This window comes from Chiloscyllium plagiosum, chromosome 17 (assembly GCF_004010195.1).
Source record: "Chiloscyllium plagiosum isolate BGI_BamShark_2017 chromosome 17, ASM401019v2, whole genome shotgun sequence".
In the NCBI taxonomy this organism is placed as follows: Eukaryota; Metazoa; Chordata; class Chondrichthyes; order Orectolobiformes; family Hemiscylliidae; genus Chiloscyllium; species Chiloscyllium plagiosum.
The window spans coordinates 30,371,331-30,443,419 of NC_057726.1; the positions used below are offsets into that span (position 1 = coordinate 30,371,331).

Sequence of the window (72,089 nt, forward strand, 5' to 3'; positions counted from 1 at the left end):
AGAGAGTAGTAGGGGCGTGGAACAGCCTGCCTGCAACAGTAGTAAACTCTCTGATGTTAAGGGCATTTAACTGGGCATTGGACATACATATGGATAATAATGGAACAGTATAGCTTAGATGGACATCAGATTATTTTCACAGGTCGCGCAACATTGAGGACCGAAGGGCCTGTACTGCGCTATAACGTTCTATGTTCTATCTCCTTTCTTTTCCACTGCAAAATCAACCTGATTCACACAGTACTTCAAAGTGACATACTGTTCTTTTTAGTAAATTAGTCTTTCTTTCTTACAGAAGCTGCTGCTCTTACAGCTTTGAAAAAATGATGCCTTTTTTTAAGTATTGAATGTAACGGCTGTCACAACTAATATGGAAGTAAGTTCCAGCAGAGGCAGAGGTCAGATGACTATGGTGAGTTAGCAAATATACTATGTATGAAAAGACTTCTACAAACATATATCCTAGTGCATTACTAGCCAGTTGCCCATTCACATACTGGGAGTATTCCTTTCTTTCAAAATATATTTTCACAAGAAACAGCCAGAATTTGGACACAATTTAGACAATAATAATGGAAATGTCACATTCACAGGTCAAAAGTAAAGACTTCAGTTGACAAGAAGTATTTTTCTTTTCTATCAAATTATTTACACTTTTCGCAATTGCTGCATCAATATACACAATCTGAACAAACCTGAAACGGAAATCAAGAGGATTACCAAAAGTAATTGCAACACAGGCAAGGACATTTATTTTTACCGTTGAAGCTGGATAAGATTAGAACAACTCCTTACTCAAAATATTGACTACAAAGCTATGAAAGCAAAGTCACATTGCACCTTTTGCACCAAAACATTAATAATTTCCATCTCATCTGTTGGAATTTCCCAATTCTCCAAGGTACACAAAATAAAAATGTATTCCATGTCAGTTGTATCATTATACTGTCAGATGGGTTATGGAGCATTAACATGAAATTTTTGAAATGAGCTTGATTTGGTGTTAATCAGTTACTATGTCCCTTGGTGATAATTAAAATAAAAATCCCCAAAATGGAGATGAACAGGAGGAATTTTAGAGTGAACAATTGGACCTTTTCAAATTGCACTCAGTACTATGCAGAAGTGCACTTCTATCCTGTCAGCATGACAAATTTACTCTGCAGCGAAACAAACAACAGAAAATCAGAGTTAGACATTGTAGCATAAATTCTCTGTATGAATAATCTTAGCACAATAGCAGTGATGGATCAAGAATATATTTGACTGCAATATAATGGCATTTATCTTTCATTGCAGTTAGATTATCGCTAAATGGAAACTAGCCTGCATGGATAACCAGCAACAATCTGCCTATACGAGTCTCGACGTAACTAGAGAAAGGATAGACTGTGCCTCATGAAAATATAAGCAGCTCCTATTTAATGGTCTTTCATTTGCATTATGATTTTCAGTGATAAAACACTTGGGTACAAACTTAACTTTGAATTGATTAGATTACTTACAGTGTGGAAACAGGACCTTCGGCCCAACAAGTCCACACCGACCCATTCCCCTACATTTACCCTTTAACTAACACTACGGCAATTTAGCATGGCCAATTCACCTAATCTGCACATCTTTGGACTGTGGGAGGAAACCGGAGCACCCGAAGGAAACCCACGCAGACACGGGAAGAATGTGCAAACTCCACACAGTCAGTTGCCTGAGTTGGGAATTGAACCCGGGTCTCTGGCGCTGTGAGGCAGCAGTGCTAACCACTGTGCCACCGTGCCACCCACTAGAAGCAATGTCTGTTCATATAGAGAGTGATATTAATGTGGTCACATTAATGATGGTCACGTGCATAGCATTTCTCCAGTTAAGATTTATTCAACTAATACCTTCTTTCTGTCAGAAATAGTGTTGCAGATAGGAATGAAAACAAGGCCTTGGCTTGATTGGTTGTTTACTGTGGATTGGTTGTTTACTGTAGGAAGAGTTGTTGAGATTGATGAATGTGATTTATGGAGTACTAAAAGAAGTGTGGACATGGAAGTACTTGGAACTCTATTAACATCTCTATTGCTTTTCCAACAGTCTGGAGCACTAAGCAAATTTCCAAAGGAATAACCATCCTTCGCATTTTATTGGCTACAATATCAAACAACAGCAGGTGAGAAAGTATGTGAAAATAGTGTCATTCACAACAACAGAAATGAATTCAAGAAGTAATAGATGCATTAACATGATGGCCTTTTTTGTGTTATGCAATAGAACATAAACTGCTCAGTAGACGGGTGACAGGGTTGCTGCTCCTAACCTTAGTGAGTATTCAGCAGCAGCAGCAGGCCACTCAAAAATTTGCATTTATATAGTGCCCTTAACATGATCAAACTTTCCAATATGTTTCCCAGGAGCATTAATCAGACGAAAGGACATATGCCAAGTCATATACTGAGATGTTGGGACAGGTGTCAAAAAGGAGATGTGGCTCGAAGGGCTCATGCCTGAAACATCGATTCTCCTGCTCCTTGGATGCTGCCTGACCTGCTGCGCTTTTCCAGCAACACATTTTCAGCACAGGTATCAAAAAGCTTGGTCAAAGAGATAGGTAATAAAGAATGTCTCAAAGGAGGAGACAGAGAGAGAAAGGTTTAAGGAAGAAATTTCTGAGCTTAAATGATTCAGGTAGCTGAAAGTGTGACCACCAACATTCCCTCAAAGCTGCATGGCTACACAGCCATGCCAAGATTGCATGCACACCAACTGCTAGGCCAATGCATTAACTTTCAGAAGCTGACACCAGGCAAGGACATCAGAGGTCTAGGCACCAAAAAGGAAAACTAGAGACACTACTGGTGACTAACAATGGTCGTGTAATGAAAATCCTAATTAATAAAGTAGCAAGCTATTTGCCCTAAGCGGGCACATCTTAGAGTTATATGACTTACACCAGGCATATAACACTGACCCTAAAACTCAGCATATGGCCCGATTCCCATAACAAGAATGTTACATTGAGACTGACACTCTGTGGAGTTATCACCTTTGGGGTGATATGCAAATGAGCCAAGTACCCAGATGTTGTGACATGACCGTAGGCTGTAGGTGTTCTGCTCTGCAGTATTCTGGGCACAGGCTATTTCTGGAGATTTCTCTGTGCTACATATATTAGTTTAGCTGTTAAGAAACGCATCAGAGGTCTTCAAATAAGCAGAATTCACGTACGTCATTTACATTACATTTTGGTCACACATAACAATATCATTATATTGTCCTTACTACCAGAGCAAGCTTCCTCAACCTTATAGTTTTCCAAGCTGTGGTCTTATGGAGTATAACACTGCCAAGCTCATTTCTCAAGCTAAATCACTAGACTAAGGGCCGTTATCTCTGCACTATCAATCAGTCAGTGAGCACAATAGTGACAAATTTGTCACTAATATGTCCTTACTGAGGGGCACTTCAGGCTGAGACGTCATTGCTGCTACTTACATGGAACCATGCAGATGGCGAAGGTGAAATCACACACTTTTAAGCATCAACTCAAAGCACGTTTTGGACAAATTGACAGACTGTGAAGCTCTGCCATGATCAGGGTTATTGTTGTCACCGAGTGAAGAGAAAATGGTATTCATCACAAGTAAAGGCTGTCAGCCAAATGGCGTGAGAATAGTGAAACCTGTCTTGGCATAATCAACAACGGCCCGTGACAGGACTTCAGCAGCATTGACAAAATGAGGTTCGATGTATTCAGTAGTATATCCTTTCTTGCAATGACATATGTCATCCTTTGTGCGCTCCAGAGATTACTGTTGGCTCTGGCTGACCCTCTATTACTTCATGATATTTGGCAAGCCAGTATGACAGGAAACAGGAGATCAGATTTCATCACCTTCAGGCAGCTTCAGCTTCCTGAGCAGCCAAGCTCATGAAATGGAAGCATTCGTGTGCTACATACTGTCCACCGTGGAATGATTAGCTACTGACAGGCTCAGACCTTAGATTACTTCTCTGAAAGCATTGAAAGTATTTCTGACAGTAATGTCTGTACATGGTGTCAGCACTATGACCATGTTATCTGTATACTTCTGAATTTAACAGAAAAAGTGATATCCATTGGATATACTGCTTGGATTCTAACTGCATTTACTGAGAATGCTACATTTATTCAGTTATGAACAACATTTTTGTTTTGTTGAACATGAGATGAGTTATTGACACTTTTGGTGCAGAGCGGCTGTTACAGAAATCATTAGCGAGATTTTCTGCCCATTAATTTAACAGATAGAAAATAAGATATTCAGAATGCGTAGACTTCCTAGCCTGTGTATCCTGCAAGTGCTGTTTCACTTTAGATTGTAATTACCCCAGTGACAGAATTGGCTATTGGAATTTAAAGGAATAGAGGCTGGAAAATCCTCCAGGGTGGTTACAGAACCATACATCCATTCACCATCCCAAACTCACCATGACCCTGATCTATTTTCTTGGGTCAGGACTTTGTTTAGATGCAGTAGAATTCTTGCTCTAGAGAGGGTAGTGCAACTGTAACTAAGATAATCACACAACACCAGGTTATAGTCCAACGGGTTTAATTGGAAGCACTAGCTTTTGGAGCGCTGCTCCTTCATCAGGTGGTTGTGGAATACACAATTGTAAGACACAGAATTTATAGCAAAAGTTTACACTGTGATGTAACTGAAATTATACATTGAAAAATACCTTGATTGTTTGTTAAGTCTCTCATCTGTTAGAATGACCATGTTAGTTTCACTTCTTTCATATGTAAATCACAAAACTTTTTTTAAAGTTATATTCGCAGGTTAACATGGTCATTCTAACAGATAAGAGACTTAACAAACAATCAAGGTATTTTTCAATGTATAATTTCAGTTACATCACACTGTAAACTTTTGCTATAAATTCTGTGTCTTACAACTGTGTACTCCACAACCACCTGATGAAGGAACAGCGCTCCAAAAACTAGTGCTTCCAATTAAACCCGTTGGACTATAACCTGGTGTTGTGTGATTTTTAACTTTGTACACCCCAGTCCAACACAAGTGTCTCCAAATCATAAGATAATTGTAGCTGCATAAGCAATAGCAGTTCAACTTGAAGGAGACTGAAGCCTCCTGAAGATACCAACAGTATTTGTCTGAAATTTCTTGGATACTGCCAGATCCTGGAAAGGGACAGTTGACCAGAAATATTTCCTCTCTCTCATTCTGTTCCTTAATCAAAATATTATGCCAAGTAATATATTTGTTTTGTAAAAACAACAGTGTTTTAAACACTCAGCAACCCTGACAGTATCTATGAGAGATAGAGTTCTGATGGAAAGTTATTGACTTGAAACATTAACTGTTCCTTTCTCCACAGATGCAGTCAGAGCTGCTGAATATTTCCAACATACTCAGTTTATGTTTTAGATTTTCAATTTCCACAGTATTTTGATTTTGTCCTGGTGTGGGTTTACTCAGACATTGGTACAAGGTCAGATGATAGAGAAACAACAGGCCCAGCATCATTTAAGCCTTATTATTGTAACATGATAGGTATGCTATAAGCACCACAATGAAAGAAGTCAATCTTTCAAAAGGATGCACAGAATTCCATGATCGTGCTGCTGTTGTAAATATTAAGTGTTGGTCTATCCAATGAGGAGCCTCATCTTTCAGATATTTGGGCTGTAATTGAGAAGTCTTCATTATGTTAAAGCATTATGTAAAGATAAAATTATTATTATAGTCTGTGATTTACATTAGATGACTCTATGCACAGATATTAATGACTAATCAGGAAACTATAAATATGAAACTTTTAGAATTGGATGCGTTAGAGAGGTTCAAAATGTTCAGTTGGATTAGATCAAACTGAACCCAAATGAATCACTATAATTGACAGGGTTAGTCTACCTATCTTGGAAACCCTTTTCCCTGTGTTTTAGCTTGAAGAAACTGCAAGTGGGTCACAGTGTTATTTACTGAAATGAAAAATTAACATAGTGCAGCCCTTCATGTCTGTGCCAGCTGTTAAAGACATCATTTTCACTTACTGCCATATGCAGTAAGTGTCTTTTCCCTGTAACCCTGTGCATTGCTCCTTTTCAAATAATAGTATCTTTTGAATGAAAAGGGATGCAACTGGACCTGCCTCCCCCACACTCTTAGGTATTCAGGATACTTGTTGCTTCTTTGATCAATGACCTTACCCTCAATCCTTCATGGGAAGAAACTTACCCTTCTGTCCAGCCCCCTCATCATTTGAATAGTGCAATCAAATTTGCTCTCATCCTTCTTAAAACAGTCCTATCTTCTCAAATCTATGGATTCTGTATGAAAGGAGAACTCACTTAGATGGAAATTGCTTTTTAATTTCAGGGAATTACTAATTTACATCAAACAAAGCTACATTAAGAGTTCATCTAATCCCAAGCATGAAATTTCTACCTTTATGAAATATGTACTTTGCACTTATAACTGGAATGCAACCATGAAACTGGCCATTTCTGCAAAAACAAATTAGTTAAGAAAGGAAAAGATGCAATGTAAATCAATGAAAACAGGCCTGCAGTATTCATCCTTTTTTAATATAGAGTCATAGAGATGTATAGCATGGAAACAGACGCTTCGGTCCAACCCATCCATGCTGACCAAATATCCCAACCTAATCTAGTCCTACTTGTCAGCACTTTGCACATATCCCTCTTAACTCTTCCTATTCATATAGCCATCCAGATGTATTTCAAATGCTGTACCAGCCTCCACTACCCATTTCCATACACGCACCACCCTCTACGTGAAAAAGTTGCTCCTTAGATCCTTTTATATCATTCCTCTCATCCTAAACCTATGCCCTCTAGTTCTGGACTCATCCATCCCAGGCAAAAGACCTTCACTGTTTATCCCATCCATGCCCCTCATTTTTAAAAAATAAACCTCTGTAAAGGTCATCCCTCAGCCTCCAACGCTCCAGGGAAAACAGCCCCAGCCTATTCAGCCTCTCCCTACAGCTCTAATCCGGGCAATATCCTTGTCAATCTTTTCTGAACCCTTTCAAGTTTCATAACATCCTTCCAATAGGAAGGAGACCAGAATTGCACACAATATTCCAAAAGTGGCCTAACCAATGTCCTGTACAACTGCAACATGACCTCCCAACTCCTCAGAGAACATGCTTCAGCCTCTTGCCACCTTCAGGACTGTCCATAAGGGTCCTGACATTCTAGGTCCCAAGTTACATCCTGTGTGAATTCTTTTAATGTGGGGAAACTATTGCACACTGGTTACCACACAGGCTTAGTGGTGCAATGTCTTGGTCCAGTGGCGAGAGGGGATTCCAAGGCAATTAGAGACCAGCCCTTACTCTTTGGCCCGAGATTATCTGTGCTGGAGATTAGATAAACAGTTTGGTACTGGGCAGCACCTCATGTTGGGTTAGTGCAAGATCTGAGGTGTCTCAGGAAGTTATCTCAATAACTAAGCTCTTCACAATCATAACACTGATATGTGATTTGGATTTTTGTTTGGAATATGTATCAGTTTGTTTTTTCCCAAAAAGCATTTGTTGCCTACACACCTATGCAATCAAATGGAAAAGCAACCCCCAAATCCAAAATCCGAAAGAAAGTCTCAAGAGAAGACCTCAAAACAAATTATTATTTTGGCCTAGGGTTATGTGAATACGTACAGTACTGATAATAGGCTGACTGACCTTGGAGAGGGTTGAGGATGCAGAACAGGTATATTGCATAGGAGGTCCGTTGGCTGGCTGGCTGGCTCGTTTACAAAGTAAAATAACAACAACAGCACGGGTTTAATTCCCGCACTGGTTATGGTTACTGTGAGAGACTCTCTTTCTCAACCTGACTCCTCACCTGAAGCATGGTGACCTTCAAATTAAATTACCACCAGTTGTCTCTGCAATGAGAGAGCAGCTCTGTGCTGGCTTTACCTTGATGTGGAGAAGCAACCTTTTAGCTCTGATATGCCTTCTATTTTAGCAGCTAATGATTAATGTGTTCATTTAACATTTCTATTTGCAATCTTTTCACAAAATCATTCACTAATCAAACAATTTGATGGCATTAATATTTGAACTACATAAGATGTGTGAATCTACCATGAGTGTTAAATAAGTCAGCAAGACTCAAAGCACAAGCTGCCTGTACAAGGTATAAAGAATTTTACTATGTAAAGGATTAATGATTAAAGCAGTGACTTATATTGGATCACAATCTGTACTTATTACTCTGTTCAAGCATTCCCTGTGAAATGGAAGCTGAGAAATGACAGTTGAGTATCATTGGTAGATGTTTAAAGAAGGAATATGACATTTTGCTGGCTGCTGTTTTATCACTAGAAGTGACTCATTTATCTTAAACAGTTTAATGTTTCAGGTAGATAGTATAAAGGAATGTTGCATGTGCAATAAACTTCTGTTGGCTGTGATCTCCAAGGATAAGTTTTGGTCTCGAGACTCTTTTCCAACATTCCATGTTGACAAAAAAGGATTCTAAATCTTGAGTTTTTAATAGATCAAAATATTCAATAAGTGTTTTGCACATCTCCATTAAGGTTTCGCCCCTCACCTTAAACCTATACCCCCCCCTAATATTTGACATTTTCACCCTGTGAAAAAGACTATCCACTCCATCTATGCCTTATAATTTTATATACTTCTATCAGGTCACCCCTCAGCCTCCGACCTTTCTACTTGTGTAATTTCTTTTCTTTATGACTTGTAGTTCACTTATTAGCCAAACAGTAGTTTCTTGTAGTACAGTATATAAAATATAGTTTTTGCTTTACAGAGGTATTTGAAAATTATCTTGATAAGCCTAATACAAAAAGCTTTGACGCATGAACTTTTTTTTTCAGCAATGCTAATATAATTTAAAATGTGAGCTGCAAATGCTTTCCTTGTTTGCTTTTCAATTTATGTTCATCATTATGGGTATTTATTTCCCTCCGACCATTAGGATTAACGGTTTTCTCTAGGAGTGATTTCCTTTCTGAATCTCTACATGTTACAATAACATTTGCATAATGTTTTTAAATTAATGGGGCTGTGTTTGAAATGAAATGTGACTTTCCTTTTCAGTAGATGAGGTTACGATAGCTTGAATCATACAACAGATTTACAACATCTGGTCTTGACTCTTTGTAGTGAAAACTGGAATAGGCACACATGCATGAGCTTTGTTTCACCATTTTGTTCCTTTAATTTTAATGTTGTACCAGGTGAAATAGGAACAACTTTTTTCTTAATGCAAAAGATGCTCTGTTGGGGTAGATTGTTGAGGAACACAGGTGTTTTGGCATTTTATTTCACATGAACTGCCATTTCCTGAGTTGAATTGTATCTGTACTAAAAGATTGCTCCATTAGCAAAGGTAAGTGAATCAGCACATACAGAACAATGGACTTGTGTTTTTATTGTAAAGGATTTGAATTGGATTATTGTAATGTTGACCACCTACCATCATGCTTTGAAAGTTTTATTTAAGGGAAGAAGCACACCATAGAAAGCTTTAATGAATTTGCATAGTTACTCAAATATTGGGTTCATCATAACCACCTATAGTTTCAGTTCAGCTCTCAGCTGTTGAATTATTCCAAATTGATATTCAGCAAGGATGTCAGAACTCTCTGCTTAAAAGAAAATAAGGCCATAGGAAATATGAAGAGTAGGCTGTTAAGCCAATCGAGCGTCAACATTTCTTACATCCACTTTTCTACGTTTTCCTATAATCCTTGATTCCCCTACTGATGAAAATTTTATCTATCTCAACTTTAAATATAAGTAAGGACTTTGCCGCCACTGCTTTCTGTGGCAAGGAATTCCAAAGATTTAACGCTCGTCATTTACATTAATGATTTCGATAGGAGCATAGGAGATATAGTTAGTAAGTTTGCAAATGACACCAAAATTGGATGTGCAGTGGACAGTGAAGAAGGTTACCTCAGAATACAATGGGATCTTGACTAGATGGGCCAATGGGCTGAGAGGTAGCAGATGGAGATTAATTTAGATAAATGCAAGATGCTGCATTTTGGGAAAGCAAATCAGAGCAGGACTTATACACTTAATGGTAAGGTCCTGGAGATTGTTGCTGAACAAAGAGACCTTGGAGTGCAGGTTCATAGCTCCTTGAAAGTAGAGTCGCAGGTAGATAGGATAGTGAAGAGGGTGTTTGGTATGCTTTCCTTTATCAGTCAGAGTATTGAGTATAGGAGTTGGGAGGTCATGTTGCGGCTGTACATTGGTTAGGCCACTGTTGGAATATTGTGTGCAATTCTGGTCTCCATCCCGTCGGAAAGATGTTGTGAAACTTGAAAGGGTTCAGAAAAGATATACAAGGATGTTGCCAGGGTTGGAGGATTTGAGCTACAGGGAGAGGTTGAATAGGCTGGGACTGTTTTGTCTGGGACGTTGGAGGTTGAGGGTGACCTTATAGAAGTTTACAAAATCATGAGGGGCATGCATAGGATACATAGACAAAGTCTTTTCCCTGAGATGGGAGAGTTCAGAACTAGAGGGCTTAAGTTCAGGGGAAAGATATAAAAGAGATAATGGGCAACTTTTTCACGCAGAGGATGGTGCATGTGTGGAATGGGCTGCCAGAGGAAGTGGTGGAGGCTAGTACAATTACAACATTTAAAAGGGTATATGAATCGGAAGGGGTTAGAGGGATATGGGCCAGGTGCTGGCAAGTGGGACTAGAGTAGGTTGGGATATCTGGTCGGCATGGACAAGTTGGACCAAAGGGTCTGTTTCCGTACTATACATCTCTATGACTCTATGTTGTTACACAATTTTTAATGTGAGAGGACAGAGATTTTAAAAAGGCATGAGAGGCAATTTTGTTTTTACACTGAGGGTGGTTCACGTGTGGAATGAACTTCCTGAGGAATTTGTGGATTTGGAAACAATTATAAAATTTAAAAGACATTTGGATAAGTACAAGAATAGGAAAGGTTTGGACGGACATGGGCCAGGAGCAGGAAGGTGGGACTAGTTTAGTTTGGGATTATTTTCTACATGGAATGGTTGGACTGAAGGGTCTGTTTCTGTATGACTCCATGACCTCCAGAGCAGGTTGGACTTGAACCTGAGTCTATTGGTTCAGTGGTTAGGAACATTACCACTGTACCACAAGACGGCCTCCTAATTCACACATGTAGATCCAGTATCTAATGAGTAAAAGGGATAAATCGCTCCTGAATCAACCTGCTCAGAGTTGTCACTACACATCATTAGAGCAGGTGGGATCCAAACCCAAGTCTGTAATGAGTAATAGGGCTAAATCACTCCTAAAGTGTGTAATCCAATTGATATTTAAAGAACTCATCTAAATATCTGGGTTCTGCCTTATTAACATACTTATCAAATTGCATTCTAACCAAGAACTCTAGGTGCCAGGAAAAAGACACATCAATTAATCATGGGTCTTTTCCCAAAGTTATTTATAATAAAAGGACATTATGCCATATTTTCCCCACTTTTCATGAAATGCACTCCATACTAAGGGAGTGTATTTAGAAAATGTATGAGAGCTGTTGACAGGAATTGCACGTCAGATGAGATTGTGGATATCTTTAGAATTACTTTGAATTTTCCCAGAAATAATATTCAGCAAAAATGCTTTTAAGAGCCATTAAGGAAATGAGTTTGAATTAACTTGAAGACATAACATTAGCTCAAATCAGCAGGCAATTTGCTATTCCTGTAGAACTGTGGAAGCAAATACACAAACTACCAGATATTTTTGAATCAATCTATTTAGGGATGTTATGACACATCAGTGGGACAGGTGGGACTTGAACTGAGGCCTCCTGATCCAGAGGCAGGGACACTACCACTGCACCACAAGTGCCCCACACAAATGACTCAATCAACCTGATAAATCTGATGTTTCATAAACTAAATGGGGTGAATTTACATGTGATCAATAGGATTATTGGGCGGGGGGGGCATGAAAAAATGCTTTGTAGATATTTTCTAAAGAACCTACTAGGAGGTGTTATGGCATATCCCTGGAGCAGGTGGGACTTGAACCAAGGCCTCCTGATCCAGAGGCAGGGACACTGTCACTGTACTACAAGGTATCATTTGTTTTAGATCTGCTTTACCATCACACATTGCAAGTTTTTAAAAATTTGTCTTATGAAGGGAGATTGAGCAGTTTAGGCTTATACTTGCTATAGTTGAGAAGAGTGAGAAAGATCTAATTAAGGTACATTAGATGCTCAAGAGGATTGACAAAGTGAACATACAGATGATGTTTCTTTTTGTAGGGCAATCAAGAATGAGGGGTCATAGTTTTAGGACAAGGAGTAGCAGATTTAAAACAGAAATGAGAGGACATTACTTATTTGTGAAATTCACTTCCCTAGAGTGTGATAGATGTTAGAATATTGAGTAAATTTAAGGAGGAGGCAGACAGATTTTTAATTAGTTATGGATTAAAGGGTTATGAAGGGAAGGCAGGAAAGTGGAGCCGAGATCATCTGCCATCTTATTGAACAGTGGAGCAGGCTCAAGGCCTTGAATTGCCTACTCCAACTCGTTACGTTCTTTGACCCCTTTTATCAAGACATTTACCATTTTCCCTATTTTAGGTACTATGCATATTTTTAATTAACACGTTCATCTGTGTTCTGATACACCATTGGAGCAGGTGGGACTTGAACCCAAGGCACCACTGCACCACAAGAGCCCCTGGAAAAGCTTTGGGCCCATTAGTGGACAGGAGGGAAATACAGGCCAGCTGCCGTACCTGCAGGTCCTGTTTCCACGGTCCCAATTACTCGTGGTTTACCGTGGCCTGAACATATTACAGGAAACATTTCAGAACTAGGGACCAGGGGGCTGCTGGGAAGAAAGTGAGGACTGCAGATGCTGGAGATCAGAGCTGAAAAGTGTGTATGCCCGAAACGTCGATTCTCCTGCTCCTTGGATGCTGCCTGACCTGCTGCGCTTTTCCAGCAACACATTTTCGGCTGCTGGGAAGGTAAATTTTCCGTTTAAATGAATGGTTTTGCAATGATCTGTGGTTTTGGGCTTCCATAGTAGGTCTTGGAACATATCCCCCATGGCTTGAAATTCTCAGCAGGTCTGGCAGCATCTGACAAAGGGTCAGTTAGACTCGAAATGTCAGTTATTTTCTCTCCTTACAGATGCTGCCAGACCTGCTGAGATTTTCCAGCATTTTCTCTTTTGGTTTCAGATTTCAGCATCTGCAGTAATTTGTTTTTAGCCAATAAAGGGAGCAGGGCAATGCACACAGACACAGGAAAATACTGCATTATTCTGATCAGACTCCTCTGGGTGGCTGCCAAGTTACCTAGCAGGAATATCACTTGGACGCCACTTGGAAGGTAATGAGATTGGCACAGAGAGCCAATTCTCTGTCCCAGGACTCTGCTCAATCCTCGACGTGGGCAGTCCTCGAGAAAAGGTGGAAGTCTGATAAGTAAATTAAAAATCAAATTAAATGCGTACAATATTTGTCTAAACAGAAGAAGCTTTTTGCTCCTGACAACAGCTGTTCCATTCACATCTATAATATTTTGGAAGATTTTCCCAATGTTTTACTGACATAGTATACACAGCAGGAAGATTTGCTCTGATCCCTGTAGAGATCAATAACACTTTGAAAGAAATTTGAACTTTCAGAGGATGACTGATAGCAAGATTTCAAGTTTTAAGACATTTACTCTAATACTCAAAACTAAAAGCTCACATGAACTAAACATTATTCATTTTAAAGTCCAGGAGGTCTGTCAAGGGTCACTGCTGTGGTAGGGAAAATGGGAAAGTCAGTTCTGGGAGTTGGAGGCAGTATGATGGGATATAGACAGACAATAATTGTGATGAGCAGGGAATCTCAACATACAAAAGCGTCAACAATGGAGCATTGGAGGATATGGCTAGCCATTGGAGGAGTACTGAGCAACCTCGATTATCTGAACATTGATTATCCAAACAAGACCTCAAGGTCCCAATGGTTGAGTAAACTGAATTATCCGAGGATTCGATTATCAGAGAATTTGATTACCCAAACAAAATTCTCCCCACCAGTGTCATTCGGATAAGCAAGGTTGCCCTGGAGTTAGTAATGGTCACAACCACACTGGCCTTGACAGAGGGGCATTGAGGCACCATGGTTGGTTTTTACTAAGCTGCAGGGCCTGGACTCAGGGGATAATGTTAGGAAACTGGGTTGCACTTCAAAGAGGTATATGGAAATGTGCAAGTACTGATGTACTTGATGGAGAGCGTTAGAAAGAAACGTGGAGATTTGTTTAGGGAGGCGGGTGGAGAGGGAAACTTGATTAGCAGGCTGAGCCTGCGACTCCTGCTGTCAAGCATAAATTGGGTTGCCTTATACATTCTTGCAATTCATAAATGTTTGCTGGCAATGAAAAATGGCTATGACCACAACTCCTAAATTTTCTCATAAAATGGCAAAATACTGCAGTCACTGGAAATCTGAAATAAAAACAGGAATTGCTGGAGGTACTCAAGCCTAGCAGCACCTGTGGACAGAGAAACAAAGTTAACATCGAGTCCCATGTCAGAACTGTCATTCTCAAGAAGAGTCATACCAGGTTTGAAAGTTAACTTGCCCCCTCTCTCTCACCACAGTGCTGTCAGACCTGCTAAGCATTTTGTGTTTTTATACCTGAATTTTCACATGACATCTATCCATGCAAATGTAGAAGAGATAGGTTTGACTTGTCTCTCCTTTCCACCTAAGGCCCTGGGGCACTCCTACCAGTGAGAAAAGTGATTTATGCGCATTGCTTTCAATTTGGTATGGTGTATTGGCTGCTCAAAGCACAGGTAGCTCTGCAATAGGGAGACTAGATATAGATCGTGGACCACTATACAGAAGACCTCCATTCAGTCCATGAGCCTCCCATTCTGGTTCAGCTTGTCCTCATGCTGACCTGTTCAAGAAGAAAGCCAGAAGATAGAGAATTATAGACCAGTTAGCCCAACCTCATTCGGTGGTAAGATTTTAAGAGTCCATTATGAAGGATGAGATTACAGAATACTTGGAAGCGCATGGTAAAACAGAGCTGAGTCAGCACCATTTCATCACGGGGAGAACATGCCTGAGAATTATTTGAGGACATAATGACAAAGGAGAGCCAGTGGACGTGGTCCATTTGGATTTCTAGAAGGCCTTTGACAAGATGCAGCACAGGAAGCTGCTAAATAAGAGCGCATAGTATTAGGCGCGAGGCATTCCAGTCTAAGATAATGGTGGAATAGGGCACCTGTGCCAGAGCTCGTCCGCTACGTCTACTTTTCTTCTTTCACTCTCTCTTTTTCTCATATGTACCTTGTCCTGAGCTTGGATAGAGCCTGAGGATGGGCGACTTTGTTGCTGGTTGAGTCTAGCGATGGTGGAAGGCCATCACAGCAACATTGTTGAAGTGGGCCCAGTGGTGAGAGATGGGACGCTGACATTAGTTTGTCTGGTGCAGGCAGCAGCGAGGTGGTGCTGGAGGAGTGTCGGCCCAGCGGCAAAGATTGCCCCTGAGGATCGATGTTGGTTGGGTCCGGTGTAGACGGCAGCGTAGGTGATCAGCTGGCTCAGGACTGATGGACTGTCTTCAAGCGATATCTTTCTTTTTTATTCTTATTGTTAAACCATTCAAAATGGCATCATTTCAAGGCAACAAATGAAAGTCTTTCAGTATACTGTATATTATTGTATACTTACTGTAATATACATGTGACAATAATATCAAAATCAAATCAAAAGTACTGGAATGAATAGAGGATTGTCTGACTGGCAGAAGGCATACTGTGGGGTTAAAGGGTGACTTTCTCAGGATGGCAGCTGGAGACTCGTGGAGTTCTTCAGGGGTCAGTGAGGGGTCCACAACTAGTCACATTATACACTTACAATCTGGACAAAGGAACTGAGGATCTTGATGTTAAATTGGCAGATGACACAAAATTAGAGTCATTGAGCAGTACAGCATGGACACAGACCATGCTGACCAGATATCCTAAATTAATCTAGTCCCTGTGGGATCGTGTTCAAATAATGACCAAATATCAGTGAGTGGCAAAAATAGGCTCTTTTATTCAGCAATCACAGCACAAGTTTGAGGCAGCAATAAAATCCCTAAATATATTAAAATTCCATTACTGGGGTGTTATATTTTTTGTCTATAGTTGACAAAGGTTCGAAGAGCTTCTGTCCTGGGAGACAGAAGATGGGTTAAAGCATGTTAAATGCTGGCTGCTTCTTCTGGTGAGATGTCTGTCCCGTCTGCTTGCATAATTCAGAGGTGTTAGTCCTTTTGTCTTTTAAGTTAGTAAATGTTAGTAAAAAATACTCTGTCTATATGCTCTAAATAAGTTAGAAGTTGTACCTATACTTAATAAAAGAATGAAGGATATTAAACGGATTAGTGCAGCTGGGTTGTGAGATTTATTTAGTATTTGCCAGTATGAGTTTCATTCATACATGCAATTTCATGGAAGTGCTGTTTTGTCAATTTGTTTCTTAAAGGGGTGGCACAGCGGCTCAGTGGTAAGCACTGCTGTCTCACAGCGCAAGGGTCACAGGTTCGATTCCAGCCTCGGGCGACTGTCTGTGTGGAGTTTGCACATTCTCCCTGCATCTGCATTGGTTTCCTCCAGGTGCTCCGGTTTCCTCCCACAGTCCAAAGATGTGCAGATCAGGTGAAGTGGCCATGCTAAATTGCCCGTAGTGTTAGGTGCATCATTCAGGGGGAAATTGGTCTGGGTGGCTTACTCTTTGGAGGGTCGGTGTGGACTGGTTGGGCAGAAGGGCCTGTTTCCACACTGTAGGGAACCTAATCACTAATCAACAGGCACTTACTAATTGGGGAATCTATTCAGGTCCAGAGGATGGTTGGTAAGAGCTGATTAATATTAAGTTAAAAATCACTTTTGATATAGCATCAGTCTGAGTCAAGATTGAGATACAGACAGTCTCTGACCTCACACCTTTAATGCATTGTCTGAACTGAGATGTCACCCTTTTTTTATAAATCCTTAAGTTATCTCATGAATGTGACTTAAAAGAAGTTCTGGGATTTACATTTTAATGAACAGACACCTGCAGCCCATTCTAAAAGATGGAAAACTTAACAACAATTGAGGTTTGTTAAATACATCATTTACTTGCATGACACTATCATCTTTTGCTATAAATAACCACCTGATGAAGAAGCAGCACTCTGAAACCAGTACTTCCAATTAAACCTGTTGGACTATAACCTGTTGTTGTGTGATTTTTAACTTTGTACACCCCAGTCCAATACCGGCATCTCCAAATCATGGCTATAAATTCTGTCCTGCTTCACAGCCACCTGATGAAGGAGCCGCGGTCCAAAAACTAGTGCTTCCAAATAAAACTGTTGGGTTATAACCTGGTGTTGTGAGATTTTTAACTTTGTCCACCCCTGTCCAACACCAGTTCCTCCACATCCTGATTAATATATAATATTTTGTGGAGACCTGTTAGGGATGTTATTGTTCTGTCTGCTACTCTTATTAAGAGGTAAACACTGCTTGTAGCAATGGCGGATAAGGTGTGAAAATGCAATAAAACATAGCGAGCTGGTGAGTGAGTTAATAAAAATAACCTATAACAAAATATCTCAGAACACAATATCTCACATCGCATTTGCCAGGATTTGGCCCATATCCCTCTTCCTATTCATATACACATCCAGATGCCTTTTAAATGTTGTAATTGTACCAGCCTCCACCATTTCCTCTGGCAGCTCAATCCATACATGCACCACTCTCTGTGAAAATGTTGCTACTTATGCCCCTTTTAAATCCTCCCCCAACATCTTAAACCTATGCCCGCTAGTTTTGGATTTCCCCACACCAGGAAAAAGACCTTGTCTATTTACCCTCATGATTTTATAAACCTCTGTAAGGTCACCCTTCAGCCTCAGACGCTCCAGGGAAAACAGCCCTAAGCTATTCAGCCTCTCCCAATCGCTCAAACCCTCCAACCCTGGCAGCGTCCTTGTAAATCTTTTCCTGACTTTTTCAAGTTTTGCAACATCCTTCCTATAGGAGGGAAACCAGCAGTGAACGCAGTATTCCAAAACTGGCCTAACCAATAAAGGAAAGCATACCAAACACCTCCTTCACTGTCCTGTCTACCTGTGACTCCATTTTCAAGGAACTATGAACCTGCACTCCAAGGCTCTCTGTTCAGCAACCCAGCCCAGAACCTTACCATTCAGTGTCTAAGTTCTGCCTGATTTGCCTTTCCAAAATGCATCACCTCACATTTATCTAAATTAAACTCCATCTGCTACTCCTCAGACCATTGGCCCATCTAATCAAGATACTTCTGAGGTAACCTTCTTGACTGTCCACTATACTTCCAATTTGGTGTCATCTACAAACTTACTAATATTACCTCCTACGTTCACATCCAAGTAATTTATATAAATGACAAAAAGCAGTTGACTCAGCACTGATCATTGCGGCATACCACTGGTCACAGGCCTTCAGGATGAAAAGCAACCCACCACCATCACATATGTCTTCTACTTTTGAGCCAGTTCTGTATTCAAATGGCTAGTTTGGTGGATAGGCAGGTAGTGTTGGGGAGACAGGAAGACTGCAGAAGAATTTGGACAAGCTAGGAGATAGGCAAAGAAGTGTCTGATAGAGCATAAGGTACAATGTGAGGTTATGCACTTTGGTAAGAAGAATAGTGGCATAAACTATTTTCCAGATGGGGAAAGGGTTTGGGAATCTTAAACACACAGGGACTTAGGAGTGTTAGTTTAGGATTCTCTTATGGTTAACATGCAGGTTCATTTGGCAGTTACGAAGGCAAATGCAATGTTAGTATTCATTTCTTGAGAGGCAGAATACAAGAGCAGGGATGTACTACTAGGGTTACATAAGGCTCTGGTCAGACTGGAGTTTTGCTCCCTGTATCTAAGAAAGAATGTGCTGGCCTTGGAAACGGTCCAGAGAAGCTTCACAGGAATGATCCCGGGGATGAAGGGCTCGTCATATAACCAGCAGTTGAGGACTCTGGGTCTGTACTCGATGAAGTTTAGAAGGTTGAGGGGGGAATCTCATTGAAACTTACAGAATACGGAGAGGCCTGGATAGACTGGATGTGGAGAAAATGTTTCCACTAGTAGGGGAGACTAGGACCTCAGGGCACATCCTCAGGGTTAAGGGACGACCAGTTAGAACTGAGATAAGGAGGAATTTAACTGTACAAATGCAAAAACCAGAATTTGCTGTCAGTTTTACATTAGCGAACATTAACTGTCTCATTGTCATTTCAAAGCAACTTTGTTAAGATCCCTGGGTAGTTTATAGCTTAGGATCTCTTATTGTAGGCATCATTAACAGGAGACCTTCTCCATGCTATGAAGATAACTTCCAGCTCCTAGCCAACTCTCAAATCAATCACTAGCCTAACGGAAGCCAAGAACCGTCAGGCCTAGTTGATGACTGTATCAAACCGTCACCCTCTACTGGTAGAATTAAAAATTGGGTCTGGGCATGACAGCAGAACAAGAATGATTGCATAATCTTCTTCCTCGAAATTCCCTGTTCATTTATATTTGTACAGCATATCAAAACGATATACAGAGATTGTTGTGATTTTATCTGTGGTGTGTGAGTAGCACAGTTTATACTGTGGGCCTGGAAACAGAAGACAGGAGCAATCAGGAAAAATCTCTGAGCACATATCTAACACCACATCTGCTGGGAAAATAGTGTCCCTAGGCTTTCATGGTTTGAATTGAGCCTAAGTTTGAATTTTGGGAGCAGCAACTTAAAAGATCTCAGCAGTCTACAGTCCTGTACTGCCACCTGCTGTCCAAAGCTCTAGTGTAAAGTTTTATTATCAACTTAATTCAAATACACAGTCATAGAGATGTACAGCATGGAAACAGACCCTTTGTCCAACTCGTCCATGCCAACCAGATATCCCAACCCAATCTAGTCCCACCTGACAGCATCCGGCCTATATCCCTCCAAACCCTTCCTATTCAAATACCCATCCAGATGCCTTTTAAATGTTGCAATTGTACTAGCCTCCACCACTTCCTCTGGCAGCTCATTCCATTATTAAGGAGCCATAGAATCAAACAGCATGGAAATAGACCCTTCGGTGCAATTCATCTGCACCGACCAGATGTCCTAATTTGACAGTCCCATTTGCTAACATTTGGCCCATACCCTCTAAACCCTTCCTATTCATATACCCATCCAGATGCCTTTTCAAATGTTGTACTTTATTTGACATAAATTGTCTCCTGCATAATGCAAATACAACTGAACATGTAATTTTACCACCTCACTTATGTTCTAACTGGCAATAACTCCCAGCATGCATCTGAAAATGCCATTCCAACATTGACATGAACATCACTGAGAATCAGAAATTGATCAGTGAAGAGTTAAGACAAATGGAATGGACTTTTGGGAGAACTCAGTGGAAATTGAGGATTTTAAAGCAAGTCAGGGAATTGAAACCAGGTGATGAAATAGACAAGCTGCTTCTTGATGATGTTGGCAACACTGTCTCTGGAGGAGCTTGAACAGGGCAGATGCCAGAGAATATAACCAGGCAGTTTAGTTTCAATAATTGGCAAGAAATTGCCACTTATGCTCAACTTTCAGTCAAAGCTTTTGTATACGGGCCTGAAAGGGTTATTGCTGAAGGGTGCAATAAACATCACCCACCATAATGATGCCATATGGACTTGATGACAGAATAGTTTTGAATCTCAAAGGAATGAGAGCTAACATCTGGAACTTCCTCAAAGTCTCTGTGATATCAACATAATTTGTAACCACCCTTTAAACTGTGAGCCCACACAGCCACTGGAAAGCTCAGCATACACCAACTGGCATAACTGCTGCTGCACAGAGGGAATATTGCCAGTAAATTAAGATATCTAAGTTACTTTAACTTCAGCCAGGCTGAAAAGCATGAAGTTAAAGAATGCTTTTGCAATGGGGAGGATTTTGGGTGTAAGGGTGGAGGAGGATCCTATCTCTCTCCTTTTGGGCCTGCCCACTGTATTTCCTGCAGACGCACATAAGAAAAACGTTTTAAAATTCTCATGTTCTGTGCAAGAAAGAATATCTTGCTAGGTTGGATATCCAGAAAACCCCCAGGCCTGTCGGGTTGGCAGAATATTGCTATGGAGCATATTTCGTCAGATTTTCTCACAAATATGGTACACCACAAAACTGAAAGTTTTTACAAGACATGGCAGCCCTTTTTGGAATACCTTGATACAGATTTATCTGCCACACTAACAAGGGCTTTTATATAGCCGCAATGATTGGGTTTTAAGAGTCCAATATCCAGGGAGGAGGAACTGTGAACGTATGAGCATTTTGTTTGGCTGGGCTGAATTATTACTATTTATTAGTTTGTTGTTGGTTATTTATTTATCTTGTTAAATAGCCAGTTTGGGGTTTTCTTTTATTCTGTATTTTTCTATATACGTTTATACATTTATAGAACAAAGAACAAAGAAAATTTATAGCCCAGGAACAGGTCCTTCAGCCCTCTAAGCCTGAGCTGATCCAAGTGTACTGTCTAAGCCTGTCGGTCAATTCCTAAGCATCTGTATCCCTCTGCTCCCCACCTACTCATGCATCTGTCCAGGCGCATCTTAAATGAATCTACCGTGCCTACCTCTACCACCTCTGCTGGCAATGCATTCCGGACGCACACCACCCTCTGTGTGAAGTACTTGCCATGTGTATCCCCCTTAAACTTTTCACCTCTCACCTTGAAAGCGTGACCTCTCGTTGTTGAATCCTCCACCCTGGGAAATAGCTTGTCTCTATCTACCCTGTCTATACGCTTCATGATTTTGTAAACCTCAATCAGGTCGCCCTTCAATCTCCTTTTTTCTAATGAAAATAAACCTAACTTACTAAACCTCGCTTCATAGCTAGCACCTTCCTTACCAGGCAACATCCTCATAAACCTTCTCTGCACCCTCTCCAAAGCGTCTACATCCTTTTGGTAATGTGGCGACCAGAACTGTACACAGTATTCTAAATACAGTCGAACCAATGTCCTGTACAATTTTAACATGACTTGCCAGCTCTATCCTCAATACCCCGTCTGATGAAGGCAAGCATGCTATATGCCTTCTTGGCCATTCTATCCACCTGTGCAGCAACCTTCAGGGGACAATGGACCTGCACTCCCAGATCTCTCTGCCCATCAACTTTTCCCAAGGCTCTTCCATTCATTGTATAATTCACTCTAGAATTAGTCTTGCCTAAATGCATCACCTCACATTTGTCTGGATTGAAATCCAAATGCCAGTTTTCCATCCAACTCTCCAGTTTATGTTTATCCTCCTGTATTCTCTGACAGTCCCTTAATCTTTCTGCTACTCCACCAATCTTCGTGGAGTTTATACATGAGGGTGGGTTGGGGATTTTTAAATTTTTTTTGTACTGTTTTGAATTGCATTGTTTTGTACATGCTTTAATATTTTAAAAATCTATTTTTTAATAGAAATAGAAATCATTTAAAAAATGATTTTGAGCTCAGGTCAAACATTGCCAACTTAGTAAGCGAGCACCATGAAGGACAGCTACATAAACAGAGGTTCCAAACACAGATCCACACCAATAAGATCACCTGTTTATGTAACTTTAGCTGATTCCACCCCTCCTTGCCCAAATCCACATGCAGCTCTCATCCATGCTCTTGTTACCTCCAGACGTAACTTTTCCAACATAAACCAGTGAATAGATCTGGCTAAAGGAAATGTTTACACCATCCAAAACTCTTCTGCTTATGTCATTAGTCGAGCCTGGTTGAGCTCACCCTGCTCCCTTGTATTTCTAAAAAAGCAGTTCTTCAATGTTCGAATTTTGATCCTTGATTTCAAATCCCTCCATAGCCTTGCCTAATTCCCACAACAGTTTGTGCCAAGGCAGTAATCAGTAGCAAAACAAAAGTGCTTGTTTTGAAAAGTTTTCTCAGGGTATTCAGTTTACTGTTTTTGCTATTTTAAGTTTTTATCAACGTAGATGAGCTTGTATCTCATTTATCTGATTACTGTTCTGACAATTAATGGAACTGCAGCCCTGTTGGAAACAGTCTTGATGGGACTTATCACTTCTAACTTCCAGGGATTAGGATTGTGTTTACTGTCAATTCCATAGGAAAACATGTATAAAAATGAAAGTTGAAGAAATCCCACTTTTTCTCTTCAGTGATTATTTTGGAATCTCCCCATGCATTCAGGCAGGAACCATGGAAATCCTGGCTTCAGTGTGTTTCAAGGATCCACAATAGAACACTTGGTAATCTTGATAGTGAAGGAGTAATGAATGATTGGGAAATCTACAGATATCAATAAGTGGCCAAGTAATCTATAGGGAAAAGATGCCTGTTGACTGCATGGATGATAAATTGCTTTGGTTGAGTAATTGGAAAAGTGGAAAATGAAATTCAGTCTGGAGAATTGCAAGATTATACATTTGGGAAATGCAAACAAAGCAAGAGATTACATATAAACAGGAGATTATTGAGAACAGAGACATCATAAGAGACATTGGAAATGCATGTTCACAGATTCCTTAAAGGTGACAGGACATTCAACTAAAATGGAAAGGACGACATGTAGCATGCATTCCTTCATTGAGCAAGGCACGGAATACATAAACAGACACATAATGCTGGATATAAGATCCAGGTTCGGCCACAGCTGGGAGTTTTGGTTACAAAGCCCTGATCATCACATTACAGGAAGGACATAGCTGTTCTACAGAAAGTACAGAGGTAATTTACAAGAATGTTGCCAGAGTTTGAAAACTGCAGATATGGGAAAGATAGGGTTGTTTTCCTTAGAACAGAGGGCCCAAGGGTTTTTTTTAAAAGTCTAACCTAACAATCTTTAATGCTTCCAAATCAGAAAAATGAAAAATACTGGACAAAGTAAGCAGTAGAAGTCAATGGAGAAAAAGAATGAACAAACAAGAATCAATTGGGAGCGGGAATTGTGAGCTGTTCACTTCGGGAATGTGCAAATTAACCAATTAAAGGTTCATCCTACCATTGGTGTGACGGTCCTTACAGAAGGAGGAATCTTGGGAAAGGAATTCGCATTACCGTCCTTACAGCTACATCTCATCCGCTCAAATTAGGTCACATTTACAATCGGGTCCAGTGTTATGTGGAACAAAACCTTCCCCCCACCCCGAGAGCAGATCCGTCGCTTAAACATACCATTATTCAAATTTTACTCTTTACATAACGCAGCTTTCCTATTTGCATCAGCTCAAATAACACGTGTTCAATCCCAGTTAATAAAAAAACCCACCTGCTAACGAGGAGAGGCTGTTTGTAATCAATGGGGTCATCAGTATTTGAAGTGTTAGGAGTGACCTAAAGATGACTTTTCAATTTATCAGACTGCTGGAAAATTCTTTTTGTTTTTGAAAGGGTTTTGGTTTCAATGACTTTAGTCTTGAAAGCTTTGCCAGGGATGTCTCTTTGTAACAAAGTGTTGGTGAATCTCTCCTGGCCTGCGCTCTCTGAGAATGAGCATGGGAATGGGAGTGGGATTGAGATTGCTAATCTCTCTGGTACTGGCCGAGCCAGCTCTGTGGGAGAGGCAGGAGGGGACATCCTGAAACAGTGTATCATTGCTGTTCTGTGTGTTCTGATCATCCTGGGCAATACGGCCGTGTTATTGGTGATCTCCTCGCCAGTTTCTGGCTGGTCCAAAAACAGCCGCCTGGTCCTGATTTCACTGACCGGGGCTGATGCTGCCCTCGCTCTGATAGTCATCCCTCTGAATTTATATGGTAGCAGTGTACCCCAGCTCCGAAACCAGGCCGACTCCCCCTTCTGTCACATTGTGGTCTTTCTAGATGCCAGCATCCTAACTTCCTCCATCTATTCCCTGGCTACTATCAGTATCGAGCGCTACATCGCTGTATTCTTCCCACTCAGGTACAGCATGGTGATGACCAACTGCAGGATCAAAGCTCTCATTGCACTGGTCTGGCTTTTGCCACCCATCCTCTCGTTTCCCCTCTCCATCCCTCGGGGAATTGTCAAAGTTTACTTCTCCAGAGCATCTTTGATTTGTAATCTGGATTTCTCCAGCAATGTCACCTATTCTCTCCTGCTGACTGCATTCATCTTCTTCCCCTGCTCACTCATCATGACTTTTGCCAATTTCCGTCTCTGGTTTGTAGCCAGGAGTCAGAGGAATCGCTTTAAACTGTCGAAGGCGAACAGGAGACACGATGCTGCTTCCAGAATCCTTGTGCCTGTAGTTATCGTCTATTATATCTGCTGGTGCCCTTGTGTTTGCAACATGATCTACCAGGGTGAGTATTCTGAGAAGCAAAACACAACATTGACCAGAGTTTAATTTCAAGATATTCTTCAACATGTTATTGCTGAATGGTCTGGTTACCCTGCACCCTTTCCCCCACCCCCCTTTAAATAAGCAGAAATAGTCCCACTTCTGTCAGCTTTCCCCACCCTCTGCACCTGGGAAGACCACAATAGAATATCTTTTATGGTGGATCTGTTCTGGGGCCTTCATCAATCCCCTTCATGACAAAAGAAGGTCTGTTTAGAAGTTTGGAGTCATGGTTTGTGCCAGGTCATTGAACGCCAATTCCCTCACTGCACTTGACGGTTGAACAACCGTCTTTCTTTTGACTGCCCTGAATTTATTTTTATATTTAATTTTTAGTTGTTACTTCAAAGAAACTTTAAGTATCAAACCATAGTAAACATCACGTCTTTAAGACAAAAAGCTTGAAGCTCCCACCATTCATTGAGTTCTCCAGTATGTTCCCACCACTTCCAGTCATTTCAAGCATCCCTATGTGAGAAATCAACAAATTCCGTACAGACAATGGGTAAAATCTGGAACAGTCGTGAACTTTAATGACAAGATTTTGTCCACAATGATTTCAGTCCAGGAACTCTCAAAATTTCCACTCATGGTAATGTCAGAAGAAATCAACTGCATGCTTATTATTCCCTACTCTCTCTGGAATAACTTTCCTAAAATCATTCTTTTAGGGGAAAAATATTAACAGCTGACTTTGCAAATTCTCTTTTAAAAATACACATTACAAATTCTTTTACAATGGTGTGATTTTTGCAGAATATTGAGCCTTCAGGAAACCAATATAGAGTTCAATACTTTTAGCGCCTGAACACCACCACCTATGTCCTTTACCCATCCCATACCCAAACTTTATTGTCACTTGCGTTGCTTTCAGCACAGAAAACTCATTTTCACTTACAGTACTTATTGTTCTTCTCAGTTTTATTCCTCTCCCCCCAGACTCTGCCTCCACTGATCCCCTTCACTCCTTTACCCACCCCTGCTCTTCACCAGCTTTTCTCAGCTGCCACTGGTTCTGGATCACAGGATCCAAAACATTGACTCTCCACAACTGCTGCCAGACTTGCTGCGTTTCTACAACAACTTGTTTTTGTTTTGGAATATTGTGTAATTTTGTTTACAGATAATTGTCCAAGCTGTGACAAGTAAATACCTTCTTTTTAAGTAAAGTAAGATCTTTATTAAAAATCATTCCAGTTTACATTTATTAAAATAATTTTTCCAGTCAAAAGTTAATGCACTTTGTTTTGCGAAAACCAATTACACATTTGTGACAAAATTAGTATTTTTATTGCAAATTGTACTCTTAAGTATAAGATTTCTAACTGTTTTTCACCAAAAGTTTCAAAGTTTTTGAAACCTGTCAATCTGACAACGGGGGGGAGTTAGGTGCTGGTGAGAGAAACATTAAGGTGTCCATGTAGGAAAGTAGGCTGAGGAACAGCAGAGACAAAAGGAAAATGTCAGAAGTCTGACATTGTCTTTATGTAATTCAGTATGAAAGTCCAATTAGGAACTGTTTCTTTCCTTGGTTGTATTGCATCTGAAGACCTAACCTTATTTAACCACAAAATATACACACACTCTTGTTTCCTTTTGAAAACTACCTTTTTTTTAAGAATTTCAGCATCTATAATGGAGAAAATGGCTTCCTAAGCACTAGCCACTGTTAACTTCATTACACAATTTTTCTTTTAAATTGCAATTAGCAACCACTTCCCCAAAACAGTGCTTGAAAGTTTGTCCTCAGTGTAGTGATTCTGTTTATTGCTATTCATTTGTTCATGGGATGTAAGCATTACTGACTAGACCAACAGATTGTGCCCATCCCAAATTAACATTGAGAATGTGACAATAATCTGCTGTCTTGAACCGTTGCTGTCAAGGTGAAATAGGTACATCCACAGTGCTGTTAGGGAGTTGGGGCTTTGACCCAACAACAGTAAAGAAATTGTGATATTGTTCCACCTCTGGACAATATCTGACTTGGAGAGGAATTAGCAGAGCAGGTATTATTCCCAAGCATCCGCTGTCCTTGTTCTTTAAGGAGGTGGATGTTGCAGGGTAAGTTTACCTAAATATTGCTGTGTAAGTTTACCTAAATATTGTTATTTTTTTTAAAAACATCAGTCTATGAATTATTTAGTTGAGTCCATGTAACATTTGACTTCAATGTTGTCATCTTCCACCCTGAACTGACCTCTCAACTCCATGTCCATCCATCTGCGAGACTATTTCCTTCATTAAATTGACTGTCACTAATATTCAAAAGTCATCTACATGTGCCGTCATAACTCAAGACTTGACTACTGTAATACTCCTTGATTGCCTCCTAACCTATCCAAGTCTACCATTTGTACAATGGTCAGTGAGCCATTGCCCTTGGTCTGATTGACAGTGATTTTTCATTTCTCAACACATTGAATTCAAAATTCTTATCCTAGTTTATAAGTTCATCCATTGTCATTTACCATCATTATCTCTACAGTTCTCCAGCCTGTGTTTTAATTTCACTTTAACTCTAACATGAGCATGAGGAAAATACTGGTTTACAATGATATTTCAAAAAAGTAATTTGTTTGGAATTGATTTGCAGATTACTTGAATCACCACTAGTTTAAAATTCAGATAGTGTTTTATTGATAGTATTATAACATGAATTGGTCATTTATTTCAAGCAAACGCTCCTCTGTTAATTCTGTCTTAAATTCAGCTCTAACACAGCAGGGGGCATCAGAGTGGTTGGAATTCGTTGCCCTGTGGTTACCGTGTGGAAATGGTTTCTTCAACTGCATTGTGTACTTCTGGTTAAACCGAAGTTTCAGAAAAAAGTTTCAGGAAATGGGGCAAAATCTCTGCTTGTCCGAATGGTTTGTTACCCGAGATGCTGCAATTTCTCAAGTTCCAAATGGAAAGCTACTCGTGAAAGTTCAGAAACAGCATGGTGATGCAACAGCAAGGGATAGCAGCATCTCCTCTATGTGTAATTTGGTGTCTTTCAGCAGTGAAACCATTTTGTCAAATACGTAGTCTGTAAGTATGAAAAGGTGACATCAGATTGTAAAAAGACCTGTACAGGTACAAAACTCTTGTGACAGGAACATTTATGGTGGCGGTTGAGCAGGAAGCTGTGCACACCCACTGGAATGGGGAAATCTATCTTTTGATATTGATGTAACAGTTACCATTAATGCAATAGATACTAGAATTAAAATATGCACATTTAGTCTGGGCTTGATATCTTGCTCAAATGCAGCTCAGTGATAAAATACATTGTATAAGGTAACTCGGAATTGTTTCTAAAGCATTTTGTTTCTGTGTTTTGATCTTCTAATTGGCTAACTTAATACATTCCTGTTTTACACCATGTTAGATCTGTGTAGTGCAGCAAATCTGCTTGTCTTATTTATTAGATTAGGTTGATTCCTAGTTGTGCTCTGAAAATAATCATAAAGTAGCTCTTGTACTAGGGCAAGTCTCGGATCAGTGAAATTAGGCCGTCTATGAATATTCACACACATAATTGGTGGGTTTCTAGTTGAGACTAAATTAGACCAAATCAATATCACTGCCCTATATTCTCATTTTCTATGATAGCATAATACCAATGGTAAAAGAACCAGTGCAATTTAGAATGGTGCTTTACAGCAGTCTAGATATCCAGTATAAGGACGGGAATTCCTTGAGTTTTAACAAAGGCCATCAGCTTACAGTTTGCATTTTAAAGAAAACTTGTGGAATTCATCTCCTAACCTCACTCCCAAAGCATTGGTTGAAATTCCAAAGTTCTACATAATAGAAATGGATTTTTCTAACTGTAAATCAGAGGACCATTTACAATGCTGTTTCTTCAATTTACGTATTTAATGTAGTTAAGTAGTTATGGTTAGAACCACCTGAGGTGTTGCCATGAAAGTGATCAAGTGAGTAAAGCTCAAAGTAAACACTTGTGAATTTTGAACAAAAGCAAAGTACACAAGTTAGAAGGCTTGCAGAGTTTTTTCCCTGATTTTAAAGATTTATCAGAATTAACATTACACCATCTTCAACCATTCATTGGTGAACTGAAGTCCCTTTGTTCTCCTCTGAAACAAGCTTTTGCTATAATATTGACACAAAGCTTTTTTTGTATGTGTGGTTCAGAACAGCCTATATGATATAGCACTAGTGAATGGATAACTCTCAAATTAACACAATTTTAAAACAATTTGATATTACTAATTATCCTGATGATTTTCATAAGTTGGTACTAAATGAACAAGAATGACATTTTGGAAGAAGTTTTAATAAAAGTAACTTTTTTAAAAATAATTTTTAATCAGTCTACATATGGCCACTGAAAAGTTACTTTCTTTTAAAGTGAAAGTTAAAATGTAAGTTTTTTTCATAATTACCCTTCTGACTGATACAAACATTAGAATTTTTGGGTCTTGCATTGTTTGAGTGCCCAGTGTCAAATTTAAATCCTTAAAATCAACTTGAGGTTGCCTTTTTGAAAAGATTTCTGCAACTTCCAAATAAAGAGACCAATTGCGCAAGCTAAAAATTGAGCTTTGAAATCACATTCAATGGTGTTATCTTGATATGTACAAATAAGGCATGTAATCGTTAACTAAAGTTTAGAAGTTTCTGCTTAGTACAGAAGCATCACTATCTCATGACTGGAAAAGCTTGACAGAAAGCCTATTTCAATTCTCTTGATGGATGTCACATTTTAAAAAAATATTTTTGGGTAGTTAGGAAATCCTTAACATTGTGTAATGTGACCACTTGTTGCTGTTCACTTAGTCTTATGCCATATTGAATAGTTTTACATGTATAGTTGTCTTCGGTCAATAATATGTATAATACTACAGTTAAACATTTTTTTTCTTTGTGGATTATCTGAAAAGTTCTTAGTTTGTGATTAATAACACAATTAATTTATCAGAAAATAAAGCTATCATGCCTTGTGAATATCTTGTCATTCACCTTCCATTTTAACAATTTTCAACTTTAATTATGGTCTTGCTCACTTACATTCAAGGGAAGGTAATACACCAAAGCCTCTGTGATTCATAACCACTTGGCATTAAATAATCAACCTTTTGGTAATATTATTGTCTAATACAATTATATTATCAAGTAAAAGAGCATTGGTATCAAGTTACCAGTTAATGAAGAATGCACGTTTTTGACAATTTCTAGTGATAAACATAAAAATGTATGCTTGCTCTTTATAAAGGAAATGTTAGCATTTTTTAAAATCTTGGTAAAATTTTAAGTTCTGGATTTTAGTTGATATTTTTCAATCTTCCAGTGTAGTGACAAGATTTTTTTCAAAATCTACCATTTTCAAATGCAAAGGGGTTTTAATCATTTTTATGGCATTCAACCATCCTAAAAAAAAATTCATACCCACTCTTCATTTATAAACTATATGCAATATTTTGAACAATCTAGCCACACTTGCGTTTGAGAATTTATTAAAATAAATCTGATTATACAATAAGCAGATTCATATAGTGATTGCATCACCAACTCCTAAAGCCCTTCAGCATTAAACAATAATTTCAACAAGCTTGTTTATACTGTTTTTAAAAAGTAAATTGTCCTGGTATTTAAAAATAAAGCTTGACTTTTATAGTTGTAAACTGAATCCTTAACATTCTGTAAATATGCATGGTAGCTAAAGGAACTTTTATTTATCTCCCCTTGTTCCTCTGTTATTTTACAGTCTGTCTCCAATTGATTCTCTTTTTGGTCACTATCAATCCCTTTCAATTCCATTTTCCAAAAATTCCTTCTCTTTCTCCCCATTTTGAAGTTGGTATTTTGACAGTTGTCCCAGTGGTACTTACAAGTAGCCGTTCTTTGAGTGCAGATTGTCAAATGGAAGTCTGGTATTTTTAAAGCAACCTATCTAGATGTGTATGGCACACCTCTGCAGGTAAAGGGGCTTGAACCCAGGACTTCTGGCTCAGGGAGGGACATAACCACTATGCCACAACAGTCCTCAACTGTCAGATGTATTGATTTAAGACCAAATATTCATTCATCATCAGAGATGACTGGCAACTAACAGGCAGGAAACCCAGGGTTTATTTCCTCACCAGTAGAGGTAACAGACTGAGAAATTAATTCAGCTGAGAGTAAAATGTAAGCTAGATATTTGTCATCTCTTGCATACCATCTTGTACAACCTATCCCAGGGCAACTTCTGGTCTTTCACTCCATTAAGATCAGTAGAGAAATGGTCTCAAATGTAGAATGGTTCCCCTGCCTGGGAAGCCAGCTCTCATCTAAAGCTGACATGATATAGAGACTTAATGCTATATCCAATCCACAAGCCTCATCATCTGATGACTAAGGATGAACATCTCTAATTGTGACATCAACACTAATGCAAGCTTTTTGTGTATAAGGCAGTTGTCCTTGTCATCTTATATGGCTCCAGCACATGTCTAAACCACCTCTACTCGGCCAGCCATGTGTTTCAGATGCCTAAGTTCTGACTCTGAAAGCAAATCCTCTTTGCTCAGCTCAAGGAAGTCAATAAAATGAGAGGAGGACAAAGGAAGGCTTCCCTCAAAAAATGTAACACAGATGCCACTACCTGGGAGACCCTCACTGAGAGGGGAAAAAAGATACTGACTCAGAGGAATCTTCTGTAAAAAGGGAAACAATTCTTTGAGAACACTGGCAAAAGGAAATAATAAATAGGATCACTGCCATTCCTCCTCCAGGTTTCAAAGGCAAAAAGGACCAATTCTATCCTCCCAGAAACATCTGCGAAATGTGTCATCAGAGACGTGACTCTAGGCTCACACTGATCAGCCGCACAAGGACCCCAGAACCTGCGACTAGTGATGTGAAGTTTATTAGGTGGATAATCATACTTGTCAGAATGATTACTGATGATCATATGGTGTGTTTACCTATTAATGTTAATGACCCATGAACTCCAATATCTGCTAAAGTCACTCTTAATGATGACTATTGGAATAAACAGAAACATCTGTTAATCAGTAACTGCACATTGTAAAAAACATCTGCAAAATAAAACTAAGTTGGATAGCTATTTAAATTCACTTGTGACTACAGTAATTTAGGCCTCCAGTTTGCCCTTGAGTTCGGCTCACTAAGATGTTGCTGATTTGCAACATCTTGCTCTTTGCCAATGGTGGTATTTCCAGAGGAGTGTAGTCATTTTTTGTACTGATTAAATATTACTTTGCTCCATTACGTTGAGAGAAAAGTACATTAGGCCTCAATGACATTAAATGCTTCCTTAACTACTGATTTTTGATTCTCTCATTAATGCATATTTAAGAGAACATCAAATTGAATTAAAATACCTTAATCTGTATGCATTGTCAGTGCAATGCATTGTTACATGTTTTCCAAACAGCTGAAATGGTTCACTGGAGCCTTTTCAACACACACAAAGGAACTATAAATGAGTGTTATGGTTACTTATTAAGCTATTTAAATAACAATTGTCTGTCCTGATTATAGGAGTTATAAACTCCAGATAAACCGAATGTCCATATCCCTCATTTTCTCCTGGAAAACCTTCTCGAAGTGTTGCTTCTGTTCTTCTGTGAAATATTCCTTCCAGTCTCCGACTTTACCTAAATAACAAAACAAATCAGAAGACCATCACACCAACAGCAAAGGGAATAGTAATATTCTAGGTTATTTTAGTATCATTTTAACTAACCTTTTCTCATGAATTTGCCTCTTTGATGATCCATAATTTCATTAGGAACAAGTGTGTAGTTAATCATTTGATTATCTTTCATGTTTGTGAAACTGCAGTGCCATACAATTGTGTCCACAACATCTGGCAAAAGAGAATGTTCTAAAAATTTGCAGAGCTTTTCGACAGAGCATCTAAGATCCTGTGAACAATTACAAATGAAAACAAAGGCTTTTAGAAAATGCACTCTTTCTAAAATGGGAAACCTAAAATAGGAAATTAAGTCCTCAAGTTAATTTCATACATTTCTCTAATCCATCATTAAAACAAAAAACAGCAAAGCAACTTCCTTCTTTGTGGGTTTATGTTCCAGTAAGGGTGTCATGCAATATTTCCTTATTATGCTTTAAACTCTTATTTGGTTATAAATAAAACTATTCAGGCTTTGGCCTGTTTATTACTTTATTTCAGAAACATTTTGTGTGGCAATATTTGTCATCCCAAAAGGGTTGGGAAAAGTAAATTGTTATTTGAAATAATTATCTTACTGCTGCTTAAGGTCTGTTGGATTTCAGATGGGCAGCTGTGGAAAATATGATAAAATATTTAAATCAAAGGTGATATATTCTGCTTATGGGATAACCATCAGACCATTGAAAGCAAACAGTAAGAACCATGAAACTAACCATTTTAACCTCTCAGTTTAAAGATAACAGAATTTGTAAGTAATTTGAAAAGAAAAGGGAGAGGGCGTAGAACTGGCTGAGGCATTAGAGATATATACAACATGGAAACAGACACATCAGTCCAACTCATCAATGCTGACCAGATATCCGAAATAAATCTAGTCCTATTTGCCAGCATTTGGCCCATATCCCTCTAAACCCTTCCTATTCATATACCCATTCAAATATCTTTAAATGCTGTAATTGCATCTGGCTCCACCACTTCTTCTGGCAGCTCACTCCATCATGAACCACCCTCTGAATCCAGCACCTTCAGTAGTTTGCTCCCAAATCTTACCTTCTTTAGCTCCTCATAGGTTATGAACAAGAAGTTGAATTCTTCTCTGTGACTTAGCCAGTCTTTTATGTGTTCAAACCATGATCCAAAATGTACTGGAAAAGGTAGGAAAAAATTAAGATTTTACTCTGAAATTTTAACTGTTTTATTTAGCTGTTAGTGTTTTATTCTCTTTTTCAACAAATTTGAAAATAAAAGTAACCGAAAATTATTTTGAAATTCTGTCATAGTTATAGCATTGTTGTTCTTAAAAGTTACATTGCACTGTTATGCATATGTTTTGGACTGGAATTTTAATCCCAAGTTGTCATGTTAAAGAATTGAGTTATTAATTGTTTTTCACATTTATATTGACTCTGGAAATAATATATCCCAGGTAAGTTCCCGTCTGTCTATGCATTTTTCAAAATATTGGCTAATTGACAATACAACACTTTCCCTGCCTCCAAGTCTGAGAGCAGGAGTTTGATTATCCAGAGGAACACTAAAGTATTTCATACAAAGCTGGTTTTAATTATTAATTGCACATATGTTGTTTAATTCATTGGATGTCGTTGTCAGTTATTTTAAATAAAACTATCTCTATAGAAATAAGAATACTAAAGATTCTGGAAATATGTTAAAGTACTTTGATATCAAAATTCATTAGGTGCACTGTTCTTTATGAAAGCAAACCTGAATATTCACAGCAGGATTCTACAAGCCACTATTTGACTGCCTGCTTTTTAAAAATTATTCATTCACGGAATGAGAACATCCCTTCTCCATCTTAGAGGGCAGTTAAAGGCAACTGATGGTCTGGAGTCACATGTAGTCCAAACCAGGTAAGGAAGGCAGTTTTCTTCCATAAGGGGTATTAGTGAACCAGATGGGTTTTTCCCGACAATTGACTCACAGTCATCATTAGCCTTTTGATGCCAGATTTTTATTGAATTCAAATCCCACCATCGTGGGATTCAAACCCAGGTTTCCCAGAACATTACATGGGTTTCTGGATTCACAGTCCAGTGATAATACCACAGCACCATCACTTCTCCTCCTGGTCATGGATCAGTGGTGTGGGGACATTAACTAAGGAGATATCTGTAAGTAAGTATTGTGTTAGACTATGCATTTAATTTTACTGGCCCCAGGATGACAGGCTGTCTATTAAAATAGTGGGACTCTAATCTAGACTGTTAATTAAGTACTCAATTGTTTTAATTCTGCCAGGAACATGAGTATCGCTGGCTTTGCCAGCATTTGTTGTCCCGATCCTAATTGCCCAGAGGACAGTTGAGAATCGACCACATTTTGTAGGTCTGGAGTCATATATTTGCCAGACTAGATGAGGATAGCAGATCTCCTTCCCTAAAGAACATTAGTGAACCCATGTGGGTTTTTGCAACAATCAACATGATTGCCATTAGTCTAGCTTTCCATTCCAGATGTTTATGATTTCAGACTTTGCCATCTACCATCATGGAATTCAAATTCCATGCCCCCAGAACATGAACCTGGTGCTCTGGATTTCTAGTGATGCTACCACACCACTGGACTCTTCTTCTCATCCACTCCTCTCGCCTGAGGTATGGTGACTCTTGGGGTGAACCGCCACTCATCATCTCTCAGTAAATTGGCACTATGACAACTTTACTGCCTCCCCCATTGTATGGGACTGCTGGCACAGTGCCAGTGATATACTGGTGCCTTCTCTATGAATGGGATACTGCCAGTTTCAATTTCTGTGATAGCTTGTATGTGGGGGAGAGTTGTGGAACCAAATACTCCATTGTCCAAAGTGAGGGTAGCAGGAAAATGGAGGGCAGCTCCTCCAGCCCCAACAAACTCCCCTCACTCCCTTCATCAAACCTCCACTCAGAGGTTTCCCTCATCAATTCTTGATACCCTGATTTTTTTTTTAATACACAAATGTATATAGCCCCCAGGTTTCCTGTCTGTCACAGCAATGGCCACATCTGTTAGCAGCACCTCTATTCTGAAGAGCCCAACTAATCTCTTTAACTTAACAATGGACCTGTTATCAACCAGTCCCACAGTTGATGAATGTCGCTTCTGGTCTTACTTTGCACTGTGACATCAGGGTCCCAAACCCAGAGAGGTGCAGCCCAATAATTGTGCTCAAGTCAGAAAGGGGAGCTTCTGAATGCACCATCCTTCAAAGGTGAGCTTAGCAATAATGAATAAACTGAACCAACTTCAATAAGAAATTTGAATAAGAAAATCGTTAACAACTTGATACAATCCCTGGCATAAGAACTTTTAAAAATCTGTAAAACCTCAGCAGGTGAATAAGCATCTGTGGAGAAAAAACAATTTTGACAATTCATCTTCCAAATCCCTTCTATTCCTGATAGTGTTCTAGGAATCGCTTACAATATAGCTGTGGCTTTACAAGAATTTCTGTTATGGTATGAGTTGTTGTTGCGTTGAAGGGACAGAAATTTGTAATTTTTGGCCAAGTCCTCATTTCTGTGGGCACATGAGGTATGCCAAGTGATTTTATTAAACAGTAACACGTCAGAATTCTGCTCCTCCCTTTGTTTGATTCCTATTCTACAAAGACAGCTGTACAGATGATATTGCTTATGTGGTTATGAGGAAATGTACAGATCATTGTGGATGTAGTCCTCACTGGTGATTGCCTAACAGCTTGGTTTAAACAAGGACAGAAATCTTATTAGATTGGTGAAATTTGATGTACCAGCAATGGAAATCTCCAAATAGACACCATTAGAGTTTAAGTAGTAAATTAGAAGATCCAAATACGCACCTTTTCCAAGTAGAAATTTTTCCAGAAATTCCCCAAAAGTTCCAGGCTCTGGCAGGAATTTTGCCATTTTGTGGAAATGATAAAATGAAACAACTACGTCCATTGGATTTCTTGCAACATAAATTACCTGCGTAATGGGGAGAGAATGCGATGTTTAGCAATTTATAAGCCATTTGTTACAGCAGATATAAGTGGTGAAATGTTTTGAAATTTCTATTACATTATACAGGTAAAATGGAGACTGCTTTTTAAAGATATGGTTGCCTTCAATTCTGCTTTGTACAGATTGGATGGTTCACATGCTGATTAAATTTACTCCAACCCTCTATTGCCTAGGTGTTTTGTTTGAAATGTACTTGGCAAATATCCATTAGTCCTTATGGTATATAGTATAAAACCCATGCTTATCAACACTGAAGCTCTGGGGATGGTTGGTATAAGAAATGGAAATATTCACGTGTTTCAGTAACACTATTGGAGCTGGATAACAATCTAAAATTGCATCATAAAATAGCTGTCATGGCAAGTTGTCTGTACTAAGTTCAGTTTTGATTTTGGAACTTTTCTCTCTGCGATAAGACTAAAAATATGTTTGATATTACTTTTAAGACTCACAAGAAATATTCACTTCTCTGTAGAAGCTGGATCCAATTTTGCAAACCTAAAACAGAATAACTAAGAAGTTGTTTCATTTTGAGACTAACATTTACTGACTGCAGCATTTTTGCATTAAGGTTATTCAAGCAAAACCCAGCTGCAAAGATAAGTGTCATGAAACTTAACTGAATTCCACTAGATTAACTCCTATGCACAAGTTGCTTAATCTTTCATATTGTGAAAACTTGACCCAAGATGCAAATTTCTACTTAAACAGGATGTGCTTCTGTTCCTCTCTGTTGCATTGCATTCTGACCATGACAATGTTGCATTTGCTTTCTGTCCTGAATTTGTATTCTAGAAAATTCAGCCTCAAATACAAATGACTTTTTAATTACTGTAAAGGAGTGTTTTAAGCTATTGTCTCTAAAACAAAAGTTGGCTATAGTCTTATCTCACACGTGCAACAGGAAGTTAAAACAGTGCAGAAGTGCAAAGTGAGGCTGGGTATAGCAATAATGACATTTCTGGCAGATTTTTATTTTTAAATACATTGTCAACTTACAGTTTTCATACAATCATTAACATAGACTTAACTGTCATGTATTTACATACCTTTGCATTAGATTGTTTGAGGGACTTGGAGAGGATGTGAAAAGGTAGGTGGGTGGTAATAATTCGATTATCTAGCTTGTCCTGCAGAATGTCCTCACAATAATAATGTTCAATCCATGGTGTTCGAATCCAGTTAGGGATGGTTTTAGCAGGGACCTGGTTTCCATCACTACAAATAAGTGTGAGAATTTCCTGCATCCATGTTGTACCTATGAAAGCCAAACCAGATAGGATATTGTAGTCCAGCAGTTTTAGAGGACAAAGCAAACTTGGACCACATTTAAATGAAATGATTGCAGCAGCTAAACCTGTTGCTATAATGCAACGTTGTGGTATTGGGTGTAGGAAATCACCACTAACAAAGTAGACTTCACATTCCTGAAGTGGCATGGTAGCTCGATGATTAGCACTGCTGCCTCACAGCGCGAAGGACCTGGGTTTGATTCCAGCATCAGTTGACTGCCTGACTGTGGAGTTTGAACATTCCCCCTGTGTCTGCGTGGGTTTCCTTCGAGTCCTCTGGTTTTCTCCCAAAATCCAAAGATGTGCAGATTATGGTGAATTGGTTGTGCTAAATTGTCCACCTGTTCAGGGATGTGCATTAGTCAGGGGGTTAAATGTAGAGGTTACTCTTCGGAAGGCTGGTGTGGACTTGTTGGGCCGAAGGGCCTGTTTCCATCATGTAGGGTTTCTATGATTCCTGGTTTAATTTCAAATTTAGCCTATGAATTCTAAATTTATAACAATTGAAATGAACAGCAGATGAACTCGATCTCTGTTTTACCTTGTAAATTCTTATCTACACAGGAGATATCACACTTACAAGGTACTCCTTATCTGTATACTACATTTCTACAGGTCATATTATGTGCAGCATGACATAATCATGATTCATTCCTTATTCCACAAAACTACCATTCACCATTTTCCTTTTAAAAGCCTGGATCTCTGATTATTAATTCAGAGCTGTTCTGAAATAATGGAGATCTGGTTTTTTAAACAAATTGCCTGCCCTTGACCATATTTAAATCTTCAATATCTCTGAACAGCAGAATCCTAGGAGATAATTGGGAATGCAATCAGTTCAGAGCACTTGCTTTCCCACTGCCTGGAAACTTTGAAATGATGTTTGGAGTGCCAAACAAAATTGGGTTAAAGAGACGAATACAAAACTGTACCTTTACCCTCCCAATGCACAGATTTCATACTAAATAAAAACAAGGTGTAAAAACTTCTTGGCAAAAATATTATTTGTGGCAATAGAAAGTTGTATAATAAAAACTCACATTGTAAAAGATACATAAATAATTTCACATATATGTTTGATACCATAATTCAGAAATTATCACTTTTACAGTAACTAATACATAAAGTAAACACAAGCATTGAGGTACTGGAATATACTGGAGCTCCTACCTGATTTGGGGTACGTAACAATCAGAATATCTGTGTCATGAAACTTGAACTCCTCAGCATAGTGCATAGACTGCAGCGTATGCAGGTGTCCTGGGAAGTTGATGCCTGAGTACTGCAATGCAGTATTGAGATTAGCCATGACTTGTACTGCTGCAGTGAATGAACTGCTGCTGTGTGCTCCCCTCAGCTTTTAATCTCTTGTTAACAGGAAATCAAATTGGTTCCCACTATGGAGGCTGACGAAACAAAGTTGTGGTTCCATTGAAATCATTCTCTTTGTTGTACTTTCCTAGTCTGCTTGACGATAGTGATTCACACACTCAAACTATAACTGAGTGCAGTTCCTCAACTCAGCGACTATTCTTAATTTGAATACTTGTCAAATGTTTCATTATTATGTCATGGAAATCATCAGGGAGATGTCATTTTTGTGTTTTCAACCATACAAATTTCCAGCAGAGGTCACACTGCAGTCATCAGGAGGTGCCTTGCTGACTTTTCTCTTGAACAAATGAAAATGAAATCACCTGCTTGAACTAATTAAACTAACACCAAATGACAGGCGTCCTTATTGGCTATTAAAATTAACTGACCTGATCGATATCTTCTGTTAAAGTTGATTGTTGATTGGCTGTTGCCTGTTTTGCATGACAGTCCGATATCACTGTCATTTCTGGAATTTATTAAGAACATAAGAACCAGGAGCAGGAGTAGGCCATCTGGCCCTTTGAGCCTGCTCTGCCATTCAATAAGATAATGGCTGATCTTTTTGTGGCCTCAACTCCACTTACACACCCTCTCACCATAACTCTTTATTCCTTTAGTGTTCAAAAAATTATCTATCTTAGCTTTAAAAACATTTGCTGAGGAAGCTTCAACCACTTCACTGGGCAAAGAATTCCAGAGATTCACAACCCTCTGGGTGAAGAAGTTCCTTCTCAATTCAGTCCAAAATCTGCAACCCCTAATTTTGAAGCTACGCCCTCTTGTCCTAGTTTCACCCACCAGTGGAAACATCTTCTCTACTTCTTTCTTACCTAATCCCTTCATAATTTTATGTGTTTCTATAACAGCATCCCCATTCTTCTAAATTCCAGTGAATATAATCCCAGTCTACTCATAGACCGACCCCCTCAACTCCGGAAGTAACCTAATGAACCTCCTCTGCACCCCCTCTAGTATATCCTTTCTCAAGTAAGGAGACCAAAACTGCACACCGTCCTTCAGGTGTGGCCTCACCAATACTCTATACAGCTGCAATATAGCCTCTCTGCTTTTAAATTCAATCCCTATAGCAATGAAGGACAAAATTCCATTTGCCTTCCTAATTACCTGTTGCACCTGCAGACTAACCTTCTGTCATTCATGCACAAGGACACCCAGGTCCGTCTGCACAGCAGTGTGCTGCAATTTCTTACCATTCAAGTAATGATCCTGTTATTCATACCAAAATGGACGACTTCACATTTATTAGCATTGTACTCCATCTGCCAGACCTTTGCCTACTCACATAAACTATCTCTGTCCCTTTGCAAAGTTTCACAGTCCTCTGCACACATTGCTGTACCACTCAGCTTAGTGTCATCCGCAAGCTTCGACACACTACACATGGTCCCCAACTCCAAATCGTCTATGTAAATTGAGAATAATTGCGGTCCTAACACTAATCCCTGAGGCACATCACTAGTCACTGATTGCCAGCCAGAAAAACACTCATTTATCCCCACTCTTTGCTTCCTGTTGGTTAACCAATCCTGTATCCATGCTAATACATTGCCCATAACGCCATATATCTTTATCTTATGCTACAGTCTTTTGTGCAGCACGTTGTCGAATGCCTGTTGGCAATCTAGATACACCACATCAATTGGGTCTCTGCTATCCACTGTGTTTGTAATGTCTTTATAGAATTCTAGTAGATTAGGTATGATCTACCTTTCATGAAACCATGCTGCATGTACCCAACGGGGCAACTTCAATCGAGATGCCTTGCTATTTCTTCCTTGATAATAGACTCAAGTATTTTCCCCAATACAGAAATTAAGCTAACTGGTCTATAATTCCCCATCTTTTGTTACCTACTTTTTTAAACATTGGCATCACACTTGCTGTTTTCCAATCTGCTGGAACTGTCCCAGAGTCTAGTGAATTTTGGAAAATTACCACAAGTGTATTTGTTATTTCTTCCGCCATCTCTTTTAGCACCCTGGGATGCATTCCATCAGAGCCAGGAAACTTGTCTATCCTTAGCTCCATTAGCTTGCCCAACACTACCTCTTCTGTGATAATGATTGTTTCCAGGCCCTCACCTACCTTCGTCTCTTTGTCAATTACTGGCATGTTAATAGTGTCCTCCACTGTGAAGGACTATTAATGGACACAAAATGCTTCGACCATTTCCTCATATCCCATTACTCAATCCCCCTTCTCATCGTTGAAAGAGCCAATGTTTACTTTAGTCACTCTTTTTTGTTTTATATATTTATAGAATCTTTGGTATCTATCTTTAATTTAATTAGTGTAATTAATACAATTAATAACATGGGTGACTGTTGTTGGTTTTTTTTGTAAAAACAATCCTCCTCCTGATTTTACAAAGATTCTGGCCAGGATTTTCAGATCCCACCGAGAGAAGGGAGACTGGGTAAAAATAATGAAACCTATTAGCAACATGCCAATTTCCTCTCCCCCTTGGGTATTCTGGCTCAACTATTTTAGTCTAGGCAAGACTACTCATGTCCAGGAGGGCAGGAAGCCAATTTGACTCATGAGATTGTTAAAGTCACATTTGCCTGGGATTTTCTACATCAGTTTCTTAACACGAATGTGTCAGGGAGAGGGGCCTTAAGGTGGGCACCCTGTGCTTCAGGCAATCTACAGGTGTCCTCACCCAAATGGGCATTGGTCGACAAAGGTTGCCCACAGAGGGATTGTAATGCGTATCATTTAGACTGATGGCCAAGCTGCTTTCTCTGATTTATCATTGTATGTTTAATCCTCTCTGCTATTCAATACTATTGAAGTTGTGAGGCCTCAGACTCTGCAGCTGTAAGGGCTTGTCTATTGCCCTTAATTAGATTAGATTAGATTACTTACAGTGTGGAAATGGGCCCTTTGGCCCAACAAGTCCACACCGACCCACCGAAGCGCAACCCACCCAGACCCATTCCCCTACATTTACCCCTGTACCTAACACTACGGGCAATTTAGCATAGCCAATTCACCTCACCTGCACATTTTTTTTGGATTGTGGGAGGAAACCGGAGCACCCGGAGGAAACTGGGAGAATGTGCAAACTCCACACAGAGAGTCGCCTGAGGCTTTCTTTCTCCCTCATGTACGTAACTAACTTCCCCTTATACATATCCATGGTACTCAACTCAATCATTCCATGTAGCAGTAAGTTTCTCTTAAACTGTTCTAGTTTCACAAGTGACAATCTTTAATTTATCATCCTTAATTTTGGCACCTCTGACAAGCAGAACATCTTCTCTGTCAGCACCCTATTGACCAATTAATAATTTTAAAGTGCTCTATCAGATCGTATCTCAGCCTTCACTTTACAGGAGAAAAGTGCCATTGGTCTAATCTTCCAAAACTAATACAGTAATTTCTCCGTTCTGCTGTATGATTAGATTAGATTACTCACAGTGTGGAAACAGGCCCTTCGGCCCAACAAGTCCACACTGACCCGCCGAAGCATAACCCACCCAGACCCATTCCCCTACATTTATCCCTTCACCTAACACTATGGGCAATTTAGCACTTTTGGATTCTGGGAGGAAACCCACACAGACATGGGGAGAATGTACAAACTCCACACAGAAAGTCGCCTGAATTGAACCCGGGTCTCTGGCGCTGTGACGCAGCAGTGCTAACCACTGTGCCACCATGCCACCCACTTAGACAGAGAACAAAAAAGGCTCCAGGCCAATTAAAGGGTCATTCTGGTCAAAACCTGTTGCTTACCTCATGGGCAGGCTCAGGAGCTGGAAACAAGACCAGCTCCTGCTTCTTGGCCCTAAAGTGAAAATTCAGCCCATCTTATTTTGCCATCCTTCATGTTGCCAAAACGTTGGACTGTCATGTTCATTTTTAATGAAGTGACTGGTTAATCATGTGACATGCATGAGCTAATCGTCCCTGGTGCCGGTGACAAGGTTGATGTGTTCATGCCCCGGGATAAGTTTTGATTCTGATTTTATATGAAACTTGACTGGCTGGACATGTACAATGGCTGTAAATGGCTGAGTAGAATACATCAAAAGTCATACATTGGACTGGGTTTAGCATGCTAGGAGTTCCTCAACTTCCCTGACAACAAGGTTTCAATTTGGCCAGCACAGTGTGGAGGCAACATGGTGGCTCAGTGGTTAGCACTGCTGCCTTGCAATGCCAGAAACCTGGATTCAATTCCACCCTTAGGCAACTATCTGTGTAGAGTTTGCACATTCTCCCTGTGTCTGTATGAGTTTTCTCCGGGTGCTCTGATTTCTTCCCATAGTGCAGGCCAGATAGATTGGCTGTGCTAAATTACCCGTGGTGTCCAAGGATGTGCGAGCTAGGCGGAATAGCCATGGGAAATGCAGAGTTAAAGGATAGTGTAGGCAAATGGGTCTGGGTGGGATGGTCTTCGAATGGTCATTGTGGACTTGGTGAGCTGAATGACCTGCTCCTTCACATTCTATCTGTGGTCTCAGCATTGCCAGATTTCAGAGGTGGCTACCATTAGGACTACAGCCAATCCCTCAAGAAGAGAAGGAAACTGGACAGAAGCTAACCCTGAGATACTGATAGTGCTGGCTGCTAGGCCCCAGCATTGTGGGTGAGGGGGGTGGGAGCTGAGAGCTGGAGGTGGCTTAAGGAGGGATGTATGACTTTGAGAGGGGGATGGAGTTGAATGCTCCTGATAGACATAGGGGATCCCCAAAAGGAAGTCCTTTCCAACACTGGTCCTTCTTGGAAAAGCTGCCAAGGTACTCATTTGGCTTAGGTTTTCCATTGCCATCGATGAAATGGGATGTGGCATTTGAGAGTTTCTATGATTCCAAGGGTGAATGGGCTTCCTAATAATTCCCTATCATATAGTCTGAGATGGACAGAGATGAGTGAGAAGCCAGAAGACAGGTTCCATGCTACATTTTAAGGGCCCCCTCACCTAGACCAGTGGAGGGCTGCAAAACCCAGCCCTGTACTGGGTCTAAGTGAAACAAAATGTTAGTATAGGTACACCTGGTCTCCACCATTCTTCTGGTTTTTGCATTGCCTTGAGAGGGCTGATGCTGTGAATAGACATTTTCTTTCCTGTGACATGGTCCATTGCTGGCCAAGCCAGCATTTATTTCCTTTCCTTGACTACACTCCGTGAAATTAAATGGCAACCACATTCCTGGTTGGAGTCACATGTGGGCCAGACCTGGTAAGAATGACAATTTTTTTTTCCCTCAGGATACCACTGAACTTGATAGGTTTTAATGATAAGGGGGCACAGTTTCAAGGTTTAAGGGAGATGTGTGACAGATGTTTTTCACACAGAGAGTGGAAGGAGACTGGAATGCAGTGCTGGAAGAGGTGTGAAAGTAGGCATGTTGACAACATTTAGTGGCACCTGGATGGTTACATGAATAGGGAGGGAATAGAGGGATACGGACCAAATAAGAGCAAAAAGTTTGTTTTTTAGTTTAATTAGGGAATGATGATCAGCACACACGTGGAGAGTCAAAAGGCCAGTTCCTGTGCTGTACTTCTCTTTTGTTCTTTTGTTGTTATTTTTGACAATCAAGGTTCACCATTGGGCTAGTTTTATTAATTCTAGATATTTATTGGTTTCAAATTTCGTCCTGTGCCAAGGTGGGATTCAAAACCAGAATATTAGCCTGGGTTTCTGGTTTGCTAGTTGAGTGACATTATCACAATGCTACCACCTCCTTTACTGTGTCAAAGCTTGGCTGCTAAATTTCTGCTTTGATTAACTTGATGGGACACAGATTGGAGAAGTGTTATGGTCAGGGTAGGACAGCCTGGAATGCCCTGCCTCAACCATGAGTAAGTTGGACTTTTTTCTAACATGGAGCAGTTGAGGTATCAAGAAAGCACCTCAAATGACCCATTGGGCTCAGTATTAATGAGGAACTTTATACTTACCCATTAATTCCGATGCCTTTTGTGTGTGGAGGTCACTGGAAACTACAATGCCACTGTGAAAATATAAAACCGATTATCGTGCTTGGCTTATTATACTGTAAGGTCAATGTGGTTTCAACCCCGACCTCAGACTAAACAAATTCAAACTGTGTCATGATTAATAGTTTTCAAAACCATTACCACTGGAAATTCTCTAAACTCTTGTCTCTGTCATCATGAACTAATTTCTCTCACGGAACAAAGTGTGGGCTTTTAAGCACAGTGATCCCAGTACCTGCACATTCAAAAACAATTCTTCCATTTCACATCTTCTGTGGGTGATAAGACCCTCATCAAAGATCACTGGGCATTTCTTATCGTCTTTTTCATTTATAATTCTGAAAAGTGGGTTAAATAAAACCATACAAAATGTACATTAATCAAGAATACAACACCTTCAGCCAGATTTCAAATATGGTCAGTTTTTCCAGCACTGGGCCAACTCCACCTCGTAATAAAAGCAGTAAAAAGAAAGTGACCTTTCTTATAGGTTGCTGAGAAGTTTTGAAATTTTCACTGAATTCAATGCTGCTATTTTTGCAAAAAATGTATTCGCCACTAATTTTAATTCTGAGCACCACACATAGAAAGCAGACATCAAATTTCTGGAATTTTTATTAAATTTTGAAGTCCTTCCTTTTTTCATTCTGCAGGTGGTTTGTCCCTATAATATGTCTATTGTCTTGCTGTGCCATACCAGGTACTTTTGCCACTAATAATGTGATGAATCAAATGTCTCGCAGCAGAACATGTCTGTCAGGTTTGTGTCAGTGAAACAACAGCAGTTACGCATAAACATATTAGAATTGTCCAACTTTGCTATCCTTTGTGCTAACACTTCCAGATTAGCACCATATGGAACCAGAAATGTCGTCTTAATTTATTTAAATCAACTAAGGTTTCATTGGAGTCTTTAATGTTTCCAAGAAATTTGTATTTATATTCCTAATTTTTTGTTTTCCTAATTTTCTTAACATCTTGGAATTTCTAGCTCTTTATTTTCTCTCTGTAGTAACTTTAGGTTAGCCTCAAAAGACAGCTTTGATTAATTGTACATCAGTTTACACTCCTTTCTTGTATATAAACTAATTTGCAGGCAGTACCTGTTAGTTTTCTCTTTCTGAAAATACTTAGCTCATCAATACTGCCAATCTTTACTCATATTACCTGAAATTTTCTGAAAATTGGTTCTGATAAACGAATAAAACTTCAATATGAACCTATCTCCTGCAAAACATTTCTGGTCACATCAGTATCTTTTTCTTAATTGTAAACTATGTGCTGGATATCCAACTATTTCACAAGACTTGTAAACAATCAAAACATCCCAAGCAAGACAGAGCTATGTAAAGCTGTCTATTTGTGAAATCCTGCCAGTGAATATGAATACACATTTCATGAATCAATGATTTTGTGACTTGCTTATAGTTAAAGAACTTTAAAATCTAATCAAACTGTTTTCTCCTCTGTTGGAGAAAAAGATTTGCAAGTGAGAATCACAACATCATTCAAATAATAAACACTCTGTTTTCCTGAAATCTGATTCTAGAGTTTAATCAGGGATAACTGATGGTGAATTTAATGATGGTGAATTTAATGATGGTCACTATGTCTCAGATGAGGTTGAGAAATCAGGGTCTTCATGGTGACCCTGGCTGGTACGGGAATTGAGCCTGCGCGGTCGGCATTGATCTGCTTTGCAAACCAGCTGTCCAGCCAACTGAGCCTCCTATCCCTGTTTTAGTTTTTTTAATAGAAATGATTAGATATGTAACAAGTTATAAAGAAGTACAGTGGTGAGAACAGGGAGGATGCAAATAAAGAAAGAAGTGGAAGATCTCTGATAAGATTCTAAGCAGGTGTAACTTAATAACAGATGGGATGATGATGCAAAAGGAGATAGCGATGCAATAAGTAAAGAAATAGGAGATGGACCTGTTTGGAAATGGCAACAGCAAAAGTCTTACCAGCAGCTGTTGCCTAAATGTCATGGTGTGAAATTGTTGAGAGCCTCATCAAGAGACAGGGTGTGTGCCTCATACTTCCATAGAGGGGTTAAGCAGCAGGATTCCTCTCCATTTCCAAAGACCGCAGCAATAGTGTCACTACATGGGAAACTACTGGAAATTCTCAGCCAGTTACACAGTGGGTGGGGGGTGGCGGGGGCCGGGGGGAGGGGAGGGGGGGGGGTGGAGGTGCTGACAAATATAGAAGTGGCTACGACGAGTTAAAGTTGAGACTTAAATTATCGTGGGGATAAGCTTCCTTTGTCTTTGGTGATGCCAGAGCAGAACTCTGGTTGTTCCAGCAGGACTACACTCCTGAGGTCAGACTACTGCATCTGTAGAGACTGATCATCTTTCTTCAATTCTGACACAAGATCATGGACCTGAAACATTGGTGTAATCTTTTCCTCGTTGAATCCTGAGCATCAGTAGAGATCATTTCTGGGTGTAGCTGTTAGGGTGGCCTAGTCTGTGAGATCTCTCAGCAATCACCGTTATTTCTGGGAGTACCATCTCATTAATGGTAGGGTCTGGGTTGCTGAAGCTGTTTCTTCAATACAGCTCTGACTAATAGCAGCTGTCACTCTGGGAAATGCTATCTTGGGGTAAGAATCTAAATTAAAATAAATGGTAGCTACACCTGCCAGGCTGTCCTTTTGGATTCCTCCTGATCTCACCTCGAAGTCTGTCCCCTCAGGTTTGGTAGGATTCTATCAATTTCCACGGTTCACAGATAAACTGATTGGCTAAATATTTCTGCCACTTTTGGGTAATATTGCAGATCTCTGGAATTAAGGATTTTGCTTTTGTTATAGTTATATCTGAACTATTTTACACATTAGTGTAGAATCTAAAGTATAAATGCTTGGAAATCATTCTAACAGAGCCTAAAAATAATTATTTCTTTTTAAATCTAATCACAACTGTTGTTTAGCTCCTCCTTAAAACAAGTTCGACAACCCCAACCGGAATGTTATCAATGCATTTGCCCAGGTGTCCCACGATATCACAACAGTCAAACCACTATTGAATGCAAGCCAGTACCAAAGCAAAACAATCCCAACTTTATTAGGAAACGAGTTATCAAAACCTTTAACATTAAACATACTATCTTTAATCCTATTTCACCTCTTAAGCTTACAATACTTCCTGAGTATCTTGTAGATTTACGCAGTCAACTTCTCCCTGAATCTGTGAAGTTACTTGCTTACCATCTCTCTCTCTCTCTCTCTCTCTCTGGATCGTCAGCTTCTACAGCCTCGTGCCATGCTGCCCTCCTTAAAAGGCCTCCAAAGATTCAAATAATTCAAGAGTGTTCAAGAGATCAGTCAGCAGATGAACCCTGTTTCCATACCTTTTTAGATGGTTTTCTAGAACTTTATATAGTTCTGACCAATTAGGGAGACACACTTAACAGTTTGAAACATTGTTGATCGTTTGGATGACGTATAACTGTGAGTCTTTTTGTGTAGCAGGACCCGGTGCCTTTCTGGCTGGGCCCTCCTGTGTTTGGTGGATAAATTGTTGGGGTTATGTCTGTCCAGAATAACTGTTGATTTTTACATTATTTAAATGTTATTAGCATCTGGCTGCTTTGTTTGCACTGTCTGGTGTGTGGTTTTGTGATTTCAGCATTTTACTTGTCAATGTACCCAGCATCCCTTGCTGTTTGGCCAAGTTAGTAATTTACCTGTGTTTTAGTGGTCTGAAGGCTGCTACACAAGGTAGAAAACAGACTGATTTGTTGCAGAAAAAGAAATTGCAAAAGAAATTCAGAGGGTCTGGCAGCATTTGTGGAGACCTCCACCTACTGACGCTTTGACCACGACCTCACCTCCCATCAACAAACCATCATCTCCAAAACCATGCACAACCTCATTACCTCAGGGGATTGCCCATCCACAGCCTCCAACCTTATAGTCTGGAACCCCGCACTGCCCAGTTCTAACTCTTACTCAAAGTTCAGAAACCCGACTGCCCCGATCGACCCATCGTCTCCGCCGAATTTATCTCCACATACCTGGACACTGTCCTGTTTCCCCTTGGTCCAGGATCTCCCACATACATTCGGGACACCTCTTCCATGACTTTCAGTTCCCTGGCCCCCAACACCTCATCTTCACTATGGATATCCAGTCCCTGTACATGTCCATTTGCCAAGACAAAGGCCTTCAAGCCCTCCGTTTCTTCCTCACCCACTGACCCAACTTCCACTGACATTCTCATTCGATTGGCTGAACCGGTCCTAACCCGCATCAACTTCTCCTTCAAATCTTCCCACTTTATCCAGACCAAAGGAGTAGCTATGGGCACCCGCATGGGCCCCAGCTATGCCTGCCTCTTCGTCTGGCACATGGAACAGTCCATCTTCCACAGCAACACTGGCACCATTCCCCACCTTTTCCTTTGCTACATTGATGACTGTATTGGCTCCCGCGAGGAGGTTGAACAGTTTATCAACTTCACAAACACATTCCACCCTGACCTCAAGTTCACCTGGACCATCTCGGACACCTCGCTCCACATCCTGGACCTCTCCCTCTCCATCTCTATCTCTGGGGACTGACTCAATATGGACATCTACTTCAAGCCCACTGACTCCCACAGCTACCTGGATTACACCTCCTCCCACTCCCCCTCCTGTAAAAACATTATCCGTTACTCCCAATTCCTCCACCTCCACCACATCTGCACCCAGGAGGACTTATTCCATTCCAAAACATCCCACACGGTCTCTGTCATGGAGAAAATGTAGAGAATCACCAGGAGATGCAGAGAGTTCTTCAAGATGTAGGTCTTTTATTTGCAAACAAAAAATCGTGACACGAAGAAAGCAGATTCTCAAATGCCCCGAACCTCAGGGTGCGTGGTTTTTTTTTCATGTTTCTGTTAGCTTATTAGCATGTCTAACTATATTAATCAAAGTACCTCACTCTAGCTACAAAATAAACAAGTGATGTTAGTTCCCATTATCTCTTTAGTTGTACATTCTATTTAATGTTATTCTAATGTCATGGCTAGATATTTAGTGCTAACATTTGCAACAATGGTCTTTCATCCCAGACCCTAATTAATATTTTCCTAATGTCATGATTAGATATTTATTATCATCTCTGCTACAGTAATCTTCCATTCCAGATTAAACTGTCATGATTAGATATTTAGATCAGAGTGGTGCTGGAAAAGCACAGCAGGTCAGGCAGCATCCAAGGAGCAGGAAAATCAATGATTAGATATTTAGCTATTCCATCTACTACAATAGTTTCCTGTCTCAAGCTGACTCTACTAACTATTAATTAGATACTTAATGTCATGTCCGAAATATTTATGGTCCCAATCTTGTCATAACGACACTTAACAGGGAAACTACCTCTAACTGTTATCTCATCTTGCCATAGTGACCTTTCAGCCTCAACCTTACTCTGCTAATTGGTGTAAGAGCATTCCACTATTCTTATCCCACCTTGCCTTCTACAGATCACAGATTGCCAGTGGTCTTCATGCTTTAACCCTTCCCATGCTTTCATGCTCTTTATGTTCCATAATTCCCCCATTTGAGACCTACTGGTCTCACCTAGAAAAAGAAGACAATAAGCTCAGCCCCTCTTATACCCAATACAAACAATTAAGGTCCCAACATGGACTAAATAATTTTTGGAGTCTGAGACTTAAAGGGTTCTTCCTCCATTCCTGTGGTCCCTTGGGCCAAAAACCTGTCCTCCAATAACTAGAACAGGAAAAAAGACCCAAGATCCTTCACAATCTAGGACCCTTGCATTATTCAGAAGTATCATTGACGTCCCCAAGTGGACGTACTCCTTGCACCGTGGTGGTTGTCAGATCATAATAGTAGAGCAGTGGGGTTCCATCAGAGGAGTAAGCACTTCCTGGTGTAGCTAAAATGACCACAAGTTGCCGTGTAGTGATGCAAACTAAAAAGGACTTAATAAAAGGTAAAGCACAACAAAAGATGAAGGCAACAACAAGTAAAACCACACCTACAATAAGACCAATCTTGACAAATCATGCTCCCCAAGACCCTAATATACTTTTCAATCAATCAAAAGCCTGATGACCAAACCCCGCATTGTCTTTTAGCTCCCGTCTTAAATTCTTTAGTTTTTCCATTGCTTTAGTAAAAGATCACCCAAGGCTAGTGTTGTTAGGTATAAAGGTACAGCAATGCTCCCCAAATATCACACAAACCCTACCTTTTTCTGCCAGTATCCAATCTAAGGCCTGTCTGTTTTGCCATATCATTTTGGAAGAAGCATCCAATTGTTCTCCCAAGGCCACAAGGGCATTGTCAGTATAATTGGTAAATCTCTGTTCATTGTAATAAATGTAATTAATCCATTCAGCATTCTTGCTAACCCCTATCACTGGGATGACAGCCTCCCAGCCGGAGTGACCCTGGCATTACCAGTCCAGGTCTGCCAAGTTAATATCTCCAAGTCTGAATCAGAGATGGGGAGTATCGGTGTATCCCCCATGTCTCCCCCATCCCTGCTGCCAGGAGAACTATGGTCCACATCTCCATCACTATCATTTCTGAAATGATCGGTATCCCCAAGAACTACGCCTGTATCTTGTTCGGAACCCTGCTGAGGGGTACTAGCCTCCTGTGTGTCCTGCCATGTCCAAGTTCCACAGCCTCAACTCCACCTACCTCAGTGTTAGAGTTAGTTTGTGCCAGTGGGAGAGCTTTAGTACAATGATTAAGGTGGTACCATATGTGTCGTCCTTCCACTTGGATGGCGGTAGGTGATGCTTTAGTCACTACGAAAGGTCCCTCTCTCCTCGGCTCATTCCAGCATCTTTGAAAAACCCATACGTACACCCAATCCCCAGACTTAATAGGTCCTTCCCCGTTGCCAGGTGTCTGTACCCTTTGTGTTTCCTGCAGGTGGATAGTCTCATGTATCATAGTTAGTTGCTGCATATATTGCTTAAGTCCTAAGCTTAACTGCTCCAAGACTTTTGTATGGGCCTCTCCACTTGGGCGCTGGCATAGTTCTATCTGTGAGCATCTCATGCGGTGTTAGATTGGTCATGCGGTTAGTCTGCATGCGATAATTTATTAGCGTCAGCGGCAATGCATCAAACCAATTAAGGTTGGTGCTTGTGCAGATCTTGTTTAATTTGGCTTTCACTGTCCCATTAATCCTTTCCATCACACCGTGTGACTGGGGATGACACATGCACCCAAACCTCTGTTTGATTCTCAAAAACTGCAGCACCAACTTTACTTTCTAAATGAAGGCAGACCCATTGTCTGAACTAATTTCCGACGGTTTTCCAAACCTTAGGATAACGTCATTCATCAGAAATTTCACTACTGTCTCAGCTCCTGGTTTCAACCTTATTTCACTGGGCCAGCTGATTTCATTCTCCTCACATCTGTATCATGCTGTGACCACAAAGTGGCTGGTAATGTATTCACTTCATCATTTTCCTTCACTGATACTGGCATGCTTCCTTCAGATTCCCTGTCAAGTTGCAGCATGCTAGGATTTTAATATAGCTGCCATCCATGGATTCCCAAACTCCTGTCGTGAGCATATGCCATTCCCTGACTGTTTCTACATGCCTGGCCATAGGTCCTAAGTCTTTCGATTGATATCCCTTATTTACCAGTAAGGTTACATGTGGTGCGGCGCCTGATACACTATACCACTTTTCCAGGATCGCATTTCTCTCTAATTGCAGGATCACTCCCTGCTCCCCTAATGCTATTGCTTCAATTCTCAAATGTTGTGGAGCAGTGACTTCCTGCTGCCACTGCCTCTCTAACACCTCATCCTGAGACTCATCAAATATCACTGTACAGTGCAGCTCAGACTTAGGTGGTCTTGATTTAGTCAACATCGTCAACACTTCTGCTTCCCACATCCCCCAAATGTCTTGAATATCACTTGCTATATCCCCTATCCAATAAACATTAACATCTTTAATTTCTTGCATCACTAATTATGTATTGGCCTTTTCTATGACCAAGCCCTGCTGTATGTACTCCAATCTTACCTCTAACTGTAGTAAAGCATCCCTACCAAACAAGTTAATTGGCATCTCTTTAGACGCTAATATTCCCTATCTTCCCTATCTTCCATTTGTAAGCTTGCTTGAGCTGTAAATCAAGTTAACTGTGATTTCCCCGAGAACCCTACAGTCTTAACAAATTTACTTGACATGGGAAGGTGAGAGGCATACTGCAGCTGTACACAAGTGTATGTAGCTCCAGTATCTATCATCACCAGTGTCTGCCGCCCTTCTATATTAAAGTGTATTTCTTGTTCTTGATTAGCCTCCCATAATACAGGGTAGTGCCCCTCCCCACCCAGGTTCTCAGGGCATCCCTAGCACATCCCTTACGGGTTAATAGGTCTTGCTGGGCCTGTAAGCATCTCAGAAGTGGCCATTGGGGACTCTCACCATCTAGGCCTGCTGTGGGCAGAGAGGGCCCAGTAAGGACAATTCCCCCTAAAGTGGCCAGGTTGATGGCATCCCCAGCACATCATTTCTCACCCTCCTTGAGCCCTGATTATTTATCATGTACCTTAGTCCCCCCTTCCTACGTCTGTGTCCTTGGGGACTCCAGTTCTGTTTAGGCTGTTGTTTAAATCTGCCCTGCCCCGGATACATCACCTCCAGGAAAGCTTCATTAAAACCTCCATTGCTGGCATGGGACTTTCTGGCCCCTGTCTGGCTACCTGATAGGACCCCCCCCCCGCCTTGCACCGGCACTTGTTCCACTCCAGTGTTGGTTATTGTGTCGGTTCTGACTGGCAACACCTTTTTAGCCTTCTCTTTTTCTTTCTTTGTAAGCTCTTTGAGCTGCATTTGCGCCAGCTCCCTTTGTACCTCCTCCTACTGTTCAGACAGTTTCTCTTTGTCTTTTTGAAACCTTTCAACTGCATGAGCTACATGATCTCTAGATTCCTGGTGGCTTATTGATGATGTCAGACCTACCACCACCTCCAGTCTTGACCTGACTTGGGAGGGTATTGCCTCAATGATGGAATTTTGGAACATTGTGGTCAGCAACTGATTAGTCCCTATGTCTTGCTCTGTTTCCAGCTCTGCTTTTTAAACTGTTTCTCCAAATAGGCAGCCAGGTTTTCATTTTCTCCCAGTGGATCCCCTCTCAAGGCCTGGGGGTCCAATTTGGGTGGATAACAGTCTCTTAAGGCCTGCCATCGATCAAACCCGACCCCATCAATCATTGGATTGTCTGCCGCATTTTGCTAACAGGCTTTGACCATTATTTCCTTTAACTTTGGGAGCCCTACAAACCTCATCAGCAATGCTTTCAAGTCTCCTATAGCCAGCAATTGCTCTGTGGTTTCATCTTCAAAAGCCCTGATCCACTTTCCCGCTCCCTCATGTAAACTGGGCAGCGCATTCTTCGGCCCTTCCAGATCCTAAGTTCCCCAAGGAATGTATTGTAGGTTTCTCCTCTCTTCTATAAGCAGTGGTAGCATCCTTCCCTGTTGGCCCTTTTTCCCTTTACCTGCGCTTCTTCTCAATAAATCCTCCTCAGGCTCTGAATCCAGTGCTATTTTTAATTCCTCCCATCCTTTAGCTACTAGGGCCTTTTTCTTTCCTTGTCTCTCATCATCCCTTTCTGCTTGCTCTGCGTCACTTTCACTGCTTTTCTCTTCAGCCCTCCTTTCATATCGCCATGAGTTTTCCTCAATTGCTTTTTGTTCCCTTTGCCCACGCAGCACACTAATCTCATGTTTCAACTTTTCTTGCTCTCCTTGTATGGCTTCTATTTGCTCCTGCCTTTCCCTTTTCTCTTTGTCTTCTTTCCCTCAGTTCATGTTTGTCTTCCGCACTTTCACCCCATTCTAACTGTCCCTCTATTTCTACTGTTCCCTTTATTACTGGACACTGCTTCAATGCCTCTTCATTCGAGTAGGGAGGAGGTCTATTCAACTCCTCCACATCTGGGTATAGAGGGAGGTCTGATTCCTGCTTTTCTGTTTCCCGTAACTGCTCAGCTTGTTCTTTTGCAGCTTTCCTAGTTGCAGCTTTCCTAGTCACCACAGGTGCCTGACAAGCTAACTTCAGTTCCTCACCCTCTTTCCTGAAAAGTTTCAATATTTCCATCTCCTGATCCCTCTTTTGGTTTCTATAGATTTATCTTTTGGCTTACAGTTCTTAATTAGTCCTTCTATCTCATTGCACATATGCATATCAAAGGTACCTTCTTTTGGCCATTTAGTCAATAAATCCTTAGTTCTTTTTTCCCATTTCTCAGAAATGTTTACATTATCATTTCTTGCCACTGGAAAGTTCTTACTCAGTATCTCAACTGCAGTCCCTTTATCCATCCTAACATATATTTCAGTCCAGCTAATGTATTATCGCTGCTCTCACAAGTCACTTCCTCAAACCATTCAAGTGCTTTGTCAACAATATAAGCAATCTCTAAGTTTATAACTTGCAATTGGTAAGGGACAATCTATCAATTCCTGAATGTCCTCAATTGCAGCTAGTTAATACAAACAAACTATTCTAATTCATTCAGCCTAAACCAATCTAGCACTGCACTTTCAAAATGCACCAATCATTAACGGCTTCTTGAAAAATGACTCTCTCAAACAAAAAACTATCTTAAATTCTTACAGTGCAAAATAAAATCAAAATCCCCCTCAATCTCAAGCTCAAGGGAAACAAAACACAAATATTTAACCAACAACAAACAATTATGCATACAAACCAGATCACAATGATTAAACTATAAAATCTCCCTATCTCTCTCACACACACACACACACAAACAAACATTCTACAAACTAGAGCTGCTCACTTTCTCTCTCTCTCTGTCTCTGTCTCTCTCACATTCAGAGTCTTGCTGCAAACAGCCAAGAACTCAGCCATAAATCAATCTCTCTCTCTCAGCCAGAACCTTACTTAAACAGACCCTTTGTTCATTTCCAAAAGTCTAATTATCCCACAGGCCTTATCTAAAATATTTAACAGTCTAGTAGCACTTTAAGACTATGACTATTCTCTGCTATTTTACTTTTAATCATCCACTGCCAATCTGCCGGCTTTCTAAGCACGTCTATCAGCGCTTTTAGTAAAACAATTTCCCCTTATTTATTCTGCCCTATCAATTCAGGCCCTCATTTCCTGCGAGGTGATATCTGTAGGGTCTTAAATTCACCACAAGGAATTTTATTATCACCATGTGGAATTTTATTATCACCACATGGAATTTTTGTATCACCACGTGGACTTTTACTCAGACAATTGTTATGTTCTATTCTTACTCACCCCTTACCCCACTGCACAGTTTTCTTGACTACTTCTCTACGTCTCCTTCAGCTGCAATTTACTCCTCGCCTTTGGATCTTGGATCAGAGAGACCCTTCAGCAGGTTCCCGCACCTCCGAGTCCCCAAGGACCATTCCAAGCCAACAGAATATAGTCCGAATTCACAGCAAAAATGCTAACTTTTTTTTGGGTACCCTTATTCTGTCGGTCTCAGGAGTGATCCGGTGGACCAAGAAGCGCCCTGTTACTGCCGCCCTCTGTCTAGGTGAGTCTCTGCACGACTCTGCTCGCAGCACCAAATTTGTCGTGGAGAAAATGTAGAAAGTCACCAGGTGACGCAGAGAGTTCTTCAAGAAGTAGGTCTTTTATTTGCAAACAAAAAACCGTGAGGCTGAGAAAGCAGATTCTTGAATGTCCCTGAATCTCGGTGTCCGTGGTTTTTAAAATTTTTTTATCATGTTTCTGTTGCTTATCAGCATGTCCAACTATATTAATCAAAGTACATCACTCTAGCTACACAATAAACAAGTGATTACATTAGATTAGATTCCCTCCAGTGTGGAAACAGGCCCTTTGGCCCAACAAGTCCATACCGACCCTCCAAAGAGCAACCCACCCAGACCCATTCCCCAACATTTACCCCTGAATAATGCTCCTAATACTACAGGCAGTTTAGCATGGCCAATTCACCTGACCTGCACATCTTTGGACCGTGGGAGGAAACTGGAACACCTGGAGGAAACCCACGCAGACACAAGGAGAATGTGCAAACTCCACACAGACAGTCGCCCAAGGCTGGAATCGAACCTGGGTCCCTGGCGCTATGAGGCAGCAGTGCAATCGTTAGTTCCCATTATCTCTTTCTACTTAATGTTATTCTAATATCACGGTTAGATATTTAGTGCTAACGTTTGCAACAATGGTCTTTCAACCCAGGTCCTCTTAATATTTTCCTAATGTCATGATTAGATATTTATTATCACCTCTGCTACAGTGATCTCCCATTCGAGACTAAACTGTCATGATTAGATATTTAGCTATTCCATCTATTACAATAGTCTCCTGTTTCAAGCTGACTCTACGAACAATTAATTAGATATTTAATGTCATGTCCCAAATAGTTATGGTCCCAATCTTGTCATAATGACACTTAACAGAGAAACTATATCTACTAACTGTTATCTCATCTCACCATAGTGACCTTTTAGCCTCAACCTAACTCTGCTAATTGGTGTAAGAGCATTCCACTATTCTTATCCCATCCTGCCTTCCACAGATCACAGATTGCCAGATTGGTCTTCATGCTTTAATTCTTCCCATGCTTTCATGCTCTTTATTTTCCATCCTCCTATTTCAAGGACTGCAATTTCCCCTCCCATGTGGTCAACAATGCCCTCCAGCACATCTCAACCACTTCCCACACTCTGCCCTTGAAACCCACCCTTCTCACCGCAACAAGGTTAGAAACCCCATCGTCCTCACCTTCCACCCCACCAACCTCTGGATACAACGCATCATTCGCCATCATTTCCATCACCTACAGTCAGACCCCACCACAGGAGATATATTTCGCTCCCTGTCCCTTTCAGCATTCTTCAGAGACCATTCTCTCCATGACTTCCTTGTTAGGACCACACCCTCCACTCTTGGCACCTTCCCTTGCAGCTGCAAGACATGTAAAACCTGTACCCACACCTCCATCCAAGGCCCCAAAGGATCCTTCCACATCCAGCAGAGATATTCCTGCACCTCCAAACACCTCATCTACTGTATCTGTTGCTCTCGATGTGGTCTCCTCTACATTGGGGAGACAGGAAGCCAACTAATGGAACATTTCAGAGATCACCGGTGGGACACATGTACCTACTAACCCCACCATCCCGTGGCCAAACACTTCAACTGCCCCTCCCGGTGCACCAAGGACATGCAAGTCCTGGGCCTCCTCCACTGCCAAATCCTAGCCACCCGATGCCTGGATGAAGAGCACCTAATCTTCCACCTTGGGACCCTCCAACCACATGGAATCAATGTTAGATTTCACCAGTTTCCTCATCTACCCTCCCTCTACCTTATCCCAGCTCCAACCCTCCAACTTGGCACCACCCTCTTGAATTGTCCTACCTGCCCATCTTCCTTCCCACCTATCCACTCCACCCTCCACTCCGACCTATCACCATCACCTCCCACCTTCATCTACCTATCACATTCCCAGCCACCTTGCTCCCAGCCCCATTCCTCTCCCATTTATCTGTCTGCCCCCTTGGCCACCTCCCACATTCCTGATGAAGGGCTTATGCTCAAAACATTGATTTTCCTGCTCCCCAGATGCTGCTTGACTGGCTGTGATTTTCCAGTGCCACACTTTTTGACTCTGATCTCCAGCATCTGCAGTCATCACTTTCTCCTTTTGTGGAGAGAAAACAGAGTTAACATTTCAAATCCAATTACACTTCTTCAGGACTAATGGTAGGCAGGAAAAAGTGGTAGATATTGCTGAAAACAGGACATGGGCTGGGGTAAATGATAGCTGGATAGATAGATTGAGCTTAGAGCAATAGAGAATAGCAGTTAGGCAGAGAAAGGAATGGATAATGGGGTGCTGGGGAAAAAGCAAAGCTGATAATAGTACCATTTGTAGATGAAAATAGGTTGTTGTGATAAATGCAGTCCATGTGAAGACAAGCCTAGGGTGTGGTTAAGGACATGGACGAAGGTGATCATGCTCAAAAGGTATTGACTCGCTATTGAAGACTGCAGGGTCCCCAAGTGGAAAATGAGGTGGTATTCTTCCACCTTGTGCTGTGGCTCACTGGAGCACTGCAGCAAGCCTGAGACAGAGAAGTTGGCCAGGGAACAGAGTGGTGTGTTAAAGTGGCAGGCAATTGGAAGCTCAGGGTCATTTTTGCAGATAGAATGTAGATATTCTGCAAAGCTGTTGCCCAATCTGCGTTTTGTCTCCCCAGTGTAGAGGAATCCACATTGTCAACAGTGAATACAGTAGGCTAGTTTGAGTGAAGTGTACTTAAATTGCTGCTTCACCTGGAAAGTGTGTGGGACTATGAATAATGAAGAGGGAGGCAGTAAACAGGCCTTGTGAGACCTTCTGCGATTGTAAGGAAAAGTGGCCGTGAGGCAGTGGGGAGTGAAGGAGAAGTGGTCCTAAGGTGTCCTTGAGGGTACATTGCCCAAAGCTGACAAAGGATAGGATGGCAATACGTGTCTGGTGGTGGCAGAAATGGTGGCTAATGATCCTTTGAATGTGGATGTTCATGGAATAGTAAATGAAGACAAGAGGGATTCTATCAGCATTGTGGAGGAAAGAGAATGGGTGAGGGCAGAAATGTGGGAGATGGGTTGAAAATGGCTGAAGGTGCCATCCACAGTAGTGGGGTATCGTCTATTGAGAAGAAAGGTGAGATATCTCAGGCTACCTGTGGAAGGTGATATCATTGGAACAGATGTGGGAGAGACAGAGAAACTAGGAGAATAGAAAAGACGTTTAAAAGGAAGTAGGGTGTGAGGATGTGTAGGCCAAGTAACTGTGGCAGTAGGTGGGTTTGTAGTGGATACTGGGGACCAGCCTATCCCCTGAAATAGAAACAGAGATGCTGAGGAGGGGAAGAAAAGAGTCAAAAAAGGAATGTTCAAGATTTGTTTGTTTGGTTATAAGGGGAGCTTCTTTATCTTCTCTTGTTGCTACTTGAAGTGAAGTTGGAAAGGTGTTTTTCATATAAATGTTTACAGTTTGATAACCATCTGGAGCAGAGGAAATCACACCCTGTGCCTGGCTTCCTGTTTCAACAACCTGAAAATGCTATTCATCACATATTGTCATGTAATGAATATATTACAACAACCTAGATTTATACAACACCTTTAGGATGATTGCACATCCCATGACTGTGCACAGAATGCCAAAGGGTCAGGGAATGCCAGGAGTTTGAAATGTGTCACCATAAACAAATGAAAAAAACTCACCAAATTTGTAATTCATTGAGATCTGACATTTCTTCCCATTTGTAACAGGAGCATGCACTTGATCTGCACTTTCACTGTTCCATTCAAAGCAGGAGGAAATGATGGAGCTTTAGTGTCATTTACTCCATTTGTTCTCATGAAATCTGAAAATTTTTCAGACAAAACTGAGGTCCATTGTCAGACACAATATCCTTTGCGAACCCACGAGCTGCAACAAAAGTACAAAAAAATCTAGAAATTTAATAGTTGCTAGTTCCAATTCAATCGAAACCCTTTGACCCATTTTGAATGGCTGTCTATCACAACAAACAGCTGCTGTCCTTCAAAATCTCCAAAATCAATCTACAGCTTCTCGAGCCGGCCATTTCCACGTTTGCTACTGACTGCAGATCTATTCCAACAGAAGAAGAATTAATCTGCATAGAAGGTGATACCACATTATACTCCTGGAATTCTCAGATGTTTTCAACTGTCACAACCAGGGCTTGAAGCAGAAATTTCTGGTTGGAAATAGTCACATCTTATTTGTGGAAAGGCTAACATTTGTCTCAATTTTGACTCCCCATTTCATTTATTAACCTATGAATCTTGTCTAATATTCAGTTGCCATGCATTTCTGAAATCTGGGTGACAGCCTGTCTCAATTGGCAGTACTACCTCATTTCGGACTGAATGTTGGATTATGAACATTCCTCCCTGGCCTCAACTGTAGCAGATGTAGCATTCTGAAGTTATGCTGCAGCCCTGAGAAAGGGATTTGTGGTTTCCATGGCCCATGTAATTTGCACTGGAGATGTTCAGTCCCACCATCTGACGACCTTTCTTGACCTTTCTGTTGCTTCATTGCTGTCAGGCCGCACATTACCCAATCTTGAATAAACTATAACTTCCTCCAGTAATTCATTGGATTGATGCAAATCATTGCCACCACCTTGTTCTTCATATGTCATACACTTGCTATCAATTTAATCACTCGCCCAACCACTATATCAGGTTGGAAGAGATTGTTCAAAATTATATTATCCACGCCAAGCTGATCTTTCTCAACCCGTATTGTCTTTCATTGCAGATTAGACATTAACTCAATGCAATAAATTTGTGTTGAATTATATTGAGCATTGATTTATTCTGAGGAAGGGTCACTGGACCCAAAACATTAATTCTGATTTCTCTTCACAGATGGTGCCAGACCTGCAGAGCTTTTCCAGCAGTTTGTGTTTTTGTGTGTGCAATATATTTGTACTTCCCCATTTTCCGGCTAACTTTAATTCCTTGGTCTGAGCTGACTTCCTCCTCGTTTCTTTTGTATCGTGGATCAGTGGAGCCTAGAACTGCGTTGCTCTTTTTCCTTATTTTAAGAAACCATTTTACGTACATGTTAAAATCTCACCAGATGTAGCTATGAATTCCCTTTATATTTGTGATACTAAAGGATGGTGACTCATTTTACTCAATAATTGTACATTTCAAAGATGTGCATCCCCACTATTTTATTAGTAGGTCATAAATGATCTGCGAGGGATCTGCCTATCATTGAGAAAAGACTGAAGTATTGTTCTATAAATATGTATATTCCCCCACCCACTTCACCTCTATTTTACCTATAAACCTCATCACTTTAGCAATCTGCAATGTAAAGGTTCCATTTTGTGGTTCCTGGGAACCCCCGTTAAATTCAGCGAAAGTTTTTGATGTGGTGTAAGCTTTAGATGAGGAGTTCAACTAAAATTTCCATCCACATTGACGCTGGTCATTTCTGACAATTGAATATGATTTCTATCAACATTGTTACTTAAAGATCGACAGCACAAAAATATTGGAAAAAATGTTATTTTACTTCTGCATTATACATGGATTCCAGTCATTGCTTTATTGACAGCTTAATGACAGTTACCCAGTAGTTTCAAAGTGGCTGGGTGTGAATTTCAAGGAGTTTCACAGAAGGTTTCTTTCCATGTAGCATGTTTTCTCACACACTTGTATGGTGGTCACTTCATTACACATGTCACATCAGGGATATTACTTTCCAGAGGTTCACTTCACAGTGCCATATTTAAAGCCCAGCTACACACCAGCTCAAATGCTGCAAACCAGAAATTGCCCTTCACAATCGTACTGGGTAAGGATCCCAATAGGATTTGACCAATTCCTACTCCCAATCAGGGTCCTGGAGATGCTGGTCACCAGAGTGGTGGTGAGGAGAACTATTCTCTTTCCTCAGGACTGCAATAGAAGACCCTGGCATTGGGGACTCCTGGTATGAAAGTGCCACCTGGTGAGGACAGCGACCACTAATGTTGCGATGCTGAGATCATCATATCCAAGAAACCAGGTATGAATTATTGCATTGTGTTGATCTCCTATTACCATCTCTGTGAACACATTCTTAACATGCCCATCTATTCCCTGTCTTATCTTCTGCAGCGATAAGTGGCATCCACACAGTCTCCATACAAGAAACACCAGCCCCTCCTCCATGTTGAAGCTACACATTGCCTAGATGAAGCATTGGCCAGGCTTCCACCCCTCTCTCCACCCCCCCCTCCACCCTCCAGCCCCCAGCACAGCAGTTCAGATACTGACCCCCTCACCGGGTATTTTAGCTAGATTAAAATCAGGAGCATGTTCTGGTGAGTGTTATTATTAACATGACTTCATAGTTGGTCAAGGAAGAAACACTTTGTCACTCTTAGACCTGATAGCAACCTAACACCTATTCAATTCCAGATAGGAGAGGACCCTGTGCTGTCAACCATCAATTATCTCATGCAAATACTGGAGAAGCAAGTCAAGTTGTCAAAGAAACTTGGGAAACGTGATCAAACATTGGAGGAGTCCATCAGCGCCCTCTGTACTGTGCTGTCCACAGCGTGTGTATGTCTGGTTGTTTCCATGGATAGGCTGCTGGCTACTGGCCCGGTCCAGCTGAAGACTCACTGGCTTCCAGAGACTCCTTTGCTGTAGCCATTGGTGGTTACATTAATGGGATGGTGCTGGGGGCAAAGGACCTGACCCACACTGCAGGTAGTCCTCATTTACAGGGAATTCAGATGATTGGGTGGGGGGGAGGTGGGAGGGGAGTGTGCAGGCAGCAATCACCCAATCAGAGGCAGCGCTCCATACAGAACCCTCAGAGTATCTTCTCAGGATTCTCCAAAAGTGCCTGGCCCCTCCATCTCCACTCTGCCTGTGACCCTCAATAGTGTGGAAGTTCGCCAAGGAGGATGAGCCTGAGTCTGATCAAGACCTTTTCAACATGTCTCAGCTCTCTAACCACAAACACCCTTGGGGTGTCAACCATCCAGGCTCCAAGGCCAATAGCTTCCATTAGAAGACAGGTTACCTCCACCTCACTGCACACCACAGGACTGCACTCAGATTGAGCTGGGGGACAAGGAAAGAGAAAATGGTCTGATGAGCCACTTCATTGTACGTGAAATCTCACATTTGTAAACATTTTCTCACTTTATCCTTCCTTTGTGCCACATGATGTTAGAATCCTGCCTGGAATGCCACTCTTTCTCTGATGCCCAGCGTAATGTGAAACATTGGTGTGGATGTAGGTTTGCTTGCTGAGCTGGAAGGTTGAAAATAAACCTTTCAGCTCAGTATGCAAACCTACATCCAGAACCTCAACCTGAGCTACAAATCTTCTCGAAACTCGAAACCTTGTTGTCTTTGAAAGTAGGAGCATCAGATCTTGTGAAACCTTCTGAAAGCTTATAACGTTATCTTTCATTGCACAACAAGAGAAGCAAAGAATTAAAAAGCTGCATTTGCATTTTAGAATTAACAGGTAGTGCTTAAATTTCCTCTATCAACACATATACAATCAATAAACCATGACTTCACACAACCCCATTCCAATGGGAGCAGTTTCCATTAAATACTGTCTGGCCTATTGTGCTCTAACATGGTAAAACAGATATTTCTCCTGATCAATACCATTATCTTCCTCCTGAGAAGAATGTTGCCACTTCCACAGCTCCTCACTGTCCACCACATAACCTCTACTTGCTCCATCAGTTGAGATCACATCACACAAGAATTATGTAGCACACTCTGTCTTTTGAGTACTGCAGCAAGCCCCCAGAGCTGTGCAAGCATGAAAACCTCATGTTGAGAAAGTCTATGATTTGTCCCTTGATGACCCCAGTGGAAGAATGCCTTGCTTTGTATCTGCACTCGGCCTCAGTCTGGGGGGTAATGTGACTGAGTCATCATACACAGTTGGAGAGGGTGGTCCTTGTTTCCCAGCAGCCATTCTGGTGGGGTATGCACCTCTTGGCATGAAACAGAAACCTGAGAGTTCTCAAGGAGATAGGGATTATTGAAGCTTTAGGGGAGCTGGCGCAGACCTCTAAGATGTCGTAAGAAGGATTACATTGACTGAATAAAATCCTTTCCTATTAATGAAGTTAGTTGTGATACTCTGATTGCTATATGTGTACAGTCTATAACACCCTGAACCCAAATGCTCCAACGGATGATACTGTCCTGTACCAGTGAATCGATAGGTGGCACTCTTCTGGAGGACGTTTCATCAAAAACTAAGGACTGTAGACCTTTCCTGTTGTACTTTCCTCACATACTAAGGGAACCCTGTGCTGAAACCTCTCCATTTGGATACTGTTCAGCGTCTGCTAGAGGTTGATGCTGGTCTTGAGTTTCCACATGCATGTGTTCCTCATTAGTTCCTGTGGCCACTAATATTTCCATGGCCACAGACAGGGTAACAGGTGCTATGCCTGGTTCTTTGGTGACTGATCCAATGAGCCAATGTGGGGAATATCAGAAACAATGTGAAAAGCCACAGCCACAATGCATACAAATTCCAGTCTACCATCATCCTCCGTAATTGGGACATGGAGACATCTGACAAGGAGGACTATTGGATGGTTCTACATGGACCTTTAACATAGTATATGCAGATATATGCTGCACAAGCCATGTCGCACCCATATAGTCGGAGGTTGAAAATTGTTAATAATAGCATCTTTTCCCTTCATACTTGCCCTCACATGACCCAAAAAAGCAGCACTACTTTGAAGAGCATGTTGTGAAATGCTGACAGTACAACGTGTGAGGGAAGCAGCTCCAGCACCTTGCACAGTGTTTCTTTTTGAATATGTTAAAGAGTTGTGGACCGCAAATGACACCTTATGTATTATCTGTGGTTACTTCTCCTTCTCAGAGAGTATTAGGATTCATTTGTGAAGATCAATGTCATCGTCAAGATTGTTTATGCGCAGGATTTGTAATTGATACAATTGGTCAAGTTGTTTTCTAAAAATGCTTGTTTTGTTTTTAACAACACAGAACTATCTGAACTATTTGTAAATGCTATAAATTAAGGATAAACAGTGAAGGGCATTCGTTAGTTGGACCCATATATAGCAATATTATTGACACTGAGATGGAATACAGATATGCTACTTTGAGTTTTAAATAATACAAAACTGTATAAAGATTTGCATCTTATCTCTTCCTTCATCAGATAGATAGTTATTTGAGGTTAAACACAGTTTAATGTGCAAAATCATCTTCAATTCTGTATCAGTCCATTTAACAAAGTTATGTATAAGTGTGACGATACTGACTTTTAAATAAAAGGAAGGCAATGTTACCATGTGATAAGGATAAAAATATCTGGACCAATAAAGTTTGCATGACCAGAAAGTGTAGAATTTGAATTTCTGGCCACAACTTATGATGTACTCTGATGAATTTTAGATATTTAATGAAGTTCACAGGATAACTTAACCAAGTCTCAAATTGTCACAGGTTGGTCGCATTAACATTAACAGCACAAATAGCATAAAAAAAAGAATCCTGAATGAGCTGTTCTATGAAATCAGAAAACAATTTGGTATTGCTTTATTGTGAAACAATCACCAGCTCTCGCAACTCAATCTGTGAGGCACTGTGAGTCAACAGCAGCAGCAGAATTGTACTTCAACACAATCTGCAACCTCATGGCCCAGAATATCCCCATCTCAACTATTACCATCAACCTAGGGGATCTACCCTGGTTCATTGGAAAGTTTACGAGGATAAACTGAGGACTGTAGATGCTGGAGATCAGAGCTGAAAATGTGTTGCTGGAAAAGCGCAGCAGGTCAGGCAGCATCCAAGGAACAGGAGAATCGACATTTCGGGCATTCCTGAAGAAGGGCTTATGCCCGAAACGTCGATTCTCCTGTTCCTTGGATGCTGCCTGACCTGCTGCGCTTTTCCAGCAACACATTTTCAGCTCATTGGAAAGTTTAGGAGGGCATGCCAGGAGCAGCACAAGGCAAACCTAAAAATGAGTTACCAACCTGGTAAGACTCCAAACAGGATTATTTTTCTGCCAAACAACATGAGGAGCAGGTGTTAGACATAGCTAAGCGATCCCACAACCAAAGAATGAGGAGTGTTAGAGATACTGCCACTCTGAGAGCTGATTCTGAAAAGGCAGTACAGGGTACTAAAATCACGTGTAAATAAAGGGTGACTTGGTGACAAGATATGTTACATGTGATTACTTCTCCTTCACAGAGACTTCTAGGATTAATTTGTATTTCAGTCCTATACACAAAAACCAGGACAAATCCAACCCAGCCCCATAATCTCGATTATCAGTAAAATAATGGAATGTGTCATAAACAGTGCTGTAAAGCAGCACCTGCTCAGCAATAACCTGCTCAGTTTGGGTTCCACCAGGGCCACTCAGCTCCTGGCATCATAAAAGCCTTACTTCAAACATGGACAAAAGAGGTAAATTCCAGAGGTGAGGTGAGAGTGCCAGCCCTTGCCATCAGGGCTGTATTCAACCGAGTGTGGCATCAAGGAGCCCGAGTAAAACCGGAATCAATGGGTACCTGGGGCAAACTCTCTGCTGGTTGGAGTCATACCTGGCACACAGGAAGATGGTTGTAGTTGTTGGAGATCAGTCATCTCAGCTCAAGGACATCTCTGCAGGAGTTCCTCAGAATAGTGTCCTTGGCCCAACCATCTCTAGCTGCTTCATCAATAATCTTCCCCCCATTATGAGGTCAGAAGTGGGGATGTTTGTTTACCGCATAATGTTAAGCACTATTTGCAACACCTCAGACACTGAAGCAGTCCATGTTCAAGTGCAACATGGTCTGGACAATATCCAGACCTGTGCTGACAAGTGGTAAGTAATGTTCACATCACACAAATGCCAGAAAATGACCACCTCCAATGAGAGACAGTCTAGCCACTGCCTCTTGACATACAACGGTGTTATCACCATTGAATACCCCACCATCAACATCCTGGAGGTTACCATTGACCAGAACTTCAACTGGACTCACCCCATAAACACAGTGTCTACAAGAGCAGGTCAGAGGCTAGGAATACTGTGACAAGTAACTCACTTCCTGACTCCCCAAAGCCAGTCTACCATCTACAAGGTACAAGTCAGGAGTACAATTGAATGCTCCCCATTTGCCTGGATGGGTGCAGCTCCAACAACACTCAAGACGCTTGACACTATCCAGGACAAAGCAACCCAGTTGACTGACACCATATCCGCAAACATCCACTCCCTCCACCACTGATACTCAATAGCAGCAGTGTATACTACATGGGAATGTGACAGCTTGCAAGTTCCTTTCCAAGCCACTCACTACCCTGGCTTGGAAATGTATCGTCATTCCTTCAATGTTGCTTGGTCAAAATTCAGAAATTTGCTCCCGAAGAGCATATTAGGTCTACCTGCAGCACATGGACTGAAGCGGTTGAAGAAAGCAGATCACCATCACCTTCTCAAAGGCAACTAAGGACGAGCAATAAATGCCGGCCAGCCAGAGATACCCATGTCCCACAAGTTAGTTTTAAAAAAGCTAATTAAAGCTAAAGAGGACTTGACTGGAACAGGAACACTGAGTAATAGAATGGACAGCCATTCAATTGAGTTCACAGCCATTTTCGCATCTCCTTCCAATGAATGGAGCCAGTTCTGCCATCATGATGTTGGACTTTTCATTTTCTATCATTGCCACCACTTTCGTATAGGATGTAATTCGGCTCCATGTAAATAGAGTCTTGCATCAGTGCCACAAAAAAAAATCATTAAATGTCTTTTTTCTGAATTATTTTAAAATGAAAATATGTTTTGCTCACTGTAAATTGTTGCTTTACAGTTAATCTTTATGTTTTCTAGTATGTAGTTATAATTAGGTTCGCCCCTCCATTTATTAAGTGAGTTTGACGAAAGAGAGAAGGTGCAAAGGAGAAAGGCAAGGTGGATGATAACGATCCAGCAGTTCTTACTCTCCATGAAAGAGGATATAGATTGGTCCAGTCCTAATTTCACTTGACCACAGCCTCAGTTTTAAGTAAAAGTGAATGTTTTGATCCATTTACAATTCCATCACAGTTTCAAAGTGCCCTCTTTTTAACATTGCATAATACCATACGATATAGTAGCAAAATTAGGTCATTCAGCCCATCGAGTCTGCTCCACCATTCGAACATGGCTAATATGTTTCTCAACCCCATTCTCCTCCCTTTATCCGTAACTCTTAATCCCTTTACTATTCAATAATCTATCAATTTGTCTTAAATATGCTCAATGATTTGGCTTGTACAGTCCTCTGCAGCAATGAGTTCCACAGATTCACTCTAGCTGAATAAATTCATTCTCATCTCAGATCTAAAGAGTCATCCCTTCACTCTGAGGCTGTGCCCTCAGGTCTTAGTCTCTCCTACTAGTGAAAACATCTTCTCCACGTCCACTCTGTCCAGGCCTTTCAGTATTCTGTAAGGCTCAATGAGATGCCCCCGTCATCCTTCTAAACTCCATTCTGTACAGATCCAGAATCCTCAATCACTCATCATAGGACAAGCCCTTCAACCCTGAAATTATTCTTGTAAGCCTCCTCTGGACCCCTTTCAACATCCACACCTCCTTTCCGAGACACTAGGCTCAAGATTGCTCGCAATATTCCAAATATGATCTGACCAGAGCCTTACACAGCCTCAGCAATACATCCCTGCTCTTGTATTCTAGCCCTCTTGAATTGAATGCTAACGTTGCATTTGGCTTCCTAACTGACAACTGAACCTGTATGTTAACCTTAAGAGAATCCCATTTATGCTTCAATGTTCCAAAGCCTTTCCCCATTTAGAAAATAGTCTACGCCTCTATGCTTCCAACCAAAATGCGTAACTTCACACTTTCCCACTGTATTTTTCATCTGCCACTTATTTGTCTAATCTCCTCGCCTGTCTAAATCCTTCTGCAGCCTCCCTGTCATCTCAACGCTATCTATCCCTCCATCTCCATGTCATCTGCCAACATAGCAAGAAGATTCTCAATTTCTTTGTCCAAAGTGTAATTGAAAAAATGATGAGTTATGGTCTCAATACCCACCCCTATGGAACTCCACAAATCACCAGCTATCATCCTGAAAAATATCCCTTTATCCCTCCTCTCTGCCTTCTGCCTGTCAGCCAATCCTCTATCCTAGTCCCTAACACAATGAGCTCTGCTCTTATTTAGCAGCCTCTTGTGTGGCATCTTGTCAAAGGCCTTTTGGAAATCTAAATAGATCATGTCCACTGACTCCCCTTTGTCTAACTTGCTAGTTACATCCTCAAAGAATTCAAGCAGATTTGTCAGTCATCCCCTTGACGAAACTGCAGTAAGTCATTCCTTGTTTACTTCCCGCTCTCCTTGCACTTCCAAGTACTACACAATTTCATCCTCAATAATGGTCCTTAAAATCTTACCAATGACTGAGGTCAGGCTAACCAGCCTATAGTTTCCTGTCTTCTGCCCTCGCTGCCTGCTTTAACAGGAGTGTTGCATTTGCCATTTTCCAATCCTTTACAACCCTCCCTGACTCCAGTGATTCCCGAAAGATCACCAGCCATGTCTCTGCATTTTCCTCACCATTTTCCTTTAGAACTCTGCAGTCTAGTCCATCTGCTCTGAGTTATTTATCCAATTCAGACCCTTCAACTTTCCCAGCACCTGCTGTTTTGTGATGGCCATTACATTCACCTCTGCTTCCTGACTCCCTTGAAGTTCGGATATGCTGCTGGCATCTTCCACTGAAAAAACAATCAGGATCTAGAAGATTTCAGTAATTGTTGAAAGCACGTATGTAAAAGGTTAGACATAATCAGTTTCATAATGAGATCAGTAGGAAGTGAGAGCTCTAAGACAGACGGCATCACAAGCTGTATGCAAATAGCCCAGCCTGACGATAGTCCTAATCATGTTTCCAAAATAACTTCAGTCATCAAAATACAGGTAACTATAACTCTTATTATGTCTGCAGTTATTTCAATTCAAGGTCAAGTATCACTAAAGTCAGCTCTTTCCACTGATTATAAGAACACACAGTTAACCACATCTTATAAGTTACAGTAATGATAGAATATTTTTTTTTAAAAAACCGTTCTGTGGTTTATGTTTTCACTAGTAACCATAAACAAGATTTTTCTCCCAACTATCTTGACTCATCCCTTGTCCTCACCAGAAAACATGCAGATTTCCTTTCCTACTGCTCCTGGTATTTCTTTGGGCTTAACTCACCTGGTTTTAAGCAGAAACACGAGACCTTACTCCATTATTAAGGTTGGGTTTTATAACCTCAAGGTCTACAGATACTCCCTTACTTCCAGATATCAAAAAGAACTTCAAATTTATTTTTGTCTACAACAACTATTAGTTTTAGCTCATGGTATACAATGGGTGATGTCCAATTTTAATATATGGCCTGGCAGATTTTCTTTTTCATTTGAGGTCAGTGAAAGGAAAATCATATGGGCCGTAAAATGTAACTATATTATTGGTAGTCAGGAGTATGCCACTGACAAGGTGTTGTTAATAATTGTGTAGTTGCCAACCCAAGGCTTACAGAGTGAAATACAAAATATAACTTAGCTAAAACGCAGCAGCAACACACAAATCATGTATTTCTATGGAGATCACAGAAAGGGAAGTAAATTTGAGAAAAAAATTAAATATCTTGCATTTGTTCCTACATCTATTAAACAATGCTATAACTTTATTACCATATAAAATGTCAAGTAAAAATTTAGAATGACTGTTTATTCTGTTTTTGTTGTAACTTAATTTTATTTTCCTACTGTTTACTTCA

At 40.6% G+C, this 72,089-nt stretch overlaps 2 protein-coding genes across 2 annotated transcripts; one reads left to right on the plus strand and one right to left on the minus strand.

Annotated features, from left to right (window-relative positions):
* Window positions 1-24,124: 24,124 nt before the first annotated feature.
* Window positions 24,125-28,439, plus strand: zgc:162592 (uncharacterized protein LOC561993 homolog). The gene is made up of 2 exons (XM_043707519.1): window positions 24,125-25,371; window positions 28,123-28,439. Exons 1-2 carry the CDS (start codon window positions 24,489-24,491, stop codon window positions 28,437-28,439), a joined length of 1,200 nt encoding a protein of 399 aa, XP_043563454.1. The 5' UTR covers window positions 24,125-24,488.
* Window positions 27,027-39,880, minus strand: sult5a1 (sulfotransferase family 5A, member 1). The gene is made up of 6 exons (XM_043706787.1): window positions 39,515-39,880; window positions 38,099-38,307; window positions 36,887-37,013; window positions 34,114-34,208; window positions 33,112-33,292; window positions 27,027-33,022 (listed from the first exon to the last, which is right to left on the minus strand). The coding sequence occupies exons 1-6, from the start codon at window positions 39,651-39,653 to the stop codon at window positions 32,910-32,912; spliced, it is 864 nt and encodes a 287-aa protein (XP_043562722.1). The 5' UTR covers window positions 39,654-39,880; the 3' UTR covers window positions 27,027-32,909.
* Window positions 39,881-72,089: the final 32,209 nt, after the last annotated feature.

Coding starts and splice junctions, on each gene's coding strand:
- zgc:162592 (XM_043707519.1), top strand. CDS start 24,489: ATGACTTTAGTCTTGAAAGCTTTGCCAGGGATGTCTCTTTGTAACAAA. Junction 25,372..28,122: donor TTGCAACATGATCTACCAGG/GTGAGTATTCTG, acceptor TCTTAAATTCAG/CTCTAACACAGCAGGGGGCA.
- sult5a1 (XM_043706787.1), bottom strand. CDS start 39,653: ATGGCTAATCTCAATACTGCATTGCAGTACTCAGGCATCAACTTCCCA. Junction 37,014..38,098: donor TCAAACAATCTAATGCAAAG/GTATGTAAATAC, acceptor CCCATTACGCAG/GTAATTTATGTTGCAAGAAA. Junction 33,023..33,111: donor AGGCAAATTCATGAGAAAAG/GTTAGTTAAAAT, acceptor TTTGTTATTTAG/GTAAAGTCGGAGACTGGAAG.